Source organism: Cryptomeria japonica, chromosome 2, assembly GCF_030272615.1.
Source record: "Cryptomeria japonica chromosome 2, Sugi_1.0, whole genome shotgun sequence".
Taxonomy (NCBI): Eukaryota; Viridiplantae; Streptophyta; class Pinopsida; order Cupressales; family Cupressaceae; genus Cryptomeria; species Cryptomeria japonica.
The window spans coordinates 309,839,555-309,911,643 of NC_081406.1; the positions used below are offsets into that span (position 1 = coordinate 309,839,555).

The 72,089-nt window shown below is 37.5% G+C and overlaps 1 protein-coding gene across 1 annotated transcript; it reads left to right on the top strand.

Annotated features, from left to right (window-relative positions):
• Positions 1–4,098: 4,098 nt before the first annotated feature.
• Positions 4,099–56,764, top strand: LOC131860079 (glycine-rich cell wall structural protein 1.0-like). The gene is made up of 2 exons (XM_059214442.1): positions 4,099–4,633; positions 56,745–56,764. Exons 1-2 carry the CDS (start codon positions 4,099–4,101, stop codon positions 56,762–56,764), a joined length of 555 nt encoding a protein of 184 aa, XP_059070425.1.
• Positions 56,765–72,089: the final 15,325 nt, after the last annotated feature.

Sequence of the window (72,089 nt, forward strand, 5' to 3'; positions counted from 1 at the left end):
GAATTTGTATCATTGTACAAGTATGATGAAACCATGCTTGTGTGTTTACATGTTTGTGCATCCTATTGAGAACCAACCTCGTTGTTGAGGAACTCAATAAATGTGGTGTTAAGTAGAAGAATGGAAAACTAAAGAAGCTATGGTGACATATTGTGGCATTAGTAGGGATTATCTCTATTGACCACACCTTTCAAAGATAGTATCCCCTAGTTCTCCTCATAGAATGGACCATTGGATGGCTCATAGTGGTATCCTATCCTACATTTATCTTGATGGCATTGTCGATAGTTGGTATGTGGTTCTTGGTACGGGTTTCCTCTTACCCTATTATCTTATTTATATCTTTGTTCCAACATGTGGAGATTGATTTTTATGTTTGCATGTGTTTTGACATTATGCAAATAGATATGATGTCACACCATACTTATGTTTTGATATAGTGTAGGCGATGTTTACATGTTGTTGATGGTAGCGATTTGGGTTCAAAGACACAATTCCACACACACACACAAATATTTGAAGATGCATTTTTGTTGGATTTTGCCAAGATCAAGAGGTCAATGAAATGTACAAGATAGAGACATAATATGGGACAAGAATAAACTGTATTCTCATCAATAGAAAATGATCAACAATCAATTGGATTATTGTTCAATAGTAGTTACATACAATGTAGATGAGCCTACTTATATAGGCAAGGCTAGGGATATGTATGAGCACACAAATATGACATGTGGCTCAATAAGAAACAAGGGTAGGTAGGAAATAGGTGTGGGTAGGTAGGAGAAATAATATAATATTCCACATGAGGTGGATCACCCACCGAAGGTGGAATTATCACTCCACAATAAGTGGATATGATAGTGTAATAACAAGATCAACACCATAAGAGGTGGAATTTCTCCTACACACACTATTCCAATGTGGCACAAACACCCAAGTGTCTCATATCCAAACTACTATGAAATGCATTATCCCAAGTAAACTTAAGTAAGTGTAATAATATCCATGATGAATAATTATTTACACCAACACCCCCCCCAAACTGTGATCCTCCCTCAATGAAGAATCTGCACCAATGATAGAAGCTCGATGTATGAAGAAACTGCTCCATGAACGTCGAACAACATTCCTCCCCTTAGGAAGAAACAAAACCAAAGGTGTATCCATGAAGTCTCCCCAATCATGAAGGGAAGATGTATGAAGAAAACTCATGATGAAAGGAATCTCTGAAAACTGCTCAAGTGTCCCCATGTCGATGCTGAAAGATACCCCCTCCAAAGGTGGTGAACTGCTCCACACTACTGAAAAAGGAACTCCAACATCTAGTGGAGATGGATGTAGAACAATATCCAAAGACTCATGTGTCTCCTCAAAGCATAAAGAGACCTCCTCCAACTGCTGTACATAAGTATCCACAATCATGTCAACCTCGAAAGAATGATCATGTAGAGAATGAACAAGAGGGTCAAAATGTGCCCTCGCAACAATCGAAGAAGGATCATCTTCATCAAAGAGAAGATGTATGTCATCAATGATGTCTCCCAAATCTGCAATGTAGGATTCCACAAACAAACCTGCAATATCTGTCATGTAATCATCCCATGAATCTGAAGCTAGAAGACAATGAATATCCTGCTGCACTGAATCACATGAAGGCAAAACTGTCGCACTATCTGCATCATCAGGTGCAATAGGTGATGTGATATCAATATGAGGAGATGAAATACAAGACTCAAGAACTGGGTTACATGTGAGAATCCCCATGTTCAAGTGTCCAAAGTTCTCATCAAAATCTGAATCATCACAATAAGTGTGATCAACATGTGTAGAATCATCAAATGTGAAATCATCATCATCAACAAAATCTGAAAAGGTGTATAACCGAGATGCATGATCAACCACCCCAGTTGCAATGATAGGTCTAGTCTCCATGTCTCTAATAAAAACTGAGTCAGGTGTGAACTCCACAACTCTATTAGTTGCGCCATGTGTGATTTGATAGATAGAAAGGAGATTGTTTGTCAAGTGGGGTACACACAACACATCATTGAAGGAGTTATCCCCAATGTCAATAGATCCTTTCCCAATCACATCCATGTATGTATGATTGCCCATCAAAATCTGTGGCATGGTGCAAGGCTCAAATGTAGAGAACATAGACTGTGAAGATGCCATATGATGAGAAGCCCCTGAATCTAGAAGCCATCTCTCTGATGTATGATTTGTTGTAGCACATAGAGCTTTTCCTTTTCTTGTTCCAAAAGAGTGAGTTTTTCCACTTGTAGAAGCCATGAATGCTTGCCCTTTTCCTTTTGAATGTGAGGAAGTGGAAGTTGATGAATCATCATTCTTGTAGACTTTAGGCAAATCAATGTTATGCTTTTTGATGATATGTGTAAGCTCATCAATCTTCTTAGTATGGCAACGATGTTCCTCATGACCAATCTTTTTACAATAAGCACAAGTAGGTCTCTCTCTCTTTGGTGAATTATCTCTCTTGGAAGAAGATGAATCTCCTTGTTGTGGAGAAGATTGTGCTTTTTCTTTAGGCTTTGATTGCCATTTCTTCTTGTTTGAGTTGTCCTTTCCTTGATTTCCTTTGTTCCCTTGATTTGCCACTAATGCTTGAGACTTAGAAGAAGCCTTAAGAATGCCCATGCTTATCAACTTAGTTTGTTCCATCATCAACATTTAATTGAAAGCATCAAATGTAGGCATTTTGTAGCTTGAACCCATTGTCATCCTATGAGTTTGGAAACTAGAAACAAATGCTGCATATTCTTGTGGAAGCTTCCCTATCAAGTTGAATATCAATTGAGTATCCTTTTTATCAATGCCACAATCTTTGCGTTGTGCCCTCAACTCATTTGCCTTAGTGACATAATCTTGTATAGTATCAAAGTTCTTGGGATCTAACATGGTGAGATCACTATCAATTTGATATCCCCTAATCTCATCAACTTGACCATACAAGTCTTGAAACTTTTGCCAAGCATCCTTGATTAGAGTGCATTTCTCAATATGAAAAATGAGATCCTTTGATACATACTTTCTTAAGGTACCAATTGCCATGATATTTTTAGTGAGCCAATCTAAGTGACCAACTGGATCAGCCTTAGGATCAGCTGGAGATACAATAGTTCCATCAATGTAATGAGTGAGTCCTTTTTCCATAAGTTTACTCCATGCATCAATTTTCCAAGTAGCATAGTTATGTGGAGTTAAGAGAGGAAACTTAGAAGAACCCATAGCAGCAAAAAAGAAAGAACACAAGAGCACAAAAGCACAAGAGACACCCCCCAAATTCAATCAATCAAAGTACCCCCCCAAAAGTGATGATTTTGGCACTTTATACTTAGTGCGATTACAATGAGCCACTTGCAAAACAAGGCAAAGTGGACTTATGATGCAAATTTTACAACTTCTCAAATGAGATACAAGAGACTTCAATCAATAGTGCAATGAATCTAACTGAGATTCAAGCAAATATACAAGTACCAAGAGAGCCAAAAATGGCCAAGATCTGAAAGTACAATTTCTACTTACAATGACATCAATCTGATAGTATCATGTGAAAGTAGATGAAAAAATATGCACTTTCAAAAAAAATGGCACCTAAAAAGGAGGTCGGATGACCCCAAACGAAGCCTCTGAAGTTGCAAAAACTGGGATTACTCAGGGACAGTCACCAAAAACTGCATTTTCTAAAAAATTCGTGCATCAAAATCAAAAAATTCTTTCACCACTACGGAGAGCACGAAATTCTAGCCCATTTCAAAACAAATTGCACCAAAAAAGGAGCAAAAATGAGCAAGTTATGGCCATTTGAAGTTGAACTGCAAAATCAAAAATGCAAATGAGAGGGGGTCCAAAAATTTTCAAACCCTGCTGATGTGGCGCTGATGTCATCAATTCACTATGTTAAATTTGACGGCCGTATGACCGTCGCCAAAACTTCGCTGCCTGGCTGACTGGGCGTCCGTACTGTACGGACGGATTACATGGCAAGCTGACTGGGTATTCCGTACTGTACGGAACTGCTGACTGTGCAGGCTGATGTGGCGTCCGTACGGAATCTGACTTGGCGTATGGAAAATGACATGTCAGTGTTTATGTCCACGGGCCACGGGCCTCCTGCCACGTGGCGGGCGTGGATTCGCCTGCCTGGATGCCGCGTGGCGGAGGATGCCTGAGCGGAGATGTGGGAGTGGTGCCGGAGGTCGGCTCGCGGGAGGAGCCGAAGCTGGAGCCTGGAGGAGGCGGGCATCACTGCACGGGAGGCGCAGCGGCGGTGACCGAGGAGCTGCGGGCGGAGGGCACTGCCGGTGTCGGGAGGCGAGGACGCGGGAGGCGCCGCGTGCTGTGGGAGCCGGCGCTGGTAGACGGGGGAGCCGTGAGCAGAGGAGCAGAGGCGCGGAAAGACAGAGGCTGCCGAGGGAGCTGGGAGGCGGCGGAGCCGGAGCGAGTGGTGGGAAGCGGCGCTGGCCGAGACCGAGATACGGGCTGAGGACGGCAGGAGTCGGGAGGTGCGTGGGCCGCTCGCGGGCTGAGCTGCGGGGAGGCGCAGCGGCGATGACCGGGGAGCTGCGACTGACGGCGATGGAGTACGGTCGACGGGACGCGCTATCAGGTACGTTCTCTGCACACAAACCTACAAACAGGTACCGCGGGGGTACGGGGGTCTGCGGACCCCCAAACAACCGAATTTTTTTTGATTTTTTTTTATTTTTTTTACTTTTCAAATTTTTTTTTGATCTTTCAATTTTTTTCAATTTTTTTTGATTTTTTGAATTTTTGAAAACAAATTTCTAAAAAATGAAATTTTTTTTTTTTGAAAAATCTATATAAAATTCGAAAATCCGTACGAATAGCAAAATTGGGGAAAAAAAAATTTTCTCACCAAAATAGGCCAACTTTATAACCAAAATTCATGGAAATGGCCTTCCGGACGCAATGGCGAGGTCGGATCTAGTCTAGGATGCCTCCAAATGATGCTGCTCCTCATATCTGCCTCTTGACGTCACAATAATGCCTCTTCAAGACGAATCAATGAAGCCCCAAATAGCTCTGATACCATGTTGGATTTTGCCAAGATCAAGAGGTCAATGAAATGTACAAGATAGAGACATAATATGGGACAAGAATAAACTATATTCTCATCAATAGAAAATGATCAACAATCAACTGGATTATTGTTCAATAGTAGTTACATACAATGTAGATGAGCTTGCTTATATAGGCAAGGCTAGGGATATGTATGAGCACACAAATATGACATGTGGCTCAATAAGAAACAAGGGTAGGTAGGAAATAGGTGTGGGTAGGTAGGAGAAATAATATAATATTCCACATGAGGTGGATCACCCACCGAAGGTGGAATTATCACTCCACAATAAGTGGATATGATAGTGTAATAACAAGATCAACACCATAAGAGGTGGAATTTCTCCTACACACACTATTCCAATGTGGCACAAACACCCAAGTGTCTCATATCCAAACTACTATGAAATGCATTATCCTAAGTAAACTTAAGTAAGTGTAATAATATCCATGATGAATAATTATTTACACCAACAATTTTATATTATTCCTTCTTAGTGGCGATTAGTGTTGGAAGATTTGCACACATGTAGAGAGGAACTCATGTTAGATACAATAGGTTGTGTTTGATAACATATGAATGTGCCTCATGATGTATACATATAGCTTTGGTGTGTGACATGCATGCACATTTTTCCATAAGACACATTGCTATGTGGCATGTGCCCTATGCATGTCTTCTTTGTGAGGCACGTTGCTATGTGCAATGTGGCCCTAGGTGTGTCTTCTCTATGAGGTGTATTGCCATGATATGTTAGGATTTGTAGTGTGCAGGCCACAAATGCATGCATGAGGGACTATTATTATAGTCATGTTTTTTGGGCATGTAACCTAGGCATGTCTTCTCCATTAGGTACATGGCCATGCCATGTGGGAGTTTTTATGTTCATGCCACAAATGCACACATGAGGGACTATTATTGGAGTCATGATGAATCTTCACTCTATTTAGCCACAATTTCTAGTCGTATAGTTATGTAATGTGCACTTTTAAGGATTGGGAAGTTTCCTTCAATTATTGATGATCTCTCATCTTTGTTGCATGGGCCAACAATTTTATTTTATCTTGTTTGAATTAGTTTAATCACTATTGTGAGTTTTCTCTATTGTGTAGTTATTGTGGCTATGTTTGATTTGCTATTGGAATTGAACACATTTATTTGACTTATTATTGGTACTATTTTTTCTTTCTTTCAATGTTTATGATCTTTGGTAGTTTAGTGAAACTCTTGCTATTTTTAAATGTTGCCTTCTTTGTTGTGATGTGATTCCTCACCAAGATCGACGTAGATAACCTTGGATGAGTGTATATAAGGAATCAAACATTGGGAAAATTTGAGGATAGGGGTAAGTGCTTGTTGTATGGGTAGCTACAACCCACTTGTACATTCTTAGTGATTATTGATGGCTATGTCTTGGAGGCTAATCCCATTAAACAAACAAGGGGGAAGTCATACATAATCGTATGGATCCTCCCTAGTTGTGTGTGGATTCAAGACCATCATTTCATATGGTTCTTGGTTACTTTGTGAGACCATGGCACCCTCTTAGACCAATATGTGAGCCTTGTATTGATATCCCTGCAATGTGGATGAATAAGTGTATGTTAAAATAGATGCTTTGCTTAGAATACTCAAAAATGTCTTTCAGAAAGTCTACAATAGGAAAACTTTTAGTAAGAATTTGCAGACACAATGCTCAGAAATTCACACAATCAGCTACATTAAATACGTTCTCTATTAAGTTCAATGTTTTAAGATGAAAAAGAAGAGTTAAATAGTTTTGGTTCGATTTGCAATTTTTGTGAAGCTTTTGTACTAAAGTTTCCATAGCCTGATTTTTTTGCCTGTGAAGAAAGACCATGTCAGATAATATCAGTGAAGAACAAAATAAGGAGACAATTGCTAGATTATGGTCTAACTTGAAAAGAAAAGGTGATGGGAAATGTTATTGTCCCTGCAAAATTTGTAAGGGCTTAAAGACTAGAAGACTTCTAATCAAAATAACTAAGAAACATTGTAGGCAGCATGGTCACATTGAAGGGGGACATGATTATCATCCACTGGTAAGTTGTTCATTATATCATTTTAACAATTTATATACATAAGAAATCACTTGATAATGAGATCATGATCATGGTTTATTTATGTATATCAATTTTATATAGGTGGAGCACCCCAAAGCACATGGTATGGATCAATAAAACCCTGAGAATATGGTTTTTGAAGTGGAGGAACATGGAGGTGTTGAAGCTAAAGATAATGATCCCATGGAAGATGACGATCATGCACCAAAAAACACAATTGAAGATGATGGTACAAATACATTGATCCATGACACATTTAGTACTAGCACAGTTGATCATGATGATCAGGATGACCTTGATGTTCATGATTTACCTCTTTTTGAGAAGGCATATGAGCCCCTTTACAAAAGCTCCCAAACAACTCTTCTCTCTGATGTATTGTTGTTGGTGAACTTGAAGGTTATGAATGGTTTATCCAACATAACAATCTCAAGTATGTTAAGGTGTGTCATACATGCCATTACAGTTAATAAATGGTGAATCATGTACCATTAATACTCTTTATATTCACACCTCAAACTCTTTTTTTTTCTATAGATTGATAGGTGATTTTTTCTTACCACCATCAAATATTCTACCTCGCTCATACCGAGAATTGTCTGCCATTATGAAAGATATTGGAATGGAGTATCAAACAATAGATGCTTGTCCCAATGATCATATTATATATCATAAACAACATGAATTTCAAACAGAATGCCCTGAATGTCATATCAGTAGATATCGAACGGATCAAATAAAAAAAAAGGTTCCTCACAAGGTTCTCCGTTATATTCCCTGTATTCCACGTATGCAACGATTATTCAGGTGCACTAGCTTGGCACAATTTATGGATTACCATGCACACAATAGAAGTCAAGATGACATTATTCGAATGTCGGTGGATGGTTTAGCATTTATGTACATAGAGGAAAAGTGGCCACACTTTAAAGAAGAACCTCGTAATCTCAGGCTTTCATTGGCAGCGGATGGTGTCAATCCATTTCGAGAGTTGAGATCTATTTACTCGGTGTGGCCTATTTTTGTTATCAACAATAATATTCCTCCATGGATGTCAATAAAGAGGGAGCACATAATGTTGGCAATGATTGTTCCAGGTATTTTATCATTTAATAGTCATCTACATTTAATTATAAATATTGCAGTAAAATGGTCATAATATTATGTAATGTTTTTGTTCATTCCACTAGGCAAGTACCAAATTAAAGATATGAATGTATATATTGAGCCTCTTATCGACGAGTTGCTAGAGTTATGGAATGGTGTGACCATGTATGACATCTCTAGACCAATAGGACAAAGACAATTTCAATTCCATTTAATGCTTGTATGGACAATACATGATGCCCCAGGGCTAACACATTTTTGTGGTACATTATAGCATTCAAGTTGTGCATGATAATTATAATTATAAAAATTAATAGATTTAATAGAATTATACATTATCTTGTAGGTCTTCAAATAAAGGGAAAATTTGCATGTCCAGTTTGTGGTCCAAAGATGAAATCTCATCATTCAAAAAGTTTAGGAAAGCAGGTGTTTGATGAGTATAGGCACTTCCTTCACAAAAATCGTAAGTACCGGAATACTGAAAAACATCTTTTCAATGGGAAAGAAGAGACGACATCAAAGCCATGAAGAATGACTCCTCACTTATGGAAGTTGGAATATAATAGAATTAATCGTCAAGGTAATGTCATTCCATCTAATGGTTTATGTTTGGAATTTGAATTTTTCTATCATGTTTTGTTTACTGATGATGTAATTGATGATATTGAAGATCGTCAAGGCATGGATGGCCGCCTTCCAAAGGAACTAAAAAGTTATCCCAGACAATTCAGTAGGTTGCTTTACTATGAGTAGCTACAAATTGTGCATTTGTTTGATACAATGCATATTGGAAAGAATATAACAGAGACATTATTGAAAATATTGGATGGAAGGAGTGACAAAGAAAAAATTGTCAAAATTTATAGTGACATTGTGGAATCCAATCATGCAATGAAAAATGTCATTCAATCAAATAGCAATGGAGATCAGATTAATATAAGTGCCCTTCCTTGGTTATTAACGGAGCAGCAAAGCAATTCTATAAAAGAAGTCATACGAAAAATTCAATTTCCCACAGGATTTGCTGCGAACATAAACAATCTCATATCAAATAAGAGTGAATTTACCTTCATTAAGGTAATTCACATTCTTGTGTATTTACTATATATTTGTATACTGCGCATGTACTTTTCATTGTATTATGTTAGAAAACAATGAAAAGATCATTTTATAATTGTTGCAGTACGTTCTACCTCTATCTCTCCCAGACCACTTCGACAATAATATCAAGGAAGTCATATATGATCTTGGAAAATACATGAGGTAAGTAGTGATGTTTGTTCAATTTGTTGTATAGATATTATATTTGCCATTTGTTTTACTTGTTATGCAATATATTGTATATTATTTTGTAAAGTCTTGTTTATATATTTTTGCGTCTTCAATCTCTTTTAGGTGGTTGTCATCTAAAGAAATCCACAAGGAAGATATAAAATATTGGAAGAGAAAAATCCCTCATCTAATGTGTGAAATGCAAAAGTGTCTACCTTCAACTTTTTTCAATGCACAAGAAGACTACCTCATACACCAAGTTGAGGAGATCGAATTGTGTGGACCTATACACACTAGGTCAATGTGGATGGTTGAGAGACACTTGAAATTTTTGAAGGCTTTGGTTTGACAAAGAGCACATCCTAAGGGTTCTTTGGTGGAGGGATATATGGTATACCAAACTATGGTGTACATTACTAAATATCTTCTTAAGTTTGCAGCAAAAATCCATGTAGATCGCATTTGGGGTCCCAACCCCATTAATAAATTTGAAGGGGAGCACTTGATGGGGAAAGGTAGATTGAAGAAAGTGAGAGGTAATTATAAGATGTTATTGTAGTAAATTAATTCTTCATCTTTTAAATAAATTAGTTGTAAGTGGTCTATTAATTATTTGTACAGTTGGTCGGGAGTGGGATGCGCTACATTTGTATATTGCAAACAATCTTGATTGGATGACGGTGTGGATTGAACAATGTCAACATTTTGGTCGCACATTAATATGGGATGGTGTTGCTTCATTGGTTAAAGAAGCTCATCGTAATGGAGATTCCAATGTTACACAAAGAGAAATTGATTTAGCACATGGTTTAAGAGATCAACAGGTACGTATAATTCTATTAATCACCCGTATGTTTATCAACTCATGATGCAATAATTTTAATATGTTAGACATATTGCAGGTCAAACACCACAAGGCTATGTGCTGCAATGGTCATAAATTTTGCATCAAATAGTTGGATGACACGAAGAAAACTTGTGATTTTGAGATAACTGCAGTCTTTGAGGTGACCAATATTTTATCTAGAAATGACATACATCCTCAAGAGTCTCAAAATAGATACTATGGCATTTTGGATGATATACTTGAGTGTGACTTTAATTCCTTCAAATTAGTTATGTTCGTCGTCAAATGGTATAGGCTACGACTGAATAAAAATGATCCTGATAGAACTGTTATTGAACATGATAATGGATTTACAATGGTTAATACAAGGTTGTTTGAACGAGTTGGGGATGAGCCCTATGTTCTTCCAAGTCAATGTGAGCAGGTATTTTACTCAGAGGTTCCACATAAACCAGGTTGGTCATTTGTTGTTAGACATGATCCAAGAGGAAGGCCGATAATGTATAATGTGATGGAAGAAGAAGATACTGAAGAAGTAGAAGATGATATAGATGATGATCATGATCGACAGTTAGATGATGATGTTCCTGACAGAAATGTACATGAAGAAGAAGCTGATGATGATGATGCTATTGCTGTTGATGGTGATGGTGATGGTGATGGTGATGGTGATGGTGATGGTGATGGTGACGGTGATGGTGATGACGATGATGATGATGAACACAATGACGACGAAGATGACGATGACGTCGACAACGATGACAATGATGATCATCATGATCATGATCATGGTCATGATGGTCATGATGATGAGTTGGATGAAGAAGAAGATCAATGACATGAATGAAATGTATGAGATGTGATTATTATATTATCTATTTAATATTGATATCTTGATAGAAATTGATTTGACTTATATGGTTACATAAATAATTCATATGTTTTCAATTCTAATGCCATTACTTAATTAATTCATGATGCACCACTAGCTATGTGATAGATGGTGATTTAAAATACATATGTGATGGATTACATGCTTATGATGATACATGTGACATTTTTTGAACTTTGTGTTTATTTAAGGAATGTGGACTACTTATTATCTATGTGATGGATGGTGATTTATGATACATATGTGATGGATTACATGTTTATGATGATACATATGTGATTCTTATGATGCTCAATTACATATATGATGATACATATGTGATGCTTGTGATGCTTATGATACTACAATATTTATTGTTTATCAAATTACAAATGTAATGCTTATGATTCTCAATTGTTGGTGTAGGAACCTGAACCCCCTTGACGAGGATCCTGGACAGTCTCATGGATCGACAGGTATAAGTCAATACACCTTATAGAAATAATATATTTTTTAAAAATTACAAGAAAAACAAACTTCTTTAGTTTTTCAAACCTCAACATTACCAGCAAATCTAATACAGTTATCAACATGTGAGGCCCCACCTCAACTCAGTCTGACATTTCAGTGGTTTTTACATTGAGACTATTACAGATACTTTACTTTTATGCATTTTGGATTTAGAATTTCTATGATTTAACGTTTTGGATAACATTGCTATATATTGAGGATTTATTTATATGCTTTATGATATAGAACACTACATGATTTTTGAATAGGATGAATTTGCAGTGATAAATGTTGTTATGGAATTTGTAGGACTTTACTATGATAATAGAATTATGATGTATGTTTAAGTGTGGATCAACATTATGAGAATTAGGATGAATTGCTTATGTGAAACTGCTTGGATAAAAGATGTATTTAAATTGTTCATATGTAAATTGTATCCAAGTGATGATGTGTATTATTATTCCTGTGATTTATATTATATGTGGATATTTGAAAGTTACTAATGTGTAAATTGAGATGTGCAGGAAGTTATCCATGTGGCCATGGAAATATTACGGAGAACCAAACCTAGACCTATGTATGTTCGTAAGTCAGGGTTTTTCTATTTGGAGAGACAACACCCCATTTGTGTTGTATTTTATTCGTAATAGTAAATGATGCATGTGTGTTAAGTGTTATTTAATTGATTTATGTAAAATCCACAAGAGACGATTTCATGTATTAATTTGTAAAAGTGTTTTCTTGTGTCACTTGACACGTGTGGATTTAAGTTTGAAATTTTATTTTTGTCCCTTGGTGGGAAAGTGTTTAACTATATTTTTTTTCAATTAATGTAACGTGATGTCATAAATGCCTTGGGTAAAAAATCTTTGGGATGGTCAACATAGGTTTGACCCGAAAATAAACTTAAGAGGGGTTTAAAAAGGGTTAAATGGACACCTAGGGGTAGTTTAATAGGGTTTCCTAAAGCCCATAAGGTATACCTAAGGGTTAGGGGTAATTTAAGGCAAGTTTCTACTCCCATGTGATCTTTTAAACACCCTAAAAATTGACTTTTCTAAGTTGTGCGAAAATTGAAACTAGAAGATTTGAACCTAGTTGTAAACCTTCCTTTTCGAATGAGAATTCCCTTTCCCATTCTATCTTACCTTCCTCTATAGTTTTAGAAACTTGTGAGAACTCTCACAATGGGCTTCTTAAGCAAGAATTAGAAAATTTGTGGGTAATCACCCACTCTCCATTTTTGGAGACAGGAGAAATTTTGAAAAGAATAGACTAGATTTTGAATAGAGAATTTTGGCTAAGGGTAGAAGGAGATGAACCATGGAATTGGGCTGCTCATCCTCAACAAAACTAACCTACCTTTGGGCAGATTAAGGTTGGCTACATTCTTCTTAAAATGGCTTTCTTATTGCAAATGTTTGAAAGTAATGTTGGTGTAAAAGATTTGCTTCCTTGCATGTTCTCTTGGAAATTTCATTTAGTATTTTGTGTTATGCATTGTATGTGTTTTTGGGAGTCATCAAGACCTCTTACTCTTAGGAGAGAGGAGGATCTTGTGGGTGGTAGAAGTGACAGCCCTCGAGTGAGAGACTCTCATTATGAGAGTGATCACAAGGGATTTTGTGTGACCCTTGTTGCATGGCTTGTTTGTGCAATGGGGATCATAAGGAGGGAAATAAGGCATGAATGCCTTGGGGGGCATAAGGATTTATGCAGTTGCTATACTTGATGTATTTGGCTTGCCATGAGGTGGCTACATGTTCTTCTTCATACTTGCAGTTCTCCTCAGGGTAATTGGTCCACTACCACCCTTAAAAAGAAGGTCGTCACCAAGGTGTGGTGCAGTGTAGCCGGGATGGGAGTGTGTTTGTATTTGTGTGCATTTTGTCCTTGGTGTTTGCATGTTTGTTTCTCATCTAGGGCTTGTTTCTCCAAGCTTGAGGGTGGCTACCAATTAGCCCAGGCTCATAGGTGAGCACTCCATGGTCATAGCTTGATTTAAAATGCAGGTTGTCGAAAGAAAAGAATAGGACAAGTGGAAAGTTTCAGGAGTTATTTGTTGTAGGAAATTATTTGTAAATGTAATTATTATTTGAAAACATCCTCATTTATTAGAAATGAGAGACCCATTGTAAAGTGACAATAGTGTCTTTGAAATACGTTTTAAAAAGTTGTAATATTTTAGTATGCTATTTATTGCAGAAAAGAAATGAGTATTCCTAAAATTGTTTTTTTCCAAAGTTCAAAAGAAAATTTTATATCTGATGTGTTTATGATAAATTGAATAGCAAGAAAGTTATTTAATTCTTATGTGTTCAAAAGAGAAAAAACAAAAAACAAAAAAAAACAAACAAATAGATTTGAGTTGCATGCATAATATAGGTTGCATATAAATCATTTAAATTATGTTTTCTGTAAATGCATTTTAGTACATTATAGTTCTAGAAATAATACATTTTAGATCTATATATGCTAAACTTAGTATTTAAATCTGTTATTTAAAGTATTTGCAGAAAATGAAATCAAGGATTTTATAGCCATCTCTAAGTTTTTAATTTATAAATTATAGGTTAAAATAGTTGTTGTTAATTTTATTAAATTTGGTCATTTGAATAGTTGCCGAAGAAATATCAAACTCTGTCATTTGTTTATTGCAAAAATAAGTCCTGTAGCTAATCAGATTTAATGGAAGTAAATAATTTCTAAAGATGTTGTTCTAAGAATATTTAGTACTATTAATTTCTTTATTTTTACAGAAAGAAAAGCCATATTTAGATAGCCTAACTAATTCTATTTGGCAACAAGGATATTAATAAAAAAGAAATAAGTAAAATAACTAAACTTGCAGAAAATATCTAATCTGTTTTATTTGTTCAGAATAAAAAATAAATAAATGCATGAGAAGAAATTGCCCTAGATTCAATACTATTTTATTTATATAGAAATATATATATATATATATATATATATATATATATATAAAACCAATTTATGAGCATGCATAAAAGAAAAAATAAAAATAAACTTGCTTGTTAAAAAAAATATAAATACAAATTCTTATATATATAAATTTATTTCATTTAATTAAACAAAAAAATAAAAATATTATTTATTAAAAAAAAAGGAAAAACAAAAAACTATATAAAAAAAAGGGGTTATTAACATGGGGGAAAAAGGGTCGGAGGGCCGAAGCCACTGTGTGGACACATAGTGGTCGGCCGCGGTCTTCACTGTGTGTACACACAGTGGTCGGTCCCGCGGTTTCCACTGTGTGGACACATAGTGTTGGCCCGCCACTGTGTGGACGCACAGTGGTGCGGCAGGTTCCACTATGTGGACACACAATGGCGCCACCGCCTCCCCTCCCCTTGCCGTGAGTTTCCATGGTTGCCGCCCATCCCTTCCAAAGATTCGCCCCCTGCACAAAAAAAAGGGTTGCAAGAAAATAAAAACCCTAGCCGGGTAGGGATAGGATAGAGAGAGAAATAAGATGTTATCAAAAAAATAAATAAAATATAGAGCATTTATATAATAATAAGAGAATGTTAGGGTTTGCATGGTGGTTAAGTTAATGAATTATATATATATGTGTGTGTGTGTGTGTGTGTGTGTGTGTGTGTAAATATATAATTAGATATACTTTTACACATAGAGTCAAAATGTAAGAGAATAAGACAAATTTTAGATTGTATAATTTATTAAGTGTTATAAACTATATATGTCTTAATAAATATATGGGTTAGTAATGGTTTTGATAGCCATAAGGATATTTTAAAGATGTTAAAATATATATATATATAATAATATTTTCGAGGTCTAAACATTTACAACTTTTATAATAAATGGGGTAAAATTAATTTTGGTTATGGGGAGTTATTTAAACTTATAGGTAAGTATTCATTATAAAAATTTATTGGCCCTTTTGTCAATTCAATTTAAAGCATATTTTGATTATTGATTAAGATAAACTTTTAGACATTTTAAACAAAGTACTAGGACTAATTTAATTAGTTCCTCAAAACAGTAAATGACTTTTGGAGACTACTTCTATCTTCGTCGATTATATTTTAGGGAGATGATTTAAAATAAGTTATGGATTAAAATTGAGGAAATGATATAACATTTCTTTTAGAATTCGGCATATGATTTAAATTATTTTTTATTACTCGAGTTAGTGGTTTAAGTTAACCCAACATAGTTAAGATAAAACATGTTGGTGTTTTTCTCCATATTCGTAAATTTAATATTTAAGTTATGATTTAAAAAAAAAAATTATGTCGGTCTTGCCCTAAATTTTGGGCATGACATTTTGGTATCAGAGCAAGGTTTCCACACTAGGAACCTTACTCCACTTATGTTTCGCTTTAGATTATTTAAATTATTTTTGTTAAATTGATTTTATAAGACATTTAAATTTAATTGAATTAATATTATTCTAAAAGAAATTAGTTATTTATTTTACTTTATTTTCCTCTTAGGATGCCTCTGACGACGCAATAAGCTCGCAAGCGCGAAAGGGGTCCTAGGCGTGTGTGCATAGCACGCGAAGAGGTAGCGTGGAAGGAATTGGTTCCAGAAGAGAACCCAGGAGCACCTCCCGAATAGCCAAATGAACCTAACCAAAACCTCTTAGAAGCAATCTAGAATCTAATTGGCATAGTTCAGGAAAGGATTCTAGCAGAGAACCCTTAGGTTAGAAATCAGGACTCTGGGAGTCATAGATCAGTTGATAGAGAATGAAGCAGGAGTCCAGCTCCTATTCCTATAGAGAGTCAGGGTGGAAATGAGCTAGAGTCGGTGCACATACCAAGACCACCTCCAGTGGTGGAACCAGTTTATTTTGAGAGAGCTCGTCAGGATCCAGGGGATCTTATCAAGGAGGTCATGTGCCTCCAGCCACCGTCTTTTGGATGTTCTACCGACGGGGTAGAGGCCGAGGCATGGATTTTGAGTCTTGAGAGGTGCTTTGTGTTGCGTTCTTATGAGAGCAACCTAAAAGAACGTGTCACAGTCCATCTGTTGAGAGGGTCGGCCTCCACCTGGTGGAGACAGGAAGAGTACAAATGTGGATTAGTTCTTGATACTCTCACTTGGGAGATTTTCACAGAAAGGTTCTGGGAGAGGTACCTATCAGAACATTTCAGACAGCGTAGTATAGACAAGTTTCATGACCTCCAACAAAAGGGCTTATCAGTAACCCAATATGAGAGCAAATTCTTTGAGCTGTTGCCTTATGTAGATTATCTAAAGGAAGAGAAACTTCTTGTAAACCGCTTCATCAGAGGGTTAAATGCCGGTATAGCCAGGCAAATGAAGATGTCCACTCCAGAGAGCCTTTGGGTTGCCATGGAGAAGGCACTGATAGTCGAGGAAATTCAGGTCAGACCACAGGACAATAGGGATCGGTTTCAGAACCAAAACCCCACACCTTAGACTTATGGATTCTAGAAACCACATTGGAAGGGAAACAACTGAAACTCACAGGGGTTCTCCAAACCTCCTCCTCTAAAACAGACACCACAAAACCAAAGGCAGAAGCCTCCATAGTAGTAGCAAGGCACCAAGCCCATGCAGTGGTAGACTCAGGGACAGAGATGAGATCAGAGAGCGCAGGTGCTGTACACACCTCTGGCGAGGACTCAACAGTCCTCTAGGGGTGGGTACAGTGGATCTAGTAGGACAAGAGGATAGGATTTCTCTAGGCCTCAAGGCACCTAGTTTCAGGCACGGGGTGCTTGCTTTACATGTGGAGCCATGGGGCATATGGCGAGGGATTTCCCTTAGGGTTAGATGGTAGGGAATCAGCGGATGGTCACTTTAGAGCCAATAGTTGGTGATATGGGTAGGTCCCATAGAGTATTCATAGCAGTTGACAACTACCAGGATGAGCATCAGGCCATGGTCATCGAGTCTGCAGGTATGATCAAAGGTAACAATGTATCTATTTTGTTTGATTCAAGAGCTACTAACTCCTTTATATCTCCATTGGTTGTGGAGAATTCTGGGCTAGTGGCAACTAGATAGGGTGTCAATTGGGAAGTGGAATTAGCTTCAGGAGCTAGAGTGTCAGTGGAATTAGAGGTTAGGACATGTCAGCTGCAGATTGGCAAGACCACCACTTTAGTAGACCTTAGAGTGACACCACTTGGATCTTACGGTATCATACTTGGCATGGATTGGCTTTATGCCCACAGAGCCAAGATGGATTGCCGCCTGAAAAAGATCGAGTGTGAGGATGATCATGGTTCACCCATAGTTATCACCAGGATTCAAAAACCCGTGTCTCTTCGTATGATCTCCGCAACGTAGCTCAAGCGGAGCATGCGAAAGGGATGTAGCTTTTTGCTATCACTATCAGTGACAAAGGAGAAGAGGAAGAAAAGGAAACATCACTTGACGACCATCCTATCCTTAAGGGATATTCAGATGTGTTTCCTTTAGAGTTACCTAGAATGCCACCCCATAGAGAGATTGACTTTCATATAGACCTGGTACCAGGAACTGAGCCAGTTTCCAGAGCACCTTATAGGATGACCACAAATGAGCTTAATGAACTCAAAATATAGCTTGAGGAACTCCTTGAGAAGGGTCATATTCATCCTAGCATATCCCCTTGGGGTGCACCAGTCATTTCATTAAGAAGAAGGATGGATCTCTGTGATTATGTATGGATTATCGACAGTTAAATAAAGTAACCATCAAGAACCGATATCCTTTGCCTAGAATTGATGATTTAATTCGACCAACTTCAGGGTACCAAAGTCTTTTCCAAAATTGATCTGAAGTTGGGATACCACCAGCTGAGAATAGTGGAGAGTGATATCCACAAGACTGCATTTCGCACTAGATATGGTCACTATGAGTTCACAGTAGTTCCATTAAGTCTTACAAATGCCCCAACTATTTTTATGAGCCTCATGAATGGGGTATTCCATACATTTCTGGACCATTTTGTAATTGTGTTCCTCGATGACATACTGATATATTCTCAAAATGAGAAGGAGCATGAGGAGCACCTAAAATAGGTATTGCAGTGTTTGCGTGATAACCAGTTGTTTGGCAGTTTGTCAAAGTGTGCTTTCTTTTGATCAAAGGTCAAGTACCTTGGGCACGTTATTTTCGATGATGGGATCTCAGTTGACCCATCAAATATTAGGGCTATTATGGATTGGCTAGTGCCAACCAGTGTGACAGAGGTCAGGAGTTTCATGGGCTTAGCAGGATATTACCAATGTTTTGTTGAGGGATTCTCCAGAGTCACACATCCTATTACTTCTCTTTAGCATAAAGGGAAGAAATTTGAGTGGATAGAGAAGTGCAAGAAGGCCTTTCAAGAACTCAAGAAGGCACTTACTAGCGCTCCTATCCTTGTTGTACCAGATCCCACAACTGACTTCATGGTTTGTACAGATGCTTCACTAGAGGGTTTAGAAGTAGTTCTTATGCAGGATGGTAGGGCTATAGCTTTCGAGTCTAGGAAACTTAAGACTCATGAACTTAATTATCCTACTCATGACATTGAGCTCGTAGTAGTAGTGCATGCACTTGTGAGGTGGAGACACTTCCTTTTAGGTCATCACTTCAAGCTGCATTCAGATCATCAGATTCTTTAGTACATTTTCACTCAGCCAAACCTTAATGCACGTCAGAGGAGATGGATGGAGTTCTTGTGCAAATATGATTTTGATGTTCACTACATCAAAGGAAAGGAAAACATAGTTGCAGATACTTTGAGTAGGAGATGTCATGAGGTTTACACCATATCTATGGGCACGGATTTGAGAGACTGTATACTATAGCACTTGCTAGAGGATGGATGGTATGCAGAAGTCGGTCAGGTAATACGATCTTAGGTTACTCTAGAGGGGAAATATGTGGATTATTCTTTGGAGTCCGATGGACTATTACGCCACAGAGGGTGCATTTATGTACCTCCCTCCAGGGGATTGTGAGATTTCATTGTCATGGAGGCTCATAGAGCTCCTTATGCAGCGCATCCCAGAGTTAAAAAGTTGCATGCTGACTTGAGGCAGTTATATCATTGGCCAGGAATGCGACAGCTCATTGCTAAGATAGTAGCTCGATGCCTCAAGTGTCAGAGAGTAAAGGCGGAGCACCGCCATCTAGGTGGGTTGCTCCAATCTCATGCTATACCAGAGTGGAAGTGGGATACTATATCCATGGATTTCATCATTGGTCTTCCAATGTCTTCTCATCGCCATGATGCTATCTTGGTGACAGTTGATAAGTTGACCAAAGTGGCCCACTTTTCACCAATCCGAACTACATTCACAGCATTAGAACAGGTGTTCTTACAAGACATTGTTAGACTTCATGGCGTGCCCCGCAAGATTATTTCTGACAGGGACTCCCTTTTTACTTCTTCATTTTGGAAGTCATTACAGGTAGCTATGGGCACTAAGCTCAATTTCAGTACAACCTATCACCTGGAAACAGATGGTCAGACATAGAGGGTTAATCAGGTGTTAGAGGACATGCTTCGCATGTACGTCATGGATCATCAGACCAGGTGGGAAGAGTACCTTCCCTTAGTGGAGTTTTCCTATAACAATGGGCATCACACTTCTTTGGGGATGCCACCCTACCAGACATTATATGGCAGACCTTGCAGGACACTGTTGAGTTGGGATCGCATAGAGGACAGAGTTGCTATCGGTCCTGAGATAGTTTAGGATATGGAACAACAGGTGGATTTGATTAGGCAGCGTCTTAGAGAGGCTCAGGATAGATCATAGCTACTTGGTTGGAGACAGAGTCTTCTTGAGAGTGCGACCACATAAGAGTCCAATCCATTACGGAAAGGGTTCTAAGCTCACACCTCGCTTTGTAGGACCTTTTGAGATTCTTGAGAGGATAGGCCCAGTTGCCTACCATTTAGCAGTGCCACCTAGCCTATCACGCATCCATGATGTGTTTCATGTATCAGTTCTGAGGAAATATATCTATGATGAGTCTCATATTTTAGACTGGGATGCCTTGCAGGTGGAGTTGGACGGGCAGCTAGCTCTGGAGCCCATTCGCATTTTGGCACGCTAGACGTTGGCCCTTCAAGGTTGAGAGTTGGACCAGGTTAGCGTCCAGTGGGATTGTTATAATGAGGTTATGGCTTCATGGGAGGACACAACACGTATGCGATCAGAGTACCCCCACCTCTTTGATGAACTCCAGGAGGAAGTTCATGCCTAGAGGGGGAGGGTGTGAGGCCCCACCTCGACTCAGTCTGACATTTCAGTGGTTTTTATAATGAGACTATTACGGATACTTTACTTTTATGCATTTTGGATTTAGAACTTATATGATTTCATGATTTGGATAACATTGCTATATATTGAGGATTTATTTATATGCTTTATGATATTGAACACTACATGATTTTTGAATAGGATGAATTTGCGGAGATAAATGTCATTATAGAATTTGTAGGACTTTACTATGATAATAGAATTATGATGTATGTTTAAGTGTGGATCAATATTATGAGAATTAGGATGAATTGCTTATGTGAAATTGCTTGGATAAAAGATGTATTTAAATTGTTCAGATGTAAATTGTATGCAAGTGATGATGTGTATTATTATTCCTGTGATTTATATTATATGTGGATATTTGAAAGTTACTAATGTGTAAATTGAGATGCATAGGAAGTTATCCATGTGACCATGGAAAAATTATGAAGAACCAAACCTAGACCTATGTATGTTCGTTAGCCAGGGTTTGTCTATTTGGAGAGACAACACCCCGTTTGTGTTGTATTTCATTCATAACAGTAAATGATGCATGTGTGTTAAGTGTTATTTAATTGATTTATGTAAAATCCACAAGAGATGATTTCATGTATTAATTTGTAAAAGTGTTTTCTTGTGTCACTTGACACGTGTGGATTTAAGTTTGAAATTTTATTTTTGTCTCTTGGTGGCAAAGTGTTTAACTATAGTTTTTTTTCAATTAATGTAATGTGATGTCATAAATGCCTTGGGTAAAGAATCTTTGGGATGGTCAACATAGGTTTGATCCGAAAATAAACTTCAGAGGGGTTTAAAAAGGGTTAAATGGACACCTAGGGGTAGTTTAATAGGGTTTCCTAAAGCCCATAAGGTATACCTAAGGGTTAGGGGTAATTTAAGGCAAGTTTCTACTCCCATGTGATCTTTTAGACACCCCAAAAATTGACTTTTCTAAGTTGTGTGAAAATTGAAATTAGAAGATTTGAACCTAGTTGTAAACCTTCCTTTTCGAATGAGAGTTCCCTTTCCCATTCTATCTTACCTTCCTCTTTAGTTTTTAGAAACTTGTGAGAACTCTCACAATGGGATTCTTAAGCAAGAATTAGAAAATTTGTGGGTAATCACCCACTCTCCATTTTTGGAGACAGGAGAAATTTTGAAAAGAATAGACTAGATTTTGAATAGAGAATTTTGGCTAAGGGTAGAAGGAGAAGAACCATGGAATTGGGCTGCTCATCCTCAACAAAACTAACCTACCTTTGGGTATATTAAGGTTGGTTGCATTCTTCTTAAAATGGCTTTCTTATTGCATGTGTCTGAAAGTAATGTTGGTGTAAAAGATTTGCTTCCTTACATGTTCTCTTGGAAATTTCATTTAGTATTTTGTTTTATGCATTGTATGTGTTTTTGGGAGTCATCAAGACCTCTTACTCTTGGGAGAGAGGAGGATCTTGTGGGAGGTAGAAGTGACAACCCTCGAGTGAGAGACTCTCATTATGAGAGCGATCACAAGGGATTTTGTGTGACCCTTGTTGCATGGCTTGTTTGTGCAATGGGGATCATAAGGAGGGAAATAAGGCATGAATGCCTTGGGGGGCATAAGGATTTAAGGGGTTGCTATACTTGATGTATTTGGTTTTCCATGAGGTGGCTACATGTTCTTTTTCATACTTGCAGTTCTCCTCAGGGTAATTGGTCCACTACCACCCTTAAAAAAAAGGTCATCACCAAGGTGTGGTGTAGTGTAGCCAGGATGGGAGTGTGTTTGTATTTGTGTGCATTCTATCCTTGGTGTTTGCATGTTTGTTTCTCATCCAGGGCTTGGTTCTCTGAGCTCGGGGGTGGCTACCAGTTAGCCTAGGCTGGGAGGTGAGCACTCCATGGTCATAGCTTGATTTAAAATGCAGGTTGTCGGAAGAAAAAAATAGGACAAGTGGAAAGTTGTAGGAGTTATTTGTTGCAAGAAATTATTTGTAAATGTAATTATTATTTGAAAACGTCCTCATTTATTAGAAATGAGAGACCCATTGTAAAGTGACAATAGTGTCTTTGAAATACGTTTTAAAAAGTTGTAATATTTTAGTATGCTATTTATTGCAGAAAAGAAATGAGTATTCCTAAAATTGTTTTTTTCCAAAGTTCAAAAGAAAATTTTTATATCTGATGTGTTTATGATAAATTGAATAGCAAGAAAGTTATTTAATTCTTATGCGTTCAAAAGAGAAATTACAAAAAAAAGAAACAAATAGATTTGAGTTGCATGCATAATATAGGCTACATATAAATCATTTAAATTCTGTTTTCTGTAAATGCATTTTAGTACATTATAGTTCTGGAAATAATACATTTTAGATCTATACATGGAAATGCTAAACTTAGTATTTAAATCTGTTATTTAAAGTATTTGCAGAAAATGAAATCAAGGATTTTATAGCCATCTCTAAGTTTTTAATTAATAAATTATAGGTTAAAATAGTTGTTGTTAATTTTATTAAATTTGGTGATTTGAATAGTTGCCGAAGAAATATCAAACTTTGTCATTTGTTTATTGTAGAAATAAGTCCTGTAGCTAATCAGATTTAATGGAAGTGAATAATTTCTAAAGATGTTGTTCTAAGAATATTTAGTACTATTAATTTCTTTATTTTTACAGAAAGAAAAGCCATATTTAGATAGCCTAACTAATTCTATTTGGCAACAAGGATATTAATAAAAAGGAAATAATTAAAATGACTAAATGTGCAAAAAATATCTAATCTATTTTATTTGTTTAGAATAAATAAATAAATAAATGCATGAGAAGAAATTGCCTTAGATTCAATACTATTATATTTATATAGAAAAATATATATATGTAAATTTTATATATATATATATATATTTGTAAATATATATATAAAAACAAATTTATGAGCATGCATAAAAGAAAATAAATAAATAAACTTTCTTGTTAAAAAAAATATAAATACAAATTCTTATATATATAAATTTATTTCATTTAATTAAACAAAAAAATAAAAATATTATTTATAAAAAAAAAAGGAAAAAAAAAAACCATATAAAAAAAAAGGGGTTATTAACATGGGGGAAAAAGGGCCGAAGGGCCGAAGCTACTGTGTGGACACACAGTGGTCGACTGCGGTCTCCACTGTGTGTACACATAGTGGTCGGCCCTGTGGTTTCCACTGTGTGAACACATAGTGTCAGCCTGTGGCTTCCACTGTGTGGACACACAGTGTCGGCCGTTGCGGCTTCGACTGTGTGGACACACAGTGGTGCCGCGCCCGCCACTGTGTGGATGCACAGTGGTGCGGCGGGTTGCACTATGTGGACACACAGTGGTGCCACCGCCTCCCCTCCCCTTGCTGTGAGTTTCCATGGCCACCGCCCATCCCTACCAAAGATTTGCCCCTTGCACAAAAAAAAGGGTTGCAAGAAAATAAAAACCCTAGCCAGGTAGGGCTAGGATAGAGAGAGGAATAAGATGTTATAAAAAAAAATATATATATATAGAGCATTTATATAATAATAAAAGAATGTTAGGGTTTTCATGGTGGTTAAGTTTAATGTTAAAATATATTTAGGAATTATATATGTGTGTGTGTGTGTGTGTGTGTGTGTGTGTGTGTGTGTGTGTGTATAGAGATATATATTGTTGGCATTTTTTTGGTTTATGCTGTGATTGTCATTGATGGACACACACTTGTATTGAGATCCCCTTTGTATGTATGAGCTTATGCTCAATCGGTATTTTGTTCCAACTGGTATATTATATACTAGTCTCTAGACTAGTGGTGATTTTGCAGAATGTGTTTCCCGGTCTGAAGCGACATGTCGACCCCAAGCAGTTCACAGATCACAAGCGGTATGAGGAAGCAAAGCGGCACAACACATTCTTACCAGTCTTCATTTTTGTCAAACCGGCAATTGGTATTTTGTATGAACCGGTAATACTCTGTGATAAGTTACCAACCGACTTTGTGATGAGTTACCAATCCACTGATTGTTTCACAGTGCTGACACATTGACGGTGATTCTTGTGTCGTGTTACTGAGTATGTCTAGATTCACTGAACCTAGGAAATTGTAATGTAATCCTATTGGACTGACATGAAATCAGATTCCTTTAAAAAGGATATCATGTCTAGGGCTTTTAAGTTGTTGAAGAAGTTGCGAAAAGGGTTAATGTTGAGAGCGATCTTATTAGAGAAGATCGAGTTGTAACTGAGAGAGAGATAGAGGAGACTGAAGTAATGCTGGAATGCATTAGCTGTGAGCAATACTGGATATAACCAAGCAGTTTGTACTATTAGATAGATCAAACACTTGTTGATTACTCACATCTTTGACAAGTCCGTAGCCCTTAACCGGGTAGGCCTCAAAGCCTTTGTAAAATCCTTTAACAAGGTGGTTCGCACATGTGAATCTAAAATCCTCTAACAAGGTAGTCTTTAATTGGACTTATCTCCTAACAGAGATTGAGATTCCTAACAGGATCTGTTCTGGTGAAGAACATTGTAAGACCTTAACCGGTCTAGTTTGAATTCTGCAGATAGTGACTTGTGAGTTCTATCTCACCATGGTTTTTCCCAGTTGGGTTTCCACGTTAAATATCTTGTGCTATGGTTGTATTGCTTTTTTGGGTGAATGCTTTATTCACATTTTGGTTTGCATATGTGGTAACCGGTTTGACTGTTAGACTACTTTACCAGTTTATCTGTAGACTATGTAAGTGTTTTAGTGCAAAGATTTTTGGCATACTAATTCCCCCCCCTCTTAGTATTCATCAATTGGTATCAGAGCCAACCTTCTATAAGTTTAACCACTTGGAAAGAGATATGGGGAATACACCTTGAGGGAACTTACTCAATAGCTCACTAAGTTTGAGCAAGCCTATGATGATCTTATGGTCAAATACAAGGCATCTCAAGCAAAAAGAAGAGAACATGCAGAGAGGCTGATGGAACTATCTGAAAGTAGTTCTGAAGATGAAGCTAACATGGAAGCTATGATTGCAGAAGTGAATAAGCTCAATGATTCAAACTCCAATTTGAGAAAGGAGTTGGAAGGACTGACTATTCGGTTTAGTTAAGAGCTTGAGAACTGGAGAAAAGCTGAAGATCTGGTAAAAGACAGAGATCATGAGATCTCCAAGTTGAAAAATGAGATTAGTGCACTAACTGCTCGCCTTCATGAGAGTAGAATGGAAAAAGAAGACATGCAAGGAGAACTGAACATTGCCATCTCTAAAAATGCAAGTCTTATGGAGACAAACACTACTAGTTCCAAAGAACTCTTTGAGTCAAAGGAAATACTTGCTAAGTTTGGCAAAAGTACAGTCAGGCTAGAGCAAAAGCTTGAGTCATCTAGACTGGCAAAGAATACCAATGGTCTTGGTTTTTCTGGACATGAGGAAGGAGAATCCTTAGGAAAAAATGCTGAAGCATCAAAGAAGCAACCAACACTCAAAGGAAAAGGTAAGCAATAATTCAAACCTGTTTGCTTTAACTGTCTTAAAGAAGGACACACTGCCAATGTATGTAGGAGCAAAGCCTACAATAATTTTCCTTATTTTATCAACAATGTACCTAGATCCAATAAGTTCAATGGTCATTGTTATGCATGCAACAAGTTTGGGCATAGAGCATTTGAATGCAGGTCTGTAATGGATAACACTGGAAGATATCCTCAGAGGACCCAAGGAACTGGTCCTGAATCTTTTATGAACCAGAACCACAACCAGTTTAGCATCTTCAATCATCAGTCAAGAAGCGGTGTTCATCAAGCGGCAACTGAATGGAGAGAAAGTTGTATGATCTATCATGGTCATGGTCACACTGCTGCAACATGCAAAAGGAAGAATGGAAACATGTACAATGGACCTTGGAGAGCACCTGGACTTGTTTGCTATCACTGCAACAAACTGGGTCACATTGCAAGATTCTGCAGAAGCAGAAAAAGTATATCTGATGATATACCAATCACTCAGGAAGGAGAAATAGATGTTGAAAAAGTTCAAGGAGACATGATGAAAACATGGAAGAAGAAACCAATATTGTTGGAGGAGGAACCGGTTTCTGCACCTAGTGTGGAAATATCGGAACCAGCAAACTAAGCCTCAAAGGCTTAGGGGGAGCAAATGGAAAAATGCTTTTGAACCCCCGGTTGACACCGGTAAAAGACCTTAACCGGTATGTTACACCTATCACTTGGCAGAAGACCAAAAATGGTAAAAAGGTAAATTAGGGTTTACGCCCTAATAGAGGAGCATTAATGATGGTAGGTGAGAGACATTTATAAATGCAATTTTCAAATCATTTCTCACTATCTATTTTCGAGCGAAGAAAAGGTGATTTGAGCTTAGATTTCAAGAAATTGGATAGCTTTGAAAGAGATTCAAATCTAGTTTTCAAGCGGTAGTGGAGAACTCAAAGTGGTGATTTGGCATCCGACGGAGAGCGAAGTAAAGCAGAATCAGGAAGCCCTAATTTCACATTTGAAAGGTATTTTTCATGTTCTTGAAATACTCTTCAATGGATTCCGCATCTCATACCAGTTCAAGCACATCTATTGAGTCAAAAAGTTTCATTCAGAGGAAGTCCAAGTATAATGGTTTGTCACAAGTTCCAGCTAGAGTCATAGTTGAAGAAGAAATTTTAGACTATATTGATTGCAAGATAGAAGACCTAGGGTCCTTACCCATTCATACTCAATTAGGTCTATTTTGCAGAAAGGACAAAAGGATCAAACCGGAGTTTAGTATCTTAGAGAAGAAGAAACTCCATAATGCGGTATATTTTCTGGAAGATTTCATAGAGGATCACATCAGGATCATCTTGAGCAGAGTCCATGGTGACAAGATGTACCTAGAGAGAACACATGATATCACACCTAAGGCAATTCATGCAGTCACAGGTTTTTGTAACACAGGGGAAGTGCTAGCCCTGAGAACGGTAAGCAAAATGGAAATGACCAAGCTCACCGGTTTGACAAGTGATTCATGAGGTATGACAGTTAATCCTATCAAGGATGAACTAGTAAAATACACCTGCATGGTGATAGGCTACAGAACATTCTCAGCCAACAAGATTAATTCTATATCTGTTGCAGTGGTAAATGCCACTTACTGGATGATTATAGAGGATAAATCATTTGACTTATGCACCAGTATGCAAAGGCAACTCCTGTCAAATCTCAAGGCAATCAAAAAGGACAATTCACTGAGATTTAAGTTTGGACAACTACTGGTAGGGTTGTTTTTCTATTTCCAAGGCTACTTTCTGGGTGTAGGAGATGTCTAGTGGTCCCCTGACCAACTGGTAACCAAGCAGATAAAGGAAAGTGTGCAAGCCATTGGAACCAGCTACCCTAAGGTACTAAACAAATACTTTGATGAGTTCAGAAGAAAGATGAGTCAGAGGCTACGAATCTCAGCTGACATAGTGAAGAAGTATGAAGATGACATTTGTTTCACTATTCAGGTGGACAAATGTCTAATGGAGGTTGTTGAGCCTAGAATGGAGGAAGTGGAGCCTATGGGCTATGAGGTCATGTTTGACATGTTAGAAGGGTATGCTTCAACCCTTATTGCCTCGCCTCTTGATCCAAAGGCTAAGTGAACCAAAACCTACTTGGAGAGGATCGCACCGGTTGAAGAACCATCGGTGAAGAAGGGAAAAGAACTAGCAGCTAAGAAAGCTAAGGCAGTGCCTACAGCATCAGCACCGACTACCACTGTGACTCCAAGAGTGACCAAGCGGTCACCAACAAAGAAGAAACCGGAGGTAAAACCAACAAAAGTCTTCGAAAGAAAGAGGAAGACTAAGGAAAATGAACCAGACTCTGAAGAAACCGAGTCTGATGATCAGCTAAAGAAGGCTAGACAGACCAAGAAGATGAAGAAGAATGAACTGGCAGCATCCACACCGGTAAATATAGATATCTCCTCTTACAAACCATTGACACATTGTCAAAGAATAGTAAAGAATATTAGGAGAAAGATACTTCATGATTTAATAGATTATTATGATGAACTCAATAGTGAGGAAAAAGATGAAGTACAGTAGGAAATCATTCTTTATCTATGTAAAAATGACCGGTCACCATTAGAGATTAAATCTTAGACACCAGATTCATTATTTAAAGCATTGGATAACAAATGGTGCATTGCCATTGAAAAGGAACAAGAGATTAGGGAGAAAGTTTTTGAACAGTACTTCCCCAAACTCTCAAATTCAGAATTATTTGATGTATTAGATCAAAATAAAGGTCTCTTCTTCACAAGGAGAAGAAGACTCTGGTTGTTGGAGGGGAGAGTTGATGATGTAGAAAATGATACACATCAACACATGGCCCATGCTATCAGCTCTCACAAAGCTCGAATGGCCAACCTCCAAGCGGAAAAGGAACCGGTTATTTCCAGACCAGATGAGGTTTTTGATGAGGAAGGCAACCTAGTGGAGGAACCAATCAACACCATAGATGTTGATGCCCTGGATATAGAAGATGTCACTCAGGACATACCTTCTGAGGGAACTGAATAGGGGCAATAGGCCAATCAGGGTGGTGAACAAGCTGTGGACACACAACAAGTGGCAAAAGATCAGGAAGAGAAAAAGAGGAAGGAGGAAGATGAGAAATAGAAAAAGGAGGAAGAGAGAAAGAAAGAGGAAGAGGAGAAAAGAAAAGATGAAGAGAAGAAGAAGCAAGAAGAAGAAAGGAATAAGAAAGAAGAAGAGGACAGGGAAGAAAAGAAGAAGAAGGAAGAAGAAGAAAAGAGGAAGAAGGAAGAGGAAGAAAAGAAGAAGGAAGAAGAAGAAAAGAGGAAGAAGGAAGAGGAAGAAAAGAAGAAGAAAGAAGAGGAGAAGAAGAAGAAGGAAGAGGAAGAAAAGAAGAAAAAGGAAGAGGAAGAGAAGAAGAAGAAGGAAGAGGAAGAAAAGAAGAAAAAGGAAGAGGAAGAGAAGAAGAAGAGGGAAGAAGAAGAAAAGGAAGATTAGAAGAGGAGAGTAGAGGAGAAGAAAAAGGTAGAGGAAGACAAGGAAGAACAGAAGAGAAGAGAAGTAGAAAAGAAGAAAGATGAAGAAGCCAAGGAACGAGAAGCAGCAAAAAGCTCTCAGGTGGAGACTTCGAAGGCAACTGGAAGTCAACCCTCACCGGTCGATATCTCTAGTCCTATCAATCTCCAATATGCAAGTGAGTTGGAGCTTATGCAGAGCATCAAGGTTGCTCAAGAGCACCTTGAGATCATTCCCAAGAAAAAGGAACAGGACATCATTCAGGCAGTTGTAGACACTCTTACTAGTTTAATCCCCGATACTAATTTTCCTGACACTGATTCATCACTAGCACAACTTAAACTTTTGTGTACTATATTGGATGATTAGGTGCAAAGCCTAGAAGAAGCAGTGGAGGCCAATGTAAAGAAAGAGCACCAAAAGGCTCTTAATGTTGCTCTAGTGAAGAAATTGAATGAGCTTAGGACTGATCTGCTAAAGGATCAAAAGGTCATAAGGAGTGCCTTGGATGAGGGAAACTTGCTACTCAGCAAAATCTGTCAACCTCATCTGTTCTGTGATGATGTGCTAGCCAAGAAGCAATAGCTTCAAATGGACTTACAGTCCTACTTGAGCACATTCAAGACTCCTTATGACTCCTTTGCAGCATATGGGCAAACCGTTCACTGGTTCCAGATCCAGTCAGCCAAGATAGAGCAAGAGATCAACACAAGGTCTAGGGATTTGCAAGAGCTTCAACTGGTATTACTTCCACAATTGCAAATTCTCCAAAAATGCTATCTGAACCTGGATGCCCTGACAGTCACACAAGAATTGAGCACAATAGATGTCATGGAGGAACAGGTATCACAAATGCAGACAAAGAAGGAAATGGCGACCTCCCTACTTGAGTCCTGGTCTCTTTCCATGAAACAATTTTTGCAGGACTATAAAGCGGTTTTTGACAAGTATTATTCATTATTGTCATAAACTCTTATATATATATATATGGAAACAGGTTTTTTCAGCGATACTTTGTCATTGTTGGCAAACGGGGAGAAGTATATGGTTTTAAAATTTTGGAATTTTGATATATCAGGGGAGAAGTATATCAGAGGGAGAAGTATCTATTTTGAAATTTTGATATATGCTGTGATATATGCTATATGCTTTGATGATTATGCTCTGAATGCAAAATTGATATGCACTCTGTTGATTAAGGGATAGTGTATATGCTTAGGGGGAGCAATTTTGTTAATGGCAAGTTTTTCTGTTGTAAAATACTTAGATGTCAAAATTTTATTTTCCTAAGTGTTGCCATCAATGCCAAAGGGGGAGATTGTTGGCATTTTTGTGGTTTATGCTGTGATTGTCATTGATGGACACACACTTGTATTGAGATCCCCTTTATATGTATGAGCTTATGCTCAACCAATATTTTGTTCTGACCAGTATGTTGTATACTAGTCTCTAGTCTAGTGGTGATTTTGCAGAATGTGTTTCCCGATTTGAAGCGGCATGTCGACCCCAAGCGATTCGCAGATCACAAGTGGTACGAGGAAGCAAAGTGGCACAACACATTCTTACTAGTCTTCATTTTTGTCAAACCGGCAACCGGTATTTTGTATGAACCGGTAATACTCTATGATGAGTTACCAATCCACCAATTGTTTGATGGTGCCAACACATTGACGGTGATTCTTATGTCGTGTTATTGAGTATGTCTAGATTCACTGAACCTAGGAAATTGTAATGTAATTCTATTGGACCGACATGAAATCAGATTCCTTTAAAAAGGACATCATGTCTAGGGCTTTTAAGTTGTTGAAGAAGTTGCAAAAAGGGTTAATGTTGAGCTAGGGTTTAAGGTGGAAGTTGAGAGCGATCTTATTAGAGAAGATCGAGTTCTAACTGAGAGAGAGATAGAGGAGACTGAAGTAATGTTGGAATGCATTAGCTATGAGCAATACTAGATCTAACCAAGCAGTTTGTGCTATTAGATAGATCAAACACTTGTTGATTACTCACATCTTTGACAAGTCTGTAGCCCTTAACCGGGTAGGCCTCAAAGCCTTTGTAAAATCCTCTAACAAAGTGGTTCACACATGTGAATCTAAAATCCTCTAACAAGGTAGTCTTTAATAGAACTTATCTCCTAACAGAGATTGAGATTCCTAACAGGATCTATTATGGTGAAGAACATTGTAAGACCTTAACCGGTCTGGTTTCTATTCTACAGATAGTGACTTGTGAGTTCCATCTCACCGTGGTTTTTCCCAGTTGGGTTTCTACGTCAAATATCTTGTGTTATGGTTGTATTGCTTTTGTGGGTGAATGCTTTATTCGCATTTTGGTTTGCATATGTGGTAACCAGTTTGACTGTTAGACTGTTTTACTGGTTTATCTTTAGACTGTGTAAGTGTTTTAGTGCAAAGATTTTTGGCATACTAATTCACCCCCTCCTCTTAGTATTCATTATATATATATATGTGTGTGTGTGTGTGTGTGTGTGTATGTATGTATGTATGTATGTATGTATGTATGTATGTATGTATGTAATTAGATATACTTTTACACATAGAGTCAAAATGTAAGAGAATAAGACAAATTTTAGATTGTATAATTTATTAAGTGTTATAAACTATATATGTCTTAATAAATATATGGATTAGTAATGGTTTTGATAGCCATAAGGATATTTTAAAGATGTTAAAAATATATATATATATATATAAAATAATATTTTCGAGGTCTAAACATTTAGAACTTTTATAATAAATGGGGTAAAATTAATTTTGGTTATGGGGAGTTATTTAAACTTATAGGTAAGTATTCATTATAAAAATTTATTGACCCTTTTGTCAATTCAATTTAAAGCATATTTTGATTATTGATTAAGATAAACTTTTAGACATTTTAAACAAAGTACTAGGACTAATTTAATTAGTTCCTCAAAATAGTAAACGACTTTTGGAGACTAATTCTATCTTCGTCGATTATATTTTAGGGAGATGATTTAAAATAAGTTATGGATTAAAATTGAGGAAATGATATAACATTTCTTTTAGAATTTGGCATATGATTTAAATTATTTTTGATTAGTTGAGTTAGTGGTTTAAGTTAACCCAACATAGTTAAGACAAAACATGTTGGTGTTTTTCTCCATATTCGTAAATTTAATATTTAAGTTATGATTTTAAAAAAAAAATTATCCCGTTCTTGCCCTAAATTTTGGGCATGACACAACACTTGAGGCCCCAGTTGGACTTACTCAAATTTTAATCTCAACATCAACTTTATGGCCGACTTCTTCATCAATATTACCCTCATTTGCAAAATATCTCTCTCATTACCAACTCTCTCAATTGATGGTGCACAGGTATCACCAAATAGGTATTTGTCAGATGTGTCTTCCTCGAGTGAGGGAAATGCAGGAATAGAAGAGGAAAGTGAGACATGTAGTAGATCTCAAATAGGGAGATCAATTAGAGGTCAAAAGATTAGAAGAAAATTCAATAAATGCATGGAATTTTTTCTTGCTCAATGGGAGTCACGTTCTTATGAGAATGAGACCAAAGGCGACATTGATGTGCCCTTGAGGTACAAACATGTACTGAAACAATGTGTACCCAAGGAACTTCCTCCAATAAACAATGAATTTTGTGTTAATGAGAGGATATATCGCATAGCACCTTCGTCGTTACATGGTTTGGGCCTATTTTCCATGGACAGCATAAAGGTCTGTTACAACAAAGTTGCTGAATTGATGGAGTTTGTTGGACCTTGTTACAATTATAATGATTGGATGCAGATTGTTCGATATAAAAAAAGTATGCTTAGGTATGCACTATCAGCCAATTATATACAACAAAAAGATAATGATCAAAGTAAACGAGTGGTTGTATACATTGATGGAAGGCCAAAAGCAACAGGGAATATTGTAGGTTTTATAAATAGTACACAACCTGGGTCAACTAATAAGCAACCCAATTGCATATTTGAGGCATGTGAGGGAAATTGTGTGTTTGTATGTGTGATAAAATCAATAAGTGTGGGGGAAGAGCTGCTAATCAGTTACAATTTGAATTTTATAGATACAAACAAAGTTACTATCATGGGGGTGGTACGTACTATATATATACCATTTAAGCCAACTTCCAATTAATGAATCCAATAAACCATTGTATTATTAAGTTTTTTTGCTAAGTCTATTGGTTTCATTTCGCTAATGTTTTTATATTTTTTCTTTGTCACAGGGCCACATGGATCCACCACATAGCACAGATAGGGGTGTAGGTCCCGACACTTCTATGGAGTAGGTAAACCTCATTGTAATTTTATAAATTAGATAGCAGCAAACTGTTATATTATGATCTTTTCTTGATTGTTTTGAAGTAATTTTGATAGTGTTAATTATATTCTTGTCACAGACGGATGTTCGGGATAAGGGAAAGGAACCTGCAATACCTCAGCACCTCCATAGGGATGTGGGGCGCTTGACAGTGTTATGCACTAATGACATCGCACTTAGCGCAAACTCTATACAATTTGTACAAAAGAATATTAGAAAAATTAGGCAAGAGATTGTTGATGTTAGGGTTCCCACAGATACTGAGAGGGGGGGGTGAATCAGTATCTGACCGGTAATGTAATTTTCTTAATACAAAACATGCAGAACATAAAGTAACAGTATACCGATATGCAAGAATTAATGTAATTAACAAAATCAAAAGAATCCACATGAAAAGAACACCATAACACAAGATGTTTAACAAGGAAACCCAGTGTGGGAAAAACCTCAATGGGATTTGTGACCCACAATATTCACTTACTGGCCAATAAGAGAATATTACTTACAATAGGGGCCTACACATGCATGAAGGCCAACTGCCTAGAGCACACTGCTCAATAAGAAGTCACACTGACTTACAGTGAGGATTAAGTTAATCCAATATTCTGTACTTCTTTACAATAGCATCTTCAATGCCAGATTCAGTACCAGTTCTTGCTCTATTCTTTACATATACCCTTGACCTATAATTTGCACATTAGGTCTGCCTAATAATTTTCTTTATGCTTCCTATACATATCTTACAAATGTCTACAATGATCTCTTTTATATACAAGAGTCATTTTACAATTTGCCAAGTCGGCTTACAATAATAAACAAAATATTACATATCAAAAATCCTATCGGCCTCTATGCCAGTATACATCTTTTCTTCTGTGTCGGTGCCGGTGCCGGTGTAGAGTGGTCTTGCTGATGTCGGTGCACTATCTTGCTTGAATAATGCTTTGCCGGTAGAATGTCTTGCTTGAATAATGCTTTGCCGGTAGAATGTCTTGCTAGTACCATAGGATTGCAAGGTTGCCATCAATGACAAAACCTTCAATCACACACAATGTCTCATTGGAGTGTCCATATACCAACAATCTCCCCCTTTGGCATTGATGGCAACACTCATGAGAAATTTCAAAAAGATATCCAAAAATGTGTAGACCAAAAAATTTACCAAAAAAGTGAGTGACTCCCCCTGAGCATATGATACCTGTGTTTTGAATTTTCTCATCCTACTACTCCCCCTTTGGCATCAATGACAAAGGTTAGTAGAGTTTGTAGTTGTACCAGTACATAACCTCAACCTTGTAGTTGGGTAGTTATTATCTGAAGAAGATCACCCAAAATTAAGTTTATACTATCCATAAACTTTTTGCTATCTTTTATTGTTGTTTCAGTTCTCTTCACAGTGCCAGTGAGATGCTGCAATTTCTCTGCCAGTGTTTTACTTCCCAGTGTTAATGCCTCTGAGATTTCCTTCCATAGAGATGCTAGATAATCCAATCTTGGACTCAATTTGGATCTCAAGTACTTTGCCTTATTTATTATTGTCTCTTTCTCTTTCTCCTGTTTAAGTAATTCTGTCTCAAAATTTGCTAACTTGTCTTCAAAAACAGATAATGAATTTGGTGAGTTAACAAAATTGTCTGCAAGCTTGTTTATCTCTTCCTGTGTCTTGCTTATCTTCTTGTCTACATCTATAGTCAAGAAGTTTTTTTTGCATGTGTCTTTGTACAGGTTTTTGTACTCTTTTAACAAACTACATAGTTCCGGTAGAAGTGTGTCAAAATCTCTGTTACACTTCTTAATTCCTTCCTTAAAGAATTTCAGTTTCTCCTTTTCTACAATGTCCTTTACAGATTCTACCTTTATTTGCTTAAAATTTTCACAAATATATTTACATAGTGTATCCAACTATCCTAAAGAATCTTTATTATCTATATTACAATTAGGAGTTATTGATTTCAAAAATGGGATTGAATCATCTATTGCCTTGTAAGCTTGTGAGCTATAGTCAGTTATTTTCTTGATAGATTCAAGTAATACCTCAGTCACATTTGTTGGTGACCCAACAAACTGAGTACCGGTGGAAGTGACCATGCTTGTATTGACCTTTGGCAGGTCAGTTTGTGTCTGCATTTCTTTAAGCACTAGTTTTCCTGCTTCATTTATTATTGGTGGCATCTGTTCTAGAGCCTTTAGCTCTATCGGTTTCTTTGTTTGTGTTTCAGATTCCATCTCTTTCCCTGTATGCGCTACCGGTTGCTCTGTATTTCCTGTTACCAGAGGCTCTTTGGCTATATCTGATTTATCTGTTGTATCTTTATCTACCACTATGTTGATCTTCTAAGTATCAACATTCACAGTATATAGGACTTCAGGATTAGTATTGCCATCCACTGTATCCATGCTCTCAGTTGCCGGTTGATCTTCAGTAGTTGTTGATTTTACCGGTGGAATATTTAAAGGAGGTGGGGGTAAGTTGTCTCTAACCTTGATACTTGGTGGTCCACCAACTTTACCTTTCCCCTTGTCTCTATCTTTCTGATAAACCTTAATAGGTTTGGGGTTCCTGAACTCTTCTTGTTTTTCTTTCTCAATCAAGAATTAATCCCATCCATCTTCTGTTTCCTCTGTCACTTCATTAACCCTTCCTGCCATTAGTGAAATCTGCTAGTGTGCAGTAGAGAATACTGACTAGTTTTCTTGAGCAATTAGGTCATCAATTTCTTTAGGTGAGTTTACTGGATATACAACAAGTAATTTCTCAATTTTTTATTTTCTTATCCAATTCTATCACTGCCTGTCTTCTTGCCTCTAGTCTTTGAAATAATTCATCTGGAATTTCATTGACTACTTCCATCAAAAACTTCTTGTACATATCCATATGTAATATAACACTATTTTCTACTTGTTCTTTCTCATCAGCTGTTAAATTGTCATATATTTTCTCTATGTTCTTCAATTTACCTTCCTCTGTGATTTCATTTAACAAAATTTCTAGAGGTGCCAAGTCAGTTGTGGTCTTTTTCTTTTTCTTAGGGGTCAGCTTCTTTTTAGGTGTGACCTTTCTGACTAGAGATCTCACAACTTGTTGCTTCTACCTTGTCCTTCTAGGTGAAGGAGTGGTTGCCGGTGAGGGATCTCTTTTCCTAACAACTCTTTTAAAAGTTGCTGGTATATCTCCTTCTTAGGAAGTACCTATCGGTGATAGATGAGCTTCAGGTTGTAGGTTTGCCAACTCATCTTCAGTTATGTCAATTTTCTTTAATATATCTTCCTTTATGGCTTTTGCTTGTCTGGATCCTTTTCTCACAAATGCCTCAACCTTTTTCACTCTTTTCTTTGACTGAATTTGGCTTTCTATGTTTTCAGCACTACCAAATATTTCTTCTTTAGGTTCATTGGGGCTTCCAAAAGTGCTTTGGCATAAGTTTCCACTATGTGGTCATCTATTTCATAGCCCATTTCTATTACCTAGATTGTCCTAGGGATGACTGCTTCCATCCATATTTCATCCTTTTTGATAACAAAGCATATATCATCTTTGTATTTTTCCACAATCTTCTGTGATAACCTTGTCCTTTTCTTCATTTTTGTTTTTAGTGCTTGGAAAAAGTCATGAATGATGTTTTCCTTATTGTCGCCCATGGTTTTGAACAGTTCTATCAGTTGCTTTCCTACCGGTATGTCATATCCGAAATCTTTATATCCTATACCGGGGACTTGTTTTGTTATATGAAGCATTAGACACACTTACAGATTTCCAAATCTGAAGGTTCCTTTCTTATCCTTCTTTATCTTCCCAAGGTTGTCTATCAGTTTGTCCTTTAGCCATTCATGGACGTCAATTTTTGCATTTTTTGTTACTATGTCATAAGCACTCTTGATGCACAAACTTGAAACTGAGTTGAGTCTATTGGCATGAGTGGCTTTGTAACCTAATATCATGCTTATGAATCTCACATTTGTATCCTTTACATCATTAACCCTTAAAGATCTTTTATCAGATGTTGCACCTATTAGGTCAATGACTAGATCATTTGAAACTTTCTTGTTTTTATCTGGTCTTTTACCGGTGGTCGGTAACCCTGTGACAGCCTTCACTACTTGCTTGGTGATCTTATGAATTGTATCTAACTAGAAAAATTCTCCATGAACTCTGCTTAATACTATCATAATCACATCTTTAGGAAATTCTGGAATACTAAGGATTTCTGTGAATCCTAGGGTTTCAATGATTTTGTGTTCAGCTTTGATATTGCCGGTATCATCACATATCTTAGTTTTGTACATGGTTTTGATTTCCTCATCTCCTAGCTCTTCAATATTGCAATGAATATACATTCTAGGGTCTTCAGCATATACAACACCTTTAGGGATTTGAGAGAATGCACCTAAGGTATCATCTTTCTTTGCTATTTTTGGGACCAACTGAAATATGGGTCTAGGTCTTTTAATTACTTCCACAATAGTAGGGTTCGCTATGTATTCAATTGCAGAGAAGGATGCCATGATAAAATACCTTTTTTCTGTCTTGGATGAATGATTTCTTGGAGTGTGCTTGCTTCTTGCTCAAAATGCCTTAGCTCGGAAGTCTTCGCGCTCTCTGAAAGTTTGAAATCACGGTGAAATGAAATGGAGCCAAAACCTTATTTTATAAAGTCTTTTCCGCTACCTACCACATTAATTGCTTGTCGGTAATGTATTAGCTTAACTTTATTTACCGATAATGAGTGATTTTCAACTTCTTTTCTCTAACCGAGGGAATAATAGCACGTGTCATTAGATTGCCAAACCCTCAAGATAATTTTCTTCAATTTGATGAAGAACTTCCTGCCGGTGGAGCACCACTCTGTCCTGTCGGTGGAGCATCACATTGTCCTATCGGTGGAGCATTTGTTGGTTCTACCGGTGGAGGAGTATTCCCAATATTTAGATCAGCTTTTCTAATCCATTGCTTTGAGAATTTTTTCTTAACCTCTTCAACCTTTTCTTCACCTTTCAAGCTAGTACTTTTGTTTTCTACCAGTGTACCTTTACTTCTACAAAATTTAGCAATATGACCAATTTTGTTACATGTATAACAAGTTACATTATTTTTCTGAATAGCTTTCCCATAACCTATGTCGGTCTGTGTTCTGCATTGATTTGATAAATGTCCAAATCTTCCACAAACATAACATCTTACATTCATTTTGCAGTTTTCAGAGTTATGACCAATTTTGTTATTGATATTCTGATAATTCCTAGATCTACATTCGTTTGCCCTATGACCATATTTATTATAGTTAAAGCATTTTCCATTGAATTTATAAGTATTAGGAGGTCTTACTGGTTTGCTGTGATCCTGAGTATTTGCAGTACCAGAGCTTTCTCCAACTTCAAATCCAATTCCAGAAGTGTCACCTTTGGGTTTTTGATTCTTCAATAAGGTACCAAGTTCTTTTGAGCTTTTCTTGAATTTTTCTTTGTGTTGATTTGCAGTTTCCAATTCCCTTTCCAAGATTTCTTTTTGTCTCATTAGTTCATTCGAGTCATTCTAAGTATGCATCAGATCTGTCTTCAACATGTCATTTTCATAGCTGAGTCTTGTGTTCTCATTTGCTGCATCACTTAGTCTTCTGGTCAATTCTTCTTCATTCTTCTTTTTGTCCTCAATCTCTTTGCAAAATCTCATAGTCATATCCTGCATTTCATTTTTTGTTGTCATGATCTCTTGTTTCAATTTGCTTATCATATCATTAGGTGATTCCTTTTCATCATTCTCATTTTGCAATTTTTCACAAAGTTCTCTTCTCTTATTTCTTGTAACAGTAAGATTTTCTTGAAGTGCCTGAATGATATCCTGAGCTGCTTTTAAATCATTTTCTAATTTGATATTTTTCAACTTCTTTGCATCATAGTCAATAAGGGCTCCTTCAAGTTGCTTCATCAGATTTTCCATTTTTACCGGTGTCAAGATCTTCCTCAAGCTGTTAGGCTTCTGAAAATAGAGGACCAGGCTTTGATACCAATTGTTAGGGTTCCCATAGATACTGAGAGGGGGGGGTGAATCAGTATCTGACCAGTAATGTAATTTTCTTAATACAAAACATGCAGAACATAAAGTAATAGTATACCGGTATGCAAGAATTAATGTAATTAATAGAATCACAAGCATCCACATGAAAAGAACACCATAACACAAGATGTTTAACGAGGAAACCCAGTGTGGGAAAAACCTCAGTGGGATTTGTGACCCACAATATTCACTTACTGGCCAATAAGAGAATATTACTTACAATAGGGACCTACACATGCAGGAAGGCCAACTGCCTAGAGCACACTGCTCAATAAGAAGTCACATTGACTTACAATGAGGATTAAGTTAATCCAATATTTTGTATTGCTTTACAATAGCATCTTCAATGCCAGATTCAGTACCGGTTCTTGCTCTATTCTTTACATATACCCTTGACCTATAATTCGCACATTAGGTCTTCTTAATAATTTTCTTTATGCTTCCTATACATATCTTACAAATGTCTACAATGATCTCTTTTATATACAAGAGTCATTTTACAATTTTCCAAGTCGGCTTACAATAATAAACAAAATATTACATATCAAAAATCCTGTCAGCCTCTGTGTCGGTGCCGATGCCGATGTAGAGTGGTCTTGCTGATGCCGGTGTACTGTCTTGCTTGAATAATGCTTTTTCGGTAGAATGTCTTGCCGGTGCCATAGGATTGCAAGGTTGCCATCAATGACAAAACCTTCAATCACACACAATGTCTCATTGGAGTGTCCATATGCCAATAGTTTATTTGGCAACCATAAGCCCTTAGACTGATGAGATAGCAAAGAGGGTGCAACTATTGTTGACGACAATGGAAAACTTGCAAGTAAGCAGTAATGGAAGCTTTAATCATAACAAAAGTTCAATAATGGTTTATATTTTTTTCTCTTTTATGTCATTAACTAAAATATGTATGTGTTGTTTTTATAGAAATTTATAGGGCCTCATCATCCTGGTGGCGATGATCAGGGTATTGTGGGTAGTTAAGGTGATGACCATGTTCTATATATTAAAACCACTCCTTTGGACGTGTGAACTTGCTTTTTTAATGTTTTACATATTTAATGTATTACTCTTCAGGTCCTAACATGGGTCCGAGGTTGACCCCAACTGTATTGCCAACTACAATATCGTCAACACGTAGAATGCAGACATCGTTTGTTGCACCGGCTTGTGTTGACCCGCCCACTGGTGGTAGATCCCTCTTTTTCTCTCTCTTTCATTATGTGTTTATTACCCTTGAAGTGTTCTTTCTTGGAGGCATTTCATAGTGGATTCATTTACTGTGGCAGGAGATGCACATGAGGATGCACCAGAGGCGAGTACTGGTGATAACATACCATCATTTCCTGGATCTTCCCGTATTGCTAGTACGGGAACGTTGCAGGCGCATTAATGGTGAGCGACAAAGAATTGATTTCCTTGAAGATACAGTAGGTTCCAGGTACTTTAAAATTATTATTTTATATAGTCTAATTGTAATTTACTTACTGATCACTCATTTTGGACTAATGATCCCATGTTTTTTTGGCGGGAAATGATATTTTTTATAGAAATCTTAATGGCATTACATTGCAAATATTTGGGCCCACCATAGGTAAAAGGTGGAACATCATACATGAACTAACCCTTATCCACTATTTTGATTTCATATCATTGCTAGAATAGTTTTCCTTTTATCCATTTCTTGAACTATATCAAAGGTAGCTTCAGTTTCTTTCTAAATCTAACAGGTTTGTTTTTGCTTTAAAGGTGGAATGACCAAGAAAAAAAGTTAAAAGATGAACTCACAAACTGTATGGTAGGGTTGTTTGGAAATGACACATTCGACAAGACTAAGCTCCTGGAAAAAGCTGGCACATATCTAAAGTATGTGAGGGACCAATACAAGACACATTTAGAGAAGAACGTAAAGTATGAGCATCCCCCCATGATTCCAGAGAGGGAGTGGAAGGACCTGATTTTGGATGCAAAGGAGAGAATTGAAAGGAAAAAAGGAAATACACCACTAGATGCCAGAAGAAGGTATGCGATACTATTAAGAATGTGAATATGTACTAATTATTCATTATATTTATATAATCTAACATATTTAAAACTTTTCATAGATTGAGTGACATGTCAAAGGCAACCAAGGCAAGACAAGAAAAGCATGGGCAACACAAACTCGGCTCTGGTGGTTATATGAAACTTGCTACATGAAGTGTAAGAATCAGTAAATTAAGTATCACATCAAAATATTTATAAATTGTAAACAATTTTTTTTTTTATCAAACAATACAAGCAAAATTCACAATACTAAGAAAAAATGCAGGGCTCTAAATTCAATAGAGGGCTCATGGAAGATGACAAGAGATTTGGCTACTAGCAAGGCTATATAGCCGTGGCTGAATGGCTATGAGAATTGAGTGGGCAAACATGAGATTCTGATGCATCTGTCACAATGGTAAATAAGCTAAATGAAAATTATTTCAAATTGAATACTTAACCAATAATCTATTTGATGTTAAGTTTCAACATAAATTGACTATATTTTTTTTAAATAAGAAAGCAATGATAACACTGCGTGTGACATTGGAATGCAACATGATAATCATGGAACAGAACCTGTACATGAAGGTCTGGATGTGCATCCTAGTAGTGGAGGTACTCATTTGCTATTCAAATTTTTTTATGTAATTATTAATACAATTAAACATCTTAAATTGAAAATTAGTGTAGTAATTAATGTAACCTTTATTGTTAATATTTTAGAGTATGTAGTCAGTGGTGACCAAGTGGAGCATGATTTGGGTAGACAACATCAGGAACGTGATGTTCCCCAATCAGGTAAAGAGGACCACTGTTATTCCTTTAAATAAATTTAATTGCAATTGGTGTATTGATTAATGTAACGTTTCGTATTTCAACTCCAGAGGATCTAGAGGGTGTTCAGCATGTCGAGGTTGAGGCTAGACAAAATGATGTGGAAGATGATGTGGCCCCATCAGGTAAAGAGTGTAACAGTTGTGTTCTTTAAATTAATGAAATACTTGTAACAATAATAAAAAAATATTTTGAATTTAACCCAATTCTTTGTTATTGCAGAGGACCCCCCTTTGGTTCAGCATCCTCATCCTTTGTATAGGACTAGGCATACATCAAGAGCACGAGAAGAGGGCAGAACATCCGAAGATGGGGGAAATGATGAAGAAACCAATGTTCCACTTAGTCTTTTCATAGCTTCAAAGAAAAAACAAAGAAAGAAATGATTGTAATCTACCTTATTTGATAATGACTGATTTTTATGTGTTAATGAATGTAATTATGTGCTAATGAATGTTCATGAATGATATGTGTTGATGATTATTGATGAACGTTGCGTTTTAATGAAAGTTAATGAATTTTATGTGTTAATGAATGTTATGTGATAATGAATGAATGTTATATTTTAATAATGGATGAAAGAATGAATGAAAGTTAGATGTTAACAGGGAATTTAGAGTGATGTTAGGGGGGAGGAGGGGCCAAATGAGCTTCCACCTTCACGTGGTTGGCCCTATTAAGTAGAGAATATTAAACTATTCTCAAAACAAAGCGAAGCTCAATAAGATAACACACTTTTCAATATTTCATTATGTTGCACAGTTAATCTTATTGAATAATGTACGTATATTGAATCTTAATTGCAAGGTCCAATAGAGCCAACATGAACAACACCATGGTGTGACTACAAAAGTTGTGAATATGCCTCATCATGAATAAAGTTGAATTAGCGCATTCTCTATAAAATCTCAAATGCTCTATACTTTGGAAGTTTTGAAATTTTTATGATCATATCGGTCCCCTGCCTAAAAGCTTTCTTCCTTGATTTGTTTGTGATACACATTGAGAGATTTTTGTTTTCCTTTTATTTATGCATGTCTTAACCATTCTCCACATGCTTCCCATTCTTATTTAGATTGTTGTATTTTTACATATGTTGGAATCTGTAGTTCCACGTACATGTTTTCTATGTTCTTTGTAACTGTATGAAAAGGTGTAAAATGTGGGTATAGTCCAAAATCTTGATTACCAACAAGCTATTGTTGTTTAATAGTTCTAGTGTTTGTATTAATTGAAATAGTTTAACCCTTTTAACATGTTTCATAGCAAACCTGCACTTTGTATGCAATCTTATTGTTACAGTTTAATTATTGAGGTGATGTGATTTATCTTGACAATAGAATGTCGGAATTTATCTGAATTTATCTTGACGATAGAATGTCGGAATTTATCTGAATTTATCTTGACAATAGAATGTCGGAATTTAATACCATAATCCATAATGAAAACTGCCAAAAATGGAAATTTATCTTAGTTCGCAATTACAAAATGCTTTTGTATAGGCCTCTTGAAGATTAAGTACATCAAATTGAGACTTTATAAATTGAGTGTATGTATTATCAATCTCCCAAATTGTTCAATGGTCTCCAAACCTTGTCAATTTTTTATTTTAATTTTAACTCAAATATGTATGGTATAGGCATATCATTGGTTGTGTGATTTTTTTTCCTTAAATGCTTCTACGACCAAAAGAGACAAGTTTTAGATGAAAATGGGGTCTTATGGGCCTTTTTGACACAATGGTAGGTTCTTTAGACCTGAAAATGCCCCAAAAACTAGTCGATTGCCTTAAGTTACAAACAAATCCTTGTTTGTGAGCGTGCTTCTTGATCTCCAATTTTGGTGGAATGAAAGATAATATTGAATTTCTCAAGCCTTTTGGATGCTTCGAAACCACCAAAAAAAAGCTACTTTGATCATTGAAATGTTGTAGTGACTTGGATAGAAAAAGAAAACTAAGTCTAAACTTTAGAAGTTAGTTTTTTCTTGTCAAATTGTTTTCAATTTTCAAATCATCCAAGGATGCAAGAGGAGTATATTTTGTTATGACAAGATAAAAAAAAACTTAGAATCTTTTGAAACCATTGAAACACGGGGACCCCTTCCCCCCCTCCAAAATCCCTATTTTTTTAGGATGCAATACTTAGGGGAAACATCCCCTTGCCGCACCACTTAGGGTTGTCCTAGGGACTCCAAGGAGTCTCTTGACCATCTTGAGGATGCCTATGAGTCTCCCATGGCCCCCAATTAGAAACACCAATTCTAAACAAAAATGGTGAAATTATTGTGAAAATGTCATCCGTATTAAAGGTTTGGCAATGCCCCCTAACCTTGATGGGGGCTTTGCCCCAAACCCCCCACAAGGGTCACTACCCATTGACCCCAAACTTCTACCCACCATTCTTATTGTTAATGCAATCATTTCCATTTTTTTTATGTTGACTAGTTTAAACACTTAGTATGCCAAAGTTTCATCTGCAATTCTTATACTTATTCTTAGTTTGTTCCCAAAGTTCCAAAACTCTACCACCATTATTAATGTTCAAATTTCAATGCAATCATTGACATATTTTTAATGTTTATTGTAAAATTTACATAGTGTGGCAAATTTTTATTTACAGTTGTTATACTTATTCTATACACATCCTTTTATAATTAATTTTTTAAGTTGTATATATATTTGCATCCCACCCCGCCCCCTTCGTCATCCCCCTGTCGTCCCCAAACTTAATCCCTTGGTATGTTAAGATATGAAAGCTCACAATAGTTTCATTTGATATGTTAATCGAGGAAAAACCTACAATATATAGCTTCCAAGATTCCAAACCCATGAGGATCATGAAGAGGTAGAAAACCAAAAAAAGAAATTGCTTATCCAAGTTTCCAAATTTGTGACAAGCAAAAAGTAGAATCTCAATCAAAGAAGAAGAATGTGGAACTCATTATCTTATTCTACCTAAGTAAAAATATTACCTAATTAAGATTTTTAGTAGTGGAATATCACACTTAGGATAAAATATATCCAAGGTAAATAAAATACACATTGATAGGCTTCTTTGGTTGCTCTAAAAGTGGTGTCTTATGAATTATGTTCTTGGATACTAAAGTTTCCAAATTCTGGGCACTCTTGATAGCTTCTCGTAGAGATTGTGATTCGAAGGATTTAACCAAACCTTTCAATGGTTTCTGTTGATGTGTTTTTTATGCACTATGCAACACAAAATAAAATACGAAGTATTCTATCCTCTCTTGAACAAAATCCTTCCAAGTGCTAAACTACGTGATCAAATGGGATGACTCCAAGATTCCAATAGTCAGGTCTTGACTTTATATTGCAGATAGAATCAATGATTGTGATGTGATATCTTCTGGAATCACAAGGGGGACTTATGTTCCTTGGGTCAAGACCTATCCATTCTCATGTTTCATGATTGATTTACACTCTATGATTTAGGTCATCCTTGAGCAACATCTCAACTTAGCCAAATTTTGTTTTTTGTACCCTAATTCTTTAATTTTGACCCCTTACTAGCATTGCCTTAGGTTTTATTAGAATTCTTGCTTCTCTAGCATGGGCACATTTCTAGGATTCATTCGCACAAATTGCTCTTGATGAGAAAGCTAGTATCATGACCATGACTTAAACAAAATTTTAACTTAGTCAAATTATCTCCTCCAAACTTCTATGAGTTCATCGGCTTCATTCTTCATCAATTGGATGTCTTTTGTCATTGGAAGGTAATTCTTGACTGCCATACCTCAATCTTGACCTATGCTACCCTAAAACCCTAAAACCTAGTCATGTTTACAATTGAGATCTTGGTGACTTGATCACTTAATACAACTTAATCATGCAGGTCTCATCTAACTCCGACTCCAACACTTAATCAAATCAACCCTAGCAACCAAGTACTTTGGGAAATATCTTGCAACTTGACAACATGGGTAATGATGGAGGAATGGAAGGTGAGACCTATAGAGGTGAGAGAGAGAGAGAGAGGGTGAGAGGAAGAGATAATGACCTAGAGAGGGTAGAGAAAGAGAAGTGTTATCACTGATTAAATATGGGCTTTTCTTTTCCCACAATTGGCTATGATTTTGAAATCTTTAGTAAGGCGCATTTTCATTTTCTTTAGCTCTGTGTTAGGTCTTAAGGGTTTAGGGTTTTTTGATTTTAAATAGCCTAATGTCTGATAAAAACCCTCTAGTTTCTATTCTTTCGTTACTTTATTCACTTAAGTAATGGGTCCTGGGATCGTAGGAAGTGTTCCCCCTTGTTTTGTTTGCGTAGGCGGTCATGTGAATTAATCGCAAAAATTTATGCCTTATGTCTATTCCTCCTAAAGTTATCGGGCCCAGTAAGTAGTGTGCATCTTGCGGATGGATCTACGACTTTCGCTATTTAGCTAAGCGAAGTTGCGCATAGTTTAAAACCAGTGAAGTTGCAAAAATGACATGGCATGCCAACTAGGTGGTATAGCTGGTCAAAAGGGCAAGTAGAATGGTGACACATGGCATAAGCTGAAATAGTCAACAAGTTGGGATTAAAGGTTAAAAGGTGGGTCCTAGAGGTGAGTCAGGTCATAGGATAGGAGATGACCTGGCAGATACAGGTGTCAAGAATTAATCGGAGCCTGATGCTTTCTCTCAACAAATGAAAAACTGACATGTCAGCTCTGAAGGTGACTGGACACCAGGTGTTTAAAGTTGAGTCAGAGGGCCCACACCTCCTGGAGTCTATTCAGATGGTTAAGCGTCGAGCAACTAGAAAATGATCTGACAGCCCATGTCATTTTGCAAGGGTAAGATGCTCGTGATTTATACCCTGCGAAATAGAAAGAGTAAAAGAGGACCATCCATGTGTCATGATAGATGGTAACGTGTCCATGGACACGTGGTTTTAGAAGAAGCCATGGGCCCGCTAAGGTGGAACCGGCGGTATAAAAGAAAGACATGCGGTCGACGTTGAGCTGAATGTGAAAGGTTTTTCAAAGCCAGTGGTTGAGTGCCACATTGAAGCACGTAGCCAATAAAGAAGTGGGACCCAGTGCGGAGCCAAGGCTATTAGTTAGTGTAAAGGCCGATAAAGTTTCTTTTGATCGGATGGTTGGTGCTATTTCATAGGACCAAACTGCCTGATGGTTATGCTTTGCGAAGTTGCGAAAGAGAAAAAGGAAAGAATTGCAGGAACATTGCGGCCTGTTGGAGCGAAAAATATGAATTCTCCCATGAATTCAATTTTGAAAGGACGACCGAAGCATGTGGAATCAATGTTGCAGTTAAGACCTTGGGTACAATATATGATTTTCTATCAACCGAATGAAGGTATCTTTTTTAAAGAATTATTGTAGAAGAGCAGATACAAAGCTATTTTCTTCAGATACAAAGCAAGTCAATTTAGTTGCAGAGCAAATTCCTTCAACTTAAGAACAGGTTTTCTCATACTCTTGTGTAGCAATTTTTGTGTGGTGTGTTTTAGATAAGATATTGATTTGTAACAGAATTATTTAGGGGCAGTATTCATCTCTTACATTTTCAAAATGGCACCTAAGAGAGAATTTTATGGGAAAGTCAATTATCTGGAAAGAGCCATATGTGATGATTTTCTTGAACAGTTGACGTTGTCAATTAATCAGGCATCGAAGGCAAAAGAATTAGTGCCTAGAGCTCCCCGTTTAAAAGGAGGAAAAGGACTATATGACAAGGGTAACTGGTTGAGAGACCCACAAGTCGGATTGTCTGGGTTGGGGTTATTTAAGGTTGGATTTGGAATGAGAAATTCTCTGGCTCTACAAAACAGTATTTGGGAATTAGACGTTGGGAAGTTGGTAGTCCCAGGGGTATTTATGGACATGGATTTGTTGACCCAAATTGCACTCAACTATGATCCAGTCACAAGAAGCATTCGGGACATAAATGGAAAAACCCTTATTGAGATTAATACTGAAGAATTCAGAAATGCTTTTGGGCTCAATGAGTTTACCAATTTTCTAGAACCCATAAATTTCAAATCATTAGCCCAAATTTATAGTGCACAAAGGAATCATCTTAGGAATGGGCCTCTCAAGGAATTTTTTGTGAAGATAGGTGGGTTGACAGTTTTAGGACCCAACACAGAAGAGCCCTTTTCATTCAATATGTTCACCCTTAGGGCTAAGGGAATGTATTGGGCACTTTGCCAAGTTTTGGGAGAAGATGTTGAAGTGAATATGCCCAATCACTACTTGTTAATGATTTCTCAGATTTTGAATCCTTCTCTTGTAGTTACATTTGATTATGCTTCTTTTATTGCTGATGCTATCCATGCAGGGTTAACAAGAATAAAGAATGGAAAGGTCGATAGGCCTTTCAGATGGTACTCACTACTGATGCATCTATTTCTTTTCAAAGGTGGTGATTACTTTCCCAGTGGATTGGACCTCGTTAAAGAGAAAGAAGGAGAAAAGATGCCAGTACAACAATAAATTACTATGTTGTCATGGGATAGAGAGGATGCCAGTTTCTTGAAGTTTGACAAATACTTTGCATCCAAGATCAGGACTCTCCTCTGCTCGGAGAACCCAAGAATCCCCAAGGTTCTTTTTGAATTCATAAGACCAAAAGAATTTGCAGAGAACATAAAAATTGTTCACAATTGGGGTGACATTTATCTGTACCCAGTCTCAACAATTTTCAGAGTGTTTGGTTTTAGAGGCACCCCATTCTTGTTACCCTATCAGGTCCCTCTCAAAGTGGGAATTGCAGAGATCCTTAGATAAATTGGTGGTGTACAAGAGGCAAAACTAACAGGCAGGGGTAAAGGGACTATTTTCCCTACAGTTACTATAGCCCACCAATTTTTAATAACAAAAGGAGGTTGGAATTTCTTTGAGGATTTTCTCAAGCCTTATCATTTGTCTACTACAATATCCAGGTGTGCTGATCCAAAAGTCTTCTTCAACAACATGTTTAGAAAGAGCGCAACATGCAGAGGTAGGCCCCATCAATTTCAGTTTCCTGAAGACCTCATCAAAAAAAAGTTTGATCTAGATGAGAAGGAGCTGAGAAAGGAAAAATGGGTGGCTTATAAGAAAGCCTTAGATTTTGTGCATCAGTTTGATGCTAGCTATGACCCATTGTCTAGCTTTTTCCCTTTGGAGGAGAAAATAAATTTATTAATTGTTTTCTTTGAGGATGTGATGCAGACCCTAAAGGAGAAGAGGGAAGCTATGATTAAAGGCAACCCTGAAAAGGCAAGAGTGGTCCTAAGTAGGCCAGCTTCCAGCAAAGTAATCCCTCCTGGTGATTATACACTGCACAAGAAATCTAGCTATAGTGTGTTGATGCCTACAACAGGGGAGCCCACTACCTCTAAAGGAAAGAGGAAGATGGAAGATGTCATCCACATCTAAGATAGCCCAAAGAAGCAGAGGGTAGGGAAAGAAGTACAATCCGATGCACCTTTGTATTCTCCATCCCAATCCCCTATCCACATAGGAGATGAGCAAGCAGTAGCTGAGCAACTCCTACAGTTAGGCAGTCTAGGGGAAATTGCCTACACTTATGATAAAGTGGAAGAAGGAATTCCAGAAGAACCCCTTATTGCTGAAATGGACATTGCCACCACTGAACTAAAAGACCAGGAGTGGGATCCTGAGATAAATCAGGTAGGTAATGTCTTCTTGGCTGACAACAATTTTGTCACATCAGGAGCATTTATGCAATTTATATGGAAACAGAAAATAGATAAGTATAATGCTAGATGTGAAAAGAGAAAAGGTGAGCAACCTAATAAAGATCTAGCCCTGGTAGAAGACTAAATAAAGCAAGAGATGATGGAAGAATTCAAGACCATCACCCCTGAGCAAGGGAGAGATATGGTGGCACAAGTTGGAGTGCTTATTCTACCTAAATGGGATATAGCAAATGCCCTAGTACTAGACGCAGTGAGAAAAGAGACCAAACCCATGGAGGGAACTACTTTCAGTAAGGATAATGCTGCACTTTTTATGCTGTCTCTCAAGAGAAATGAAAGTAAGAAAAGAAAAGATACCCCAGGGTCAAGTTACCTTGGTGGAATGATGGTGAAGAGAGTGCAGAATACAGCAGTGGTGGAAGCTGCTAGCACTATGCTAGAGACTGCAAAATTTAGTGTTGCAGTAGTAGAAAAGGAAGCCAAGGAAAAAGAGGTCCTCCAAGTCAAGTTGGAGACAATTTTGAAGGCCTACAATAGTGCAAAGGAGGAGGTAAGAGGTAAGGATAGCATCATTGCTAAGCTTCAGAGCCAGTTGACTGGACAACACCATCAAGGTGAGTCTTCAACACTGATGATCTCCTCTTCTCCTGCAAGACCTCCACCTACTAGCCCTATCATTGAGTTTCCACCATCTCCAACACCCTCCAGCTCTCAAATGGTTGAGATTAATCCTCAAGAACTAGAAAATTTAAAACAGGCTCAGGCCTTATATGCAAAGAAGTATGAGGAGAGAGTAAGGGCTACAATTTCCAATTTTGCAAATACAATGAATGCCTCATTGCTATATAGTAACATAGGCAAGATTTTGGATATGAGGAATGGGCTCAATGGGGATAAGGCCATTTTGGCACCTATTCTTGATAAGTGGAAGCCCAGAGAGTAGGACTTGGAAGCTATTTGTGCATCTTATGATGAAGCTGGGGCTGATCCTATCATTAAATCCACTTGTGACACCACCAAGGATCTATAAAAATTGGCAAGAGAGGTAGACAATGCTGACAGGAAAATCAACCTATATAAAAAGGAATATACTGATCAAGTTTTTGAATTGATTCCAGGAGTTTTTGCTAGCCCAAATCAACTAAAGGACAAACAAGTATGGCTTCAAGAATTAGAGGCCAAATTGTCAGCCAAAGTAAAAGGAATTGTTGATTTAGATGATGCTTCCTTTTTTGTTGTAACAATTCAGGAGATAGAAAGAGTTAAATCTCATTATGGTTTCCTCAATTCAGAAGTGAACAAGATGAGGAATTCCTGGAAAAGGTTGACCAAGGCTAAGACAAAAGTGATTTCTTTCACATGGCCAACTGATGATGTGTACAATGGAAGGATAATGAAATATGTCATCCAGGAAACATAGCAGTTACAGGGCACTCCAAAATAGTTGGAGGAGGTTAGAACCGAACAGCAAGTTGAAGAAGCTGCAGAAGTCAAAAAAGACTTGTAACTGTTTTGTAAAAGTCTTTGTAACCTCTTTTGGAAAAGAAATGGTTGTAACTAATTCTCCTAGGAAAGTCCGAAGCTATGTGCATCCATATTGTTATAAATGGATACCAGGACTATGTAAAAAAAGAGATCACAAAGAATTGTAAGAAAACGCTGTAGAAATTTATCTGAGCTTTTATGAGTTTAATGGGGAATATTCAAAAGCTTCTTGTAATACTTTTCTGAAGATAATATCAATATACAGACCATCGGTTTTGAGTAAAGCTTGGTGTCATCTTCAAATATGTTTGCATTTTATTACTGTTTCATACTGAATAATCCAGGGTTATTTTGTTTGAATAGGGGTTGTAAGGCAACTTTCAATAGGTGTGTTTGCTAGCTTTTCTCTTTAGGAGGGAAATTAAATATGCAGGGATCACTTCTACCAGTAAATTACTTGTGAAACATCTTGAATCTTGATGAGCATAGTATGATTTGATATGTATAAATTCTCGTGTATGTTAGGCATATATAGGGATTAAAAGAAGCCGAGCCAATGGGATGTGTGGAGATATTCTTTTTGGGGAGTATTGTTTGAATTTTGGTGACTTTGTGATCTTAGATAAGGCACTGGTATCGATCAAGGTTGTCTATTACATGTTTTGTTGATCAAAATGCTAAATATGAGTATAATTTTCATTCCTTTGTTTCAGTCAGTTTCAAGGTGAATAGATCCACTGGTTTTCTGGACTGGTTTGCTATGGATTTATCTTTTGAAAGTGTGAATTCAGTTCACAAAGGTATACCCTCCTAGACTTTGAATAAGTCTGAAGTGTAGAAGGTTAAATCAAACCTTGTCATATGTTGTCCTAAGAGTTTCCTTCCCCTTAACATCCCACTTGCACAGAGTTTAATCATCTTATTATAAGGATGTTGAAGTGAGTCAGATTTTGAAGACAACAAAAGTGGTGACTCTGCTAGGGAGAGTCACATTAAGGATCCAGACACAGATTTGTGCTTAAGTTTGTGAAGAAAAACATTGTGTTTTGTGGAATCCTTGCATATTATTCTAAAATCTTTTCTCATAATTCCCATATTCTTGTGGGTGGCGACTCTGTTTTATTGGAACCAGTCCTTGTGAATTGTAAATCATTTCAACAGAAAACAAGAATAATGCAAGGAGGAAAAAATACTAGGTCATTCATGAAGAAACATCCTTGTGAAATTTTGCAGGAAGGTTTGCCGGAGCAGTCGCAAAGGGGCTAAAAGAGATCTGTGCTGCATGAGCCATCAAATGCTACTTGGGTATAGAAAAACAATAATACTGGTAAGATTCCTGATCGACCTGTTTATGCAAAGTCTAATTCATCTTCCAGAGATTCGGAACATGATATATTAGGTTTCCATTCAGGATTGTTTGGAAATATTGATAATGCACCTATTTTGAATCAAGATTTATCTCATGTTAGTGTTTCTGCAAGAGATAGGACCAGTTCAAATGCAATTAGACACTCTGTGCCTAGAACAATAGATGGAAACATTAGTTTAATTGACATAGACCAAGTCAATATATCTAATTCTGAGGAAAATTTCCCTGATGAGTATAAAGTGTCCCAAGAGATTGAGGATTTGAATAGAAGAGTTCACCATTTAATCTCCCTAAGAGCCCAAAAAGAAGTGAATAGGGAGAAGGAAGTCAAAGCTAAATTAATGGAGAGAGATAGGCTTCTTAAGCAGATAGTTGATCTTGAAGTACTCACTAAGGAGAAAGAAAAGAGTGATGAGGAAGGCCCTATGATTAGAGAGATTCTAATCCCCAAAACTAAACAAGCTCATAAGTCAGCAGTCCAACCAAACAAGGAAGTATTTAGTGACTCTCAGCTTCCTAGAACTAATGCAGACAAAGGAAAATAGAAATGGGTAGATGATGGAATGGAATCTAAAATTGCAAAAGAGATCTCTCATAGGCTTTCAGCACATGAGAGAGAAATGGAAAGAATGAGGAAAGAAAAGGAAGATCTCCAAATGGAATTGGAAAAGGCTGTGTTGGAAGCAGGGAATCAAGAAGTAAAAAGAAAGATTAACTACTTAAAGGCTCCCCCTATTACATTTCCATCAAAAGATCTTAGCAAGCCTAATCCTCAACACATTTCCCTTCCTCAGGCTAGTACTCAACCTGTAGTACAAGCTAATATTGCCCCAGTAAGTCAAATCCCTGTGAATAAGCAGTATACCCACATACCTCAATCCCCAATCCCAAAAGTTAAAATGACCATGGGAAATAATAATGCTATTACCCCTTTTCAAAGGAGACCAATCAATTCAGAACAATATAGACAATTGTTCTTTGATGGGATCCTGGGATATCCCAATCATGTTCCTACTGAGTTAAGAGATAGACTCCATAAATTTGCTGGGAACAATGCAATTAGTGCTGAAGAACATTTGAAATCTTTTGGGGATCTAATAAATGATTATGAGATAGTAGATGAAGATGTTATTATGAAACTATTTGTTCAATCCCTCGTTGATGATGCAAGAGATTGGTACAGAGGTCTCCCAGTTAATAGCATAGGATCATGGGAGGATTTTAAAATTTGTTTTCAAGAGTAGTATGGTGACAAGACTAATGTGAGCTTCAAGCTCAATGAATTCAACAACATCAGAAAGTCTGAAAATGAAATGGTCACTGATTTCAATGCAAGATTCTAGAAGGCCATGCACAGATTGTATCAAGTGATGAGGTTAGATGACAACATGTGTCTTAATACATACTACAATGCATTTGATTCTAAGATGGCCTGTATCTTGAGAGATAAGAATCCACATAACTTGAGAGATGCTTTTAGAATTGCCATAAATGTAGAAAGTACCAGAAAAGCATCTGGGAAGTTAGGAAGAAGGACAGATGGTAGATTATGGCAAGAAGCCAAACAGCAACCTAATAAAGTTGCTAAAGAGGATGATAAGATAGAGAAATTGGTTATTGCTATGAAGGATCTGATTGCCAAGGTTAACAAAAATGATAAACCTCATTATAATTAGCAAGATAGACCTCCTAGGTTGCATGACATGCCATATAATAGTAACTGGAAAGATGGCAAGCCCCAAAATGAGAAGCCCAAAACTGCCCAAAATCAGGACACTCCAGATCCCTTGAAAGGAAAAACTATCCATAATATGGAAAACACTCCCTGGTGTATTTCTTGTGATGGACCACATTCTCCTCATCAGTGTGCGGTGGCTCAAGTTCTTGAAGAATCTATGAGAGAGGAAGTTGAGCCTGATATCAATATGTTTGAAGCCATCATAGAAAGTGATGAGGAGTCTATACAAAGTGAATATAGTGATGTATTAGATAATGAAAGTTTGTTAAAAGACAATTAACATTAGATTGGCATCCTACATTGAATGTGGTAACAATTGAGGATGAAGAGGTTCATCTTAGAAGGGCTAGTGAGGAAGAAGTCAAAAATCTCACTAAAGCTACCATTGCCAAAGCAAAACACAATTATAACTTGAGAAGCACTAAGAGGGACATTGATAAGGGTGAACCTGGTTCCATGTTCATAAAAGAGATCACCCGAAAGGGGGCAGTAGGTAGTGCTACTACTGTTCCTAACACTAGTCAAGAAAAGAAGGGACAAGTCAAAGATGTACCCAAGAATACAGATATCGGTGATATACAAGGAGCTGCCACAGCAAAAAAGACAAGTCAGCTCAAGATAGAAATAGTTAAGGCTAGTACTGAAACATGCAATAGTTCTACATTTGACATGGCTCATGCTCTTACTCAAATGAAGGTCACTGTTCCTTTAGTAGAATTACTAAAGATTAAAGAACATAAGGATGTAGCTTTGTCTCTATTCTCTAGTATATCTGATAGTGGCACAGTCTTACCCACCAATTCAGCTAGAATTGGAAAGGATCAAGAGTTCCAAACCCCAGAGGTTTATGTTGGAACCACTATCACTCAAGAGCCTTCACAGGTAGATCCCTTCTATGTTACCCTATTAGTCAATAACCGGTTGATTAAAAACTGCATGATAGATTCAAGAGTTGCTGCTAATGTATTCCCTATGGTGTTATGAAAGAATTAGGATTATTAGTAACCACTGTGTATGGGAAATGCTATGCCATGGATAACAAAGAAGTACCTATGATAGGTACAATGAAAGATGTAGAAGTAAAAATAGAAGCATTCCCTGAAGCAACTTATAAAATGGATGTTATTGTTACTGATACTAAGCCTCATTATGGTATGTTACTTTTCAGGTAGTGGGCAGTGGCGATAGGAGGAAATGTTCAACTGGACCTATCCTATGCCACCATTCCAGTCAATGGAAATTAGGTCAAACTGTATAGAGAGCCATGTGCTCCTAGGGTAATTGAAAATGTAGACCCTAGTATGCTCAATTGTATGATTGATGTAGATCTAGATAACTTTAGACTTCAACCAATTTTACCTCAATTGAAGAATACTGACCCTATTGTGGTCGAATTACAAGCACAACAGTATGGACTATGGCAGATGTATTTTGATGGGGCTTGCTCCAAAGAAGGATCTGGAGCAGGGGTTCTTTTTCTATCCCCATCAGGTATAACTTTTAAGTATTCATTTTTGTTGGCCTTCCAGTGCACAAATAATACTGCAAAATATGAAGCCCTGTTACTAGGACTTGAGGTTGCAAAAAGGCATGGAATCCAGCTGTTGAAAGTGATGGGGGATTCAGAATTGGTTGTCTCTCAGGTGAGATCTAAATATGCATCCAAGAATGATAGATTAAAGTAGTATAAGCATGTTGTTTGGAATGTTATTGAGCATTTTGATGCATTTTCTATTAATTGGATAGAGTGAGCAAAAAATATTATGGCAGATTTCCTAGCTAATGTTGCTTTGAAAAATGATGATGCAACACTAACCGGTATTTCCACTATGGAAATAAAATCTAGGCCTGCTATTCCTGATAATGTGTACAATTGGAAAGTTTTTGCTGATGATGAAGACATTCTTAGGTTTATTCAATGTGTTCACGATTATGATGGACAAAAGATTGATTGCAATGCATTGGTGGAAGTGGTAGACAATAGAGAGATGGTATTTGGGAATGATTTGGTCCAGTTGGAAACTAATGAAATACCTAAAGGGCTGGTAGAGTTTGAGAGCATGTTAAGTTATAATGACAGTCACTTACATCAGCAGTTTACCACCAAGTTGGAAGAGTTAGAGGAGGTAAACCTGCGGACTGAATCATCCCCTAAGTTAGTATATATTGGAAAGAAGCTACCCCGTCATGTCAGGACTAACCTTATTAATTTATTGAAGAAGTATAAACATGTTTTTGCTTGGTCTTATGAAGACCTAAAGGCATATAGACAAGATCTTTTTCAGCATGAAGTTCCTTTACTTCCAGATGTTAAGCCTTTCAGACAAAAACAGGGGCCTATCAATCCCTTGTTAGAAACTAAAATGCAACAAGAGTTGGCTAAATTGAGAGAAGGGGGGATTATCAAGCCAATAAGGCATTCTTCTTGGGTCTCCAATCTAGTCCCAGTAAGAAAGAAGAATGGGGACATTAGATTGTGTGTAGATTTCAGAAATTTAAATGTTGCCTCTTTAAAAGATAACTACTCTTCCCCGAATATGGAAGCCATGCTACAGAGAGTGACAGGATGTGACCTTTTATCTATGATGGATGGTTTTTCAGGTTACAATCAAGTGTTAGTGAAGGAATCTGAACAGTTCAAAACTACCTTTACTACTCCATGGGGAACATATGTTTATGTGAGAATGCCATTCGGGTTGAAAAATGTTGGAGCTACATTTCAGAGAGCCATGGATGTAGCCTTTAAAGAATTCATCAATATCATCATGGTGGTTTATCAAGATGATCTAACCTATTTCTCTAAGAAATCTGATGATCATTGTGGACATCTAGAGAAGGTGTTCAATAAAGCCTTGGAATTTGGTGTATCACTAAATCCCAAGAAATGTCATTTTGGAGTCACTGAGGGAAAGCTATTGGGACACATAGTTTCCAAGGAAGGAGTAAGGATAGACCCTGAGAGAATTGAAGAAATCAATAAGGTGTCTGAACCTAAGAATGTAAAAGGTACTCAATCTTTTCTAAGGAAAGTAAATTTTGTTAGGAGATTCATTGCAAACTTTGCAGAGATAGTGAAGCCTATTGTCAAATTGCTCAAAAAGGATACTAAATTTTGTTGGGATCAAGAAGCCTCTAAGGCTTTTGCTGAGATTAAGAAATCCATTCAGGAAGCACTAGTGCTAAAATCTCCTGATTACAGTAAGCCCTTTTCCCTGTTTTCTTTTGCTTCATATCATACAGTAGCTACATTATTGCTACAAAAGGACAATGAGGGATATGAACATCCCATAGCCTTCTATAGCAAGTCTTTGCAGTTAGCAAAACTAAAATATGAGACCATGGAGAAACAAGATTATGCCCTAGTTAAAGTTGTTAAGGCTTTTAGGCCATACTTAGTGAATGCAAATATCATTGCCTATGTCCCACATGCTGTAGTTAAGGATATACTATCCCACTCTGAAGCTACCGGGAAAAGATGTAGATGGATTAATAGGATCCAAGAATTTGACTTGGAGACAAAGATTACCAAATTGGTAAGAGGTTTAGGTTTGGCTAAACTCATGACTGAGTCCAATTTTATGAACGTTGAAATCCATAGTGTTGAAGTCAGAGATACCTCAGTCACTAGCATTGAAAGGCAGCCTTGGTACTCAGAGATAATCAGATTTTTAAGAGATGCCACATTCTCAGAAGGAGTGACACATAATCAGAAGAGAACTTTGAAACTCAAGTCCCAAAAATATGTGCTCATTCAGGGTGATCTATTCTAGAGGAAAAGAGATGGAGAGTTACTAATGTGTCTAGATGAATTCCAGGCCAAACGAGTGTTGACTGAAATGCATGATGGAGTATGTGGAGGCCATTACTCTGCTAAGACTACTACTGGTAAGATAATTTGGGCTGGATACTATTGGCCCACTTTATTTAAAGATACTCATGCATATGTTCGGAAATGTGACCCATGTTGGAAATTCTCATCCAAGCTAAAGTATGAAGGAGCCTTACCCCTAAATCCAGTCTCTGTAGAAGCTCCTTTTGTCCAATGGGGCATTGATTTTATTGGAGAAATTGTTGAGAGGTCAGGGAGAGGTCACATATGGATCATAGTGGCCACTGATTATTTCACAAAATGGATAGAAGTTATCCCTACAAGAAGAGCTACTAGTAAAGTTGTCATTGATTTCCTGATGGATAATGTTGTAACTAGATTTGGAACACCTGCAAGATTGGTGATGGATAATGCCATGTGTTTTAGATCAGAAGAATTTGTAGGGTTTTGTACCAGTCACAGAATACTCATGTCCTACTCTTCACTTTATCACCCTCAGGGGAATGGACAAGCAGGATCCAGCAATAAAAGCCTTTTGACTATCATCAAGAAAACCCTTTAAAGAAAATAAGAGGTCTTGGGATCAAAAATTGAAGTTCGCTTTGTGGGCAGATAGGATAACAGTCAAGAAGGCCATTCGAATGTCCCCTTTTGAACTAGTTTATGGTGCTCAGGCCAGATTGCCAGTAAATAATCTTCTTCAAGTTTATAAGTTCTTGCAAGATGAGGATATGGAGCTATTTGAACCCATGGTAGACAGAATGATCCAAATTGTGGAGGTGGAAGAACTCAGAGCTTTAGCTCACAAAAGAAACCAGAAGATCCAATTGCAATCAAAGTACCTTTTTGATAAAAGGACATCATTAAGGAAGTTTCAAATTGATGATATTATTCTTCAGTGGAATGCGAAAGGGGAGGACAAAGGAAAGCACAAAAAATTTGAATCATTATGGATTGGTCCTTTTGTGGTCTGTGACATAAATGGTAAGGATTCATATTTTGTGAAGAATATGAACAAAGAAGTATAGGAATTTCCAGTGCATGGACAATTCCTAAAACATTACTTCTCCTAAAATCCATGGATAGTAGGTCCTTTGTTTCTACATATTTTGTTTCCTTCCTATTTTGTTTTGTTTGGGTTTGTGTTTTGGTCTTTTTCCCACAGTTTTTGGTTTTCTTGTGTTGACCTTGTGATCAACCATCCCCAGTCAGAGCCGCTGTTATCACTGATTAAATATGGGCTTTTCCTTTCCCATAATTGGCTATGATTTTGAAATCTTGAGTAAGGCGCATTTTCATTTTCTTCAACTTTGTATTAGGTCTTAAGGGTTTAGGGTTTTTTAATTTTAAATCTTCTAATGTCTGATAAAAACCCTCTGGTTCTATTCTTTTGTTACTTTATTCACTTAAGTAATGGGTCCTAGGATCGTAGGAAGTGTTCCCCCTTGTTTTTTTTCCTAGGTGGTCATGTGAATTAATCGCAAAAATTTATGCCTTATGTGTATTCCTCCTAAAGTTGTCGAGCCCAGTAAGTAGTGTGCATCTCGCAGATGGATCTACAGATTTCACTATTTCACTAGGCGAAGTTGCGCCTAGTTTAAAACCAGCAAAGTTGCGAAAATGGCATGGCATGCCAACTAGGCAGTATAGTTGGTCAAAAGGGCGAGTAAAATGGTGGCACATGGCATAAGCTGCAACAGTCAGCAAGTCGGGATTAAAGGTTAAAAGGTGGGTCCCAGAGGTGAGTCAAGTCGCAGGATAGGAGATGACTTGGCAGATACAGGTGTTAAGAATTAATCAGAGCCCAGTGCTTTCTCTCGGCAAATGAAAAACTGACATGTCAGCTCCGAAGGTGACTAGATGCCAGGTGTTTAAAGTTGAGTCAGAGGGCCCACACCTCCCAGAGCCTATTCAAATGGTTAAGCATTGAGCAACTAGAAAATGATCTAACGGCTCACGTGATTTTGCAAGGGTAAGATGCTCATGCTTTATACCCTATGAAATAGCAAAAGTAAAAGAGGACTGTCCATGTGTCATGATAGATGGTAATGTGTCCATGGGCATATGGTTTTAGAAGAAGTCGTGGGCCTGCCAAGGTGGAACCAGCAGTATAAAAGAAAGACATGCGGCCGACGTTGAGTTGAATGCGAAAGGTTTTTCAAAGTCAATGGTTGAGTGCCACATGGAAGCACGTAGCCAATAAAGAAGCAAGACCTAGTGTGAAGCCAAGGCTGTTAGTTAGTGCAATGGCCGATCAAGTTTCTTTTGATCAAATGGTTGGCGCTATTTCGCAGGACCAAACTACCCGATGGTTATGCTTCGCGAAGTTGCAAAAGAGCGAAAGGAAATAATTGCAGGAACATTGTGGCCCGCTGGAGCGAAAAATACAAATTCTCCCATGAATTCAATTGTGAAAGGATGGACAAAGCATGCGGAATCAATGTTGCAGTTAAGACCTTGGGTACAATATATGATTTCCTATCAACCGGATGAAGGTATCTTTTTTAAAGAATTATTGTAGAAGAGCAGATACAGAGCTATTTTCTTCAGATACAGAGCAAGTCAATTTAGTTGCAGAGCAAATTCCTTCGAGTTAAGAACAGGTTTTCTCATACTCTTGTGTAGTAATTTCTGTGTGGTGTGTTTTAGATAAGATATTGATTTGTAATAGAATTATTTAGGGGCAGTATTCATCTCTTACATTTTCAAAATGGCACCTAAGAGAGAATTTTCTAGGAAAGTCAATTATCTGGAAAGAGCCATATGTGATGATTTTCTTGAATAGTTGACATTGTCACTTAATCAGGCATCGAAGGCAAAAGAATTAGTGCCTAGAGCTTACCGTTTAAAAGTAGGAGAAGGACTATATGACAAGGGTAACTGGTTGAGAGACCCACAAGTCGGATTGTCTGGGTTGGGGTTATTTAAGGTTGGATTTGGAATGAGAAATTCTCTGGCTCTGCAAAATAGTATTTGGGAATTAGATGTTGGGAAGTTGGTAGTCCCAGGGGTATTTATGGACATGGATTTGTTGACCCAAATTGCACTCAACTATGATCCAGTCACAAGAAGCATTTGGGACATAAATGGAAAAACCCTTATTGAGATTAATACTGAAGAATTCATAAATGCTTTTGGGCTCAATGAGTTTACCAATTTTCTAGAACCCATAAATTTCAAATCATTAGCCCAAATTTATAGTGCACAAAGGAATCATCTTAGGAATGGGCCTCTCAAGGAATTTTTTGTGAAGATAGGTGGGTTGACAGTTGTAGGACCCAACATAGAAGAGCCCTTTTCATTGGGTATGTTCACCCTCAGGGCTAAGGGAATGTATTGGGAACTTTGCCAAGTTTTGGGAGAAGATGTTGAAGTGAATATGCCCAATCACTACTTGTTAATGATTTCTCACATTTTGAATCCTTCTCTTGCAGTTACATTTGATTATGCTTCTTTCATTGCTAATGAAATCCATGGAGGATTAACAGGAATAAAGAATGGAAAGGTGGATAGGCCTTTCAGATGGTACTCACTCCTAATGCATCTATTTATTTTCAAAGGTGGTGATTACTTTGCCAGTGGATTGGACCTCGTCAAAGAGAAAGAAGGAGAAAAGATGCTAGTACAACTATGGAGTACTATGTTGTCATGGGGTAGAGAGGAATCAGTTTCTTGAAGTTTGACAAATACTTTGCATCCAAGATCAGGACTCTCCTCTGCTCAGAGAACCCAAGAATCCCCAAGGTTCTTTTGGAATTCATAAGACCAAAAGAATTTGCAGAGAACATAAAAATTGTTCACAATTTGGGTGACATTTATCTATACCCAGTCTCAACAATTTTTAGAGTGTTTGGTTTCAGAGGCGCCCCATTCTTGTTACCCTATCAGGTCCCTCTCAAAGTGGGAATTGCAGAGATCCTTAGACAAATTGGTGGTGTACAATAGGCAGAACTAACAGGCAGGGGTAAAGGGACTATTTTCCCTACAGTTACTATAGCCCACCAATTTTTAATAACAAAAGGAGGTTGGAATTTCTTTGAGGATTTTCTCAAGCCTTATCATTTGTCTACTGCAATATCCAGGTGTGCTGATCCAGAAGACTTCTTCAACGACATGTTTAGAAAGAGAGCAGTGTGCAAAGGTAGGCCCCATCAATTTCAGTTTCCTAAAGACCTCATCAGAAATGAGTTTGATCCAGATGAGCAGGAGCAGAGAAAGGAAAAATGGGTGGCTTATAAGAAAGCCTTAGATTTTGTGCATCAGTTTGATGCTAGCTATGACCCATTGTCTAGCTTTTTCCCTCTGGAGGAGAAAATAAATTTTTTAATTGTTTGCTTTGAGGATGTGATGGAGACCCTAAAGGAGAAGAGGGAAGCTATGATTCAAGGCAACCCTGAAAAGGGAAGGGTGGTCCTAAGTAGGTCAGCTTCTAGCAAAGTAATTCCTCCTTGTGATTATACACTGCACAAGAAATCTAGCTACAGTGTGTCGATGCCTACAACAGGGGAGCCCTCTACCTCTAAAGGAAAGAGGAAGATGCAAGATGTCATCCACATCCAAGATAGCCCAAAGAAGCAAAAGGTAGGGAAAGGAGTACAATTGGATGCACCTTTGTATTCTCCATCCCAATCCCCTATCCACATAGGAGATGAGCAAGCAGCAACTGGGCAACTCCTACAGTTAGGCAGTCTAGGGGAAATTGCCTACACTTATGATGAAGTGGAAGAAGGAATACCAGAAGAACCCCTTGCTGCTGAAATGGACATTACCACCACTGAACTAAAAGGCCAGGAGTGGGATCCTGAGATAAAGCAGGCAAGTAATATCTTCTTGGCTGACAACAATTTTGTCACATTAGGAGCATTTATGCAATTTATATGGAAACAGAACATAGATAAGTACAATGCTAGATGTGAAAAGAGAAAAGGTGAGCAGCCTAATAAAGATCCAGCCCTAGTAGAAGAGGAAATAAAGCAAGAGATGATGGAATAATTCAAGACCATCACCCTTGAGAAAGGGAGAGATATGGTGGCACAAGTTGGAGTGCTTATTCTACCTGTATGGGATATAGCAGATGCCCTAGTACTATACACAGTGAGAAAAGAGACCAAACCCATGGAGGGAATTACTTTCAGTAAGGATAATGTTGCACTTTTTATGTTGTCTCTCAAGAGAAATGAGAGTAAGAAAAGCAAAGATACCCCAGGGTCAAGTTACCTTGGTGCAATGATGGTGAAGAGAGTGCGAAATACAGGAGTGGTGGAAGTTGCTAGCACTGTGCTAGAGACTGCAAAATTTAGTGTTGCAGTAGCAAAAAAGGAAGCCAAGGAAAAAGAGGTCCTCCAAGTCAAGTTGGAGACAATTTTGAAGGTCTACAATAGTGCAAAGGAGGAGGTAAGAGGTAAGGATAGCATCATTGCTAAGCTTCAGAGCCAGTTGACTAGACAACACCATCAAGGTGAGTCTTCAAAACTGATGATCTCATCTTCTCCTGCAAGACCTCCACCTACTAGCCCTATCATTGAGTTTCCACCATCTCCAGCTCTCAAATGGTTGAGATTTGTAAAGCGGAAAATCGCGATCGAACCCTAGTTGTTCTCCCCTCTTCCAACTCCAAGGAGAGAGAAGGGAGATTCACTAGGGTTGATGGTTTTCACTTAGGGGAGAGACTTTACATTCAAAAGAGGGGTTGAAACCCATAAGATCCAATCCCACGCAATGCAAGATTGGATGCTAAATGAGTTTCAAGGGTTATGACAGCAAGGCTACCCTCTTTTGTAAAGAATGTTGATAGAAGAATTAAGCTAGGAATGCATAGAAAGTGAGAAAGATTCGCTTATAAACTAAGATAGGAATACAGTATGAAGCTGCGGACCTGGAATTAGCAGTAAAATGTTGATACGGTGCTGTCCTACAAATTGGAGCGAAAGTTGCCAGGACGATGGCGCCCGAGCGCCACGGTCCTCCGAAAAATCCGCGAAACGAAGGGGGATCTGTTCGTCTCTGCACAAGGATTCCAGATCTTCAATTTCAGCCATGTACCTGCAACCTACACACAGAAAAGTGAACACGATTGGGGGGTTAGGGATTAGGGGTTTGCCTTTAGGTCAAACCCCGGTTTTGGAATTAACCAAGAAATGAGCAACGCTGTAAATGTAAATGTCTGTAATGTAAAACAAGTACTAATACCTTGTTGTAAGGATGTTTGTATCCTTATGTGCGAAGGTATAGATGTTGTATGTTGTATGTTGTAGTAGTATGTTGTAAGTGATCTCCTCTTCAATGGTTGAATCCTTGTCTTGAATGCAACACTTAGCCTTGAATGGAGACTTGAAATGATCAATTGTTTGAAGGAATGCTTGAATGCTTGAATGCTTGAGTATAGTTTCCACACTTTTGCACATATGACCTTCTTACCCAAATGGGAGAGGACAATGTAGTTTATATACTTGTCATTTAGGGCTGATAGATTGATTTTCCCGACCTTAGGCTGACCAGGAAAGATAATTTTCCAATTTGCAAACATAAAGACCCGAAGTCCAAAAGAGACCGGGCCCAAAATAGGACCCAAGGACCAGGACGCTGGGCGCCATGGTCCTGGGGGACCAGGGCGCTGGGTGCCCTGGTCCCACCTCCCGGGACAGTAGGGTGCAAAGGAGGTTCAGGCCAGGGTGCAAGAAAATGCAGTTTTCAGTGTCATAATCAGGTTTCAGGGTCTCCATTCAGGTTGCGTGTTGCGTCACCATCGTGAAGACCGAAATGCGGTCGAAATTGCAAGTGTCACAATTTTAGGACGCTACAAGATTACTCCTCAAGAACTAGAAAAATTAAAATAGGCTCAGGCCTTATTTGCAAAGAAGTATGAGGAGAGAGTAAGGGCTACAATTTCCAGTTTTGTAGATACAATGAATGCCTCAGTGCTATATAGTAACATAGGCAAGATTTTGGATATGTGAAATGAGCTCAATGGGGATAAGGCCATTTTGGCACCTATTCTTGATAAGTGGAAGCCTAGAGAACAGGACTTGGAAGCTATTTGTGCATCTTATGATGAAGCTGGGGCTAATGCTATCATTAAATCCACTTGTGACACCACCAAGGATCTATAAAAATTGGTAGGAGAGGTAGACAATGCTGATAGGAAAATCAACCTATATAAAAAGGAATATACTGATCAGGTTTTTGAATTGATTCCAGGAGTTTTTGCTAGCCCAAATCAACTAAAGAACAAACAAGTATGGCTTAAAGAATTAGAGGCCAAATTGTCAGCCAGAGTAAAAGGAATTATTGATTTAGATGATGCTTCCTTGTTTGTTGTAACAATTCAGGAGATATAAAGAGTTAAATCTCATTATGGTTTCCTCAATTCAGAAGTGAACAAGATGAGGAATTCCTGGAAAAGGTTGACCAAGGCTAAGACAAAAGTGATTGCATTCACGTGGCCAACTGATTATGTATACAATGAATGGATAATGAAATATGCCATCCAGGAAATAGAGCAGTTAGAGGGTGCTCCAGAATAGTTGGAGGAGGTTAGAACCGGACAGCAAGTTGAAGAAGCTGTAGAAGTCGAAAAAGACTTGTAACTATTTTGTAAAAGGCTTTGTAACCTCTTTTGGAAAAGAAATGGTTGTAACTAATTCTCCTAGGAAAGTCCAAAGCTATGTGCATCCATATTGTTATAAATGGATACTAGGACTATGTAAAAAAAGAGATCACAAAGAATTGTAAGAAAACACTGCAGAAATTTATCTGAGCTTTTATGAGTTTAATGGGGAATATTCAAAAGCTTCTTGTAATACTTTTTTGAAGATAATATCAATATATAGACCATCGGTTTTGAGTAAAGCTTGGTTTCGTCTTCAAATATGTTTGCATTTTATTACTATTTCATACTGAATAATCCAGGGTTATTCTATTTGAATAGGGGTTGTAAGGCAACTTTCAGTAGGTGTGTTTGCTAGCTTTTCTCTTTAGGAGGGAAATTAAATATGCAGGGATCACTTCTACCAGTAAATTACTTGTGAAACATCTTGAATCTTGATGAGCATAGTATGATTTGATATGTATAAATTCTCATGTATGTTAGGCATATATAGGGATTAAAAGAAGCGAAGCCAATGGGATGTGTGGAGATATTCTATTTGGGGAGTATTGTTTGAATTTTGGTGACTCTATGATCTTGGATAAGGCACTGGTATCGATCAAGGTTGTCTATTGCATGTTTTGTTGATCAAAATGTTGAATATGAGTATAATTTTCATTCCTCTATTTCAGTTAGTTTCAAGGTGAATAGATCCATTGGTTTTCCTGACTGTTTTGCTATGGATTTATCTTTTGAAAGTGTGAATTCAGTTCAGAAAGGTATACCCGCCTGGACTCTGAATAAGTTTGAAATGTAGAAGGTTAAATCAAACCTTGTTATATGTTGTCCTAAGAGTTTCCTTCCCCTTAACATCCCACTTGCATAGAGTTTAATCATCTTATTATAAGGATGTTGAAGTGAGTCAGATTTTGAAGACAACAAGAAGTAGAGAGGGAGAGAAGAAGAGAGAGATGGAGAAAGAGACCTAGAGAGGGGAGAGAGAAGAGAGATAGTAGAGAGGGATAGAGAAGAGAGATAGAAGAGAGATACCAATGTCAATCTTTTTCTATAAAAAAAAATTTCAAAGAACTCGGCCTATTGTCAGAATTTTGACTCCACAGGGTAAAATTCCGATAGAGGAGTGTCATTGGATGCACAGCATCCTCATCGGAACTCTCCTAGAGGCCATCGTAAATTATAACAAAATTACGACGGCCTCCAGGAGAGTTCCAATGAGGATGTTGTGCATCTGATGACACTCCTTTGTCAGAATTCCGATGATAGGCCGAGATCGCGATGGTATTCTTTCTGGGTATGAGCATCCATGGCAGTCATCGAAAAGGTTGGAGGCGATGTTGGAATTGCGACGATGACAAGGATAGTCAGAACTTCTGACAAAAAGTTTTCGACGGCTTTTTTTGTCGGTAGTGCGATGAAATTTCGTCGGAATTCCAACGATTTGCCATCAAAATTTTGACCCGAATGTACTAGTGAAATATCAATAAAGTGTCAACCGATGTGGTAGGTGATAAGTAAGTCGGAATTAATGAAGAACACACATATCATGGTTCGATGGCAGAATGTTGCAGCTCGAGGAAGATAGAGAGGCAGGATGATTGATTTGGTCTTGCAAGAAGATCTTATCCTTATGCACGTTGGTCAAAGGTAACTATTGAGCCATTAATGGTGGTGTATAGAGAAAGGCCAAAAAACCAGTTGTAGAAAACTAAAACTAGAAAACTTGTATTGGAAGGTGAGGTTATGGTGGTGCTGATTGACATGATGCAGATCATCTTCTCATAAAATAAAATCTGATCAGATTTGATGTAGATTGAATTGGTGGAGGAATAACCTAAGATGCCACCATTTGAATGGTGTTTTTGGCAGGAACCGCTAGATATAAATATGAAAATTGAAGACTGAAGTTGATGATGCTGGATGCAAGTTGTGAGAGAAGAGATAGAGCTTTAACAAGAAGAGAGACTGTCTGTTGTGAGCTATTTTTCAAAAAGACAAAGTGACCAAGTGTGGTGTTAGTAGACAAAATAGGTAAGAGGTTTCAACCAGTGAAGACAAAGCAACTGGTAAACTGCTACAAGGTCAATAATCAGTGTGCCGACCAATTTTGTACTTGTGTGAAGGCATTCGTGAGTGAGATAGTGTAGGGTGAGTATCAGAAGAAGAGAAGAAAGGTAGCAAGTGACTAGTAGGATATCAGAGAGAGAATTTGGATAACTGGTAGTGACAGAACTGGTGAAGCAAAGCAGAGTGTAACTGGCAGATAGAAGTTGCATAAGAGTTACAAAATCCATTTGTAGCAAGGCAATATCTATTGTATTGGATTGGTTCATTGTATTTCACCAAGTTGGTTCTTGGTGTAGGGGTTGGTGCTCCTTGTGTTGGTGCCCTAAATCAATAGGGGTTGGTGCTCCTTGGGTTGGTGCCCTAAATCTTGTTATCCATTGTTCCATTGTGAGGCTGGATGGGAGCAGTAGACTCTAGTAGCATTTCTCACCGAGGTCTTTCCCATATTGGGTTTTCCTCATATATCTGGTGTTGTGAGTTGTGCATTTGTGTGTTTTTCTCTTTGATATCCTTTCTCATCTTATCAGTTTTATTTCTTAGCACTTAGGTTGTTAACTGGTACTCAAAGCTTGTTTTGAAAAGGTTAAGTATTATTAAGAACCACTGATTCCCCCCCTCTCAATGTTACATTGTGCTCAACAATTGGTATCAAAGCCTTAGTTTCCCTAATGATCAAATTTATCTATAGCTTGGGTAGATTCTAGTCAGAGAATGCAATGGCAAGAAATGAATCTGCCTCCTCAAATCCCCCCATGTTTGATAGAACTAACTATGCCTTCTAGAGAAGAAGAATGGAGACCTATCTTTCCTCTCTTAGTTTTTATGTGTGGATGTTGGTCAAGAATGGGTATACTATCCCTAGTACTCCTCCTACTGATCTGGATGCCAAGAGGGAATATGAAAACAATGCTAAAGCCAAGCATGTTATTCTAAGTGGGTTGTTAGATAATGAGTTTGTAAAGGTTATGCACTACTCATCTGCCAAGGAGACTTGGGATAAAATGTAGAGATTATTTGAAGGAGATGACAAATTCAAAGAGGCCAAACTGAAAGCTCTAAGAGGTTAGCTTGAAGGCCTAATGATGAGAGAAGAAGAAAAAGTTACAAACTATTTTCACAGAGTAGATGAAACTATGAATGCTATCAGAGGACTTAGAGAAGGGGTAGCAGATGAAGTTTTTGTCAAGAAGGTTCTCAGATCACTCTCCTCCAAATCCGATACAAAGGTCTCTTCTATTGAAGAAGCCAAGGATCTTAAATCTTTTTCAATGGATGAGTTATTTGGCTCTTTGGCTGCATATGAGATGAGAACAACTTGTGAAGGAACCTCTAAGAGATAGTTTTCTTTCAACTCTATGAAGAAAGACAAAGAAAAAGGTGCTCATGGTAGATCCAGTGAGGACTCTAATCCAGAGGTGGTAAACTTTGTGAGGAATCTTAAGAGAGGATCCGGTAAGTACAAGGGTAAACTACCTCTAAAATATTTTAATTGTGATAAGATAGGACATTTTGCCTCAAAATTCCCCTATGGTGAGATTGATGAAGAAGAGTTACAAAGAACCAACAGAACATTGGGAAGGAACAAAGAAAAGAATGTTTACCAGCAGGGAAGAAGTTATCGGAAGAAGAAAATCCTATACACCATTGAAGATGACTATTGTGAGGGAGAAAGAGTGTTTAACCTCTTTATGGTAATAGATGAACCAGTAAATGAAGAAGAGGAAGATGAAGACATTGAAGGTAAAGTGGATCTAGAAGGTGAGCTCATAAGTTCTCTTGAGGAGTTGAGAAAAATAAGAAGAGAACTCAAGAAGGTCAAGCATGCTACTGCAGAAGAACAAGATCTTTTGAATCAGTCCTAGGATAAGTCTAATCAAGTGATAGCTGATTTGAAACTTTAGTTGGAAGAGGCCAAGAGGATATGTGAATTCACATCTTGTGACTTGATAAAAATGGAAAAGGAGCATCAAGATCTGGAAGAAGAAATAGTAAAGCTCATAAAAGAGCTTGAAAAGAGCAAGGAGGAACTAAAATTGAGAAACAAGTATGAGGGTAGCATCGAAGCCCTGGACAAAATGATGAGCAAACAAAAGCAATCAAAAGATACGGATGGCTTAGGATTTGAGGAAGGAAAAATTTCAAACAATAAAGACACATCTGGTAAGGAGATACAGTTCACTTCTTCAAGTGAAGGTGAAGAAAAGAAAACATTTACTGTAAGAAAGGATACCAGTAAGAAGACTTATGTAGAAGCTGCTAGAAACTACCCTGCAAACCAATTAGACCAATCAATGTACCAAAGACCACATTCAGTATACGAGAATACAAATCCTAGGAATAAAACAAAGGCTAATCATGGAGGATTCACTAGAGTCATTAATATGAGAAGAGATCACCTGGGAAGACAAATGTTTGTAGGATCAACACAACCAAACCAGTATGTATCAAATTTTCATGGCTATTGTTACTGGGGTAACAAAATTGGACATAGGATAGCTGACTGTAGATTGATGAATAAGCGTATTGTAAGTTATGAAAGTAGAAACTCCTTTTCTGCACTCTGGGAGATGAATATCATCTACTATCAATGCAATGGATTGGGTCATAAGAGATATGAGTGTAGGAGAAGTCAACCAGTTTCCTACAATAAGTTTTCAAACTTATTTTTTACTATGAACATGAAGTGTTATAACTGTCATGAGTTTTGACATATTGCAAAGCATTTCAAGAATAGGAAAATCAAGAAGAATAAGACAACTCCTGATTAGGAACCAATAGCCAAACCAAAACACAAAATTGTAGTTGACAAGAAGAAGGAAACTCAATCGGTACAGGTTGAGAAAGAAAAACTCAAAGAAGAATCAAGCTTGATTATGCAGACTGTCCTACATGCAGAAAGAAGGAATCTATGGGTAGTTGATAGTGGGTGCTCCAACCACATGACCAGAGACAAGAAGAAATTCATCAAGTTTGAAGATTGGAATGGTGGCTATGTGAGATTTTGAGACAACTCT

Bases quoted from the DNA above. Each gene is read 5' to 3' on its own strand.
- LOC131860079 (XM_059214442.1), top strand. From the start codon at position 4,099: ATGACATGTCAGTGTTTATGTCCACGGGCCACGGGCCTCCTGCCACGT. The intron at 4,634-56,744 runs GTACGTTCTCTG...GTTACTTTTCAG, and splicing joins TCGACGGGACGCGCTATCAG to GTAGTGGGCAGTGGCGATAG.